The sequence below is a fragment of the Ipomoea triloba genome, chromosome 4 (assembly GCF_003576645.1).
Source record: "Ipomoea triloba cultivar NCNSP0323 chromosome 4, ASM357664v1".
NCBI lineage: Eukaryota > Viridiplantae > Streptophyta > Magnoliopsida > Solanales > Convolvulaceae > Ipomoea > Ipomoea triloba.
Genome location: NC_044919.1, coordinates 28,025,385 through 28,095,235, shown reverse-complemented (window position 1 = coordinate 28,095,235; position 69,851 = coordinate 28,025,385). Strand labels below are relative to the sequence as shown.

General features: G+C 36.0%; 7 protein-coding genes and 2 long non-coding RNA genes across 13 annotated transcripts; 3 read left to right on the top strand and 6 right to left on the bottom strand.

Annotated features, from left to right (window-relative positions):
* The first annotated feature begins 2,775 nt into the window (after nt 1–2,775).
* On the top strand, nt 2,776–5,576 carry LOC116015100. Its single transcript, XM_031255107.1, has 3 exons — nt 2,776–3,333; nt 4,112–4,279; nt 5,229–5,576. Exons 1-3 carry the CDS (start codon nt 2,860–2,862, stop codon nt 5,430–5,432), a joined length of 846 nt encoding a protein of 281 aa, XP_031110967.1. The 5' UTR covers nt 2,776–2,859; the 3' UTR covers nt 5,433–5,576.
* Nucleotides 5,577–7,012: 1,436 nt separating this feature from the next.
* On the top strand, nt 7,013–9,329 carry LOC116015250 (protein COP1 SUPPRESSOR 2). 2 transcript variants are annotated; one of them, XM_031255280.1, is made up of 6 exons: nt 7,013–7,149; nt 7,284–7,541; nt 7,696–7,819; nt 8,027–8,100; nt 8,492–8,649; nt 8,891–9,329. In XM_031255280.1, the coding sequence occupies exons 1-6, from the start codon at nt 7,079–7,081 to the stop codon at nt 9,052–9,054; spliced, it is 849 nt and encodes a 282-aa protein (XP_031111140.1). In that variant the 5' UTR covers nt 7,013–7,078; the 3' UTR covers nt 9,055–9,329. The 2 variants fall into 2 exon arrangements, with proteins under 2 accessions (XP_031111140.1, XP_031111141.1); XM_031255281.1 differs by having other exon boundaries at nt 7,085–7,189.
* A 372-nt stretch (nt 9,330–9,701) lies between these two features.
* On the bottom strand, nt 9,702–24,924 carry LOC116017020 (paladin). The gene is made up of 19 exons (XM_031257525.1): nt 24,332–24,924; nt 22,798–22,929; nt 22,555–22,626; nt 22,061–22,131; nt 21,846–21,945; nt 21,646–21,744; nt 20,995–21,121; nt 20,286–20,419; nt 20,146–20,205; nt 19,650–19,885; nt 18,530–18,959; nt 17,469–17,792; nt 16,724–17,323; nt 16,303–16,476; nt 13,897–14,127; nt 13,526–13,809; nt 12,721–12,954; nt 11,522–11,647; nt 9,702–10,341 (listed from the first exon to the last, which is right to left on the bottom strand). The coding sequence occupies exons 1-19, from the start codon at nt 24,479–24,481 to the stop codon at nt 10,209–10,211; spliced, it is 3,717 nt and encodes a 1,238-aa protein (XP_031113385.1). The 5' UTR covers nt 24,482–24,924; the 3' UTR covers nt 9,702–10,208.
* Nucleotides 24,925–28,207: 3,283 nt separating this feature from the next.
* Nucleotides 28,208–36,246, bottom strand: LOC116015186 (protein GFS12). 3 transcript variants are annotated; one of them, XM_031255211.1, is made up of 16 exons: nt 35,983–36,246; nt 35,811–35,896; nt 33,445–35,580; nt 33,019–33,346; nt 32,704–32,919; nt 32,267–32,339; nt 31,972–32,177; nt 31,833–31,895; nt 31,526–31,734; nt 31,288–31,399; nt 30,562–31,083; nt 30,066–30,373; nt 29,725–29,968; nt 29,525–29,598; nt 28,789–28,924; nt 28,208–28,575 (listed from the first exon to the last, which is right to left on the bottom strand). In XM_031255211.1, exons 1-16 carry the CDS (start codon nt 36,106–36,108, stop codon nt 28,429–28,431), a joined length of 4,986 nt encoding a protein of 1,661 aa, XP_031111071.1. In that variant the 5' UTR covers nt 36,109–36,246; the 3' UTR covers nt 28,208–28,428. The 3 variants fall into 3 exon arrangements, 2 of the variants coding, with proteins under 2 accessions (XP_031111071.1, XP_031111073.1); XR_004097566.1 differs by lacking the exons at nt 28,208–28,575; nt 28,789–28,924; nt 29,525–29,598 and having other exon boundaries at nt 29,942–29,968; nt 30,066–30,330; XM_031255213.1 differs by lacking the exons at nt 28,208–28,575; nt 28,789–28,924; nt 29,525–29,598; nt 29,725–29,968 and having other exon boundaries at nt 30,215–30,335.
* Nucleotides 36,247–40,916: 4,670 nt separating this feature from the next.
* On the top strand, nt 40,917–50,962 carry LOC116015701 (ubiquitin carboxyl-terminal hydrolase 23-like). Of its 2 annotated transcripts, XM_031255868.1 has the most exons (13): nt 40,917–41,264; nt 42,711–43,290; nt 43,829–43,943; nt 44,724–44,834; nt 45,146–45,318; nt 45,673–45,999; nt 46,966–47,091; nt 48,279–48,495; nt 48,571–48,794; nt 48,893–48,970; nt 49,071–49,731; nt 49,842–49,935; nt 50,453–50,962. In XM_031255868.1, exons 2-13 carry the CDS (start codon nt 42,964–42,966, stop codon nt 50,595–50,597), a joined length of 2,598 nt encoding a protein of 865 aa, XP_031111728.1. In that variant the 5' UTR covers nt 40,917–41,264; nt 42,711–42,963; the 3' UTR covers nt 50,598–50,962. The 2 variants fall into 2 exon arrangements, with proteins under 2 accessions (XP_031111728.1, XP_031111727.1); XM_031255867.1 differs by having other exon boundaries at nt 48,279–48,794.
* A 729-nt stretch (nt 50,963–51,691) lies between these two features.
* On the bottom strand, nt 51,692–52,435 carry LOC116016107 (receptor-like protein 9DC3). The gene has a single exon (XM_031256270.1). The coding sequence runs from the start codon at nt 52,433–52,435 to the stop codon at nt 51,692–51,694; it is 744 nt and encodes a 247-aa protein (XP_031112130.1).
* Nucleotides 52,436–56,269: 3,834 nt separating this feature from the next.
* On the bottom strand, nt 56,270–56,570 carry LOC116015134. The gene is made up of 2 exons (XR_004097556.1): nt 56,425–56,570; nt 56,270–56,302 (listed from the first exon to the last, which is right to left on the bottom strand). It is a non-coding gene; the product is annotated as an uncharacterized LOC116015134 (long non-coding RNA).
* A 7,682-nt stretch (nt 56,571–64,252) lies between these two features.
* LOC116015135 lies at nt 64,253–65,632 on the bottom strand. The gene is made up of 2 exons (XR_004097557.1): nt 64,634–65,632; nt 64,253–64,362 (listed from the first exon to the last, which is right to left on the bottom strand). It is a non-coding gene; the product is annotated as an uncharacterized LOC116015135 (long non-coding RNA).
* Nucleotides 65,633–66,081: 449 nt separating this feature from the next.
* Nucleotides 66,082–69,510, bottom strand: LOC116015133 (receptor-like protein Cf-9). The gene is made up of 3 exons (XM_031255146.1): nt 69,031–69,510; nt 66,407–66,768; nt 66,082–66,292 (listed from the first exon to the last, which is right to left on the bottom strand). Exons 1-2 carry the CDS (start codon nt 69,503–69,505, stop codon nt 66,407–66,409), a joined length of 837 nt encoding a protein of 278 aa, XP_031111006.1. The 5' UTR covers nt 69,506–69,510; the 3' UTR covers nt 66,082–66,292.
* Nucleotides 69,511–69,851: the final 341 nt, after the last annotated feature.

Genomic DNA, 69,851 nt, shown 5'->3' with positions numbered 1-69,851 from the left:
GAAACTCGTCAAAACAACGAGAGGAAAACACATAAATTGCAAACAAAATTAAAACAGTAAATCAAAACAAATGAAAACAACAATGCGAAAATAAGAGAGAAACGACTAGTAGCAATGGAGATGGAGGAAAAACGGTGAAAACAGAGAAGACAATGAAGGGCGGATGCTGTCTGAGGTGGAGATGGTAGCAAGGGAAGATGATGGGACGCCACCTCCGATCCGCTTGCTTCACGGAGGCGACGACCGCGTTGATAACCATAGAAGAGAGAGATTAAAGAAACCCTCACAATTTATTACTTTCTTTTGTTTTAGTTTGTCCAGTTTTGGTTTTTAATCATATTCCTATCCATTAATAAGTTCTCAAAAAGATGACTGGCTCAGCGAGGACGAAAATTCTCTCTCTAGTCTGTTACGGTTTTCTTACCGTGTAGTAACTATCTTTGGTAAGTTCTTCGCTCCAACCTAGCCGTTGTGGCGGCAGGTGGTGCCTTCTGATGGCGCAAGCGCCATATGTTCATGGTGGCGACCCGCCAGATGCACTCATGGAGGAAGGAGACCCTCATGCCCACTCATCGAAGAAGCAGCGATCCTACAAGCGTTCTTTTGCGGATGCAGTGGCGTCCATCGACACCTCCCCGGCTGGAGATTCGTCGCGGGTAGACGCTAACGAATGGGCTTTTGAAGATATTGATGTGGAGTCGGATTGAGAACTGGATGCCAACGAGATGGCCGACGGTAAACCGCGAGTTACGTTCTCGAAGGAATTACGAAAGGAATTGTGCAGCACATGGAAGATGGCTTTGATAATAAAATACCTGGGCAAAAACATCCACTTCAACATCCTAAATCAAAGACTGCCCACCATGTGGAACGTTCAAGGTAAAATGACGCTTATTGGCATTGGCTACGGTTGTTTTGGCAGCTCCCACAAAATCGATTATCTCCACGCTTTTCTTGATTAACCATGGAAGATATTCGATAATTATCTTGTAACCCAGCGATGGGAGCTAGAGTTCAGACCTCGTATAGCAAAGCTCTCGAAGATGGCGGTTTGTGTAAGACTTCCAGACTTACCAATGGAGTACTTCAGAGATTACACAATTAGGGCTATATTAGAGAACGTTGGTAAGACACTTAAGGTAGACAGAACAACGACGGTTGCGGCGAAGGGGAGATTCTCCAGAGCGGCGGTCGAAGTCGATCTTAACAAGCCCTTAGTTTCAGAAATCTAGGTGCGAAACTATATCCAAATGGTATAATATGAAGGCCTACACGTCGTTTGCTTCAACTGCGGTGTCGTTGGCCACCGCGAACAGGCGTGCCCCGCTGCCAAACCGGCTGACGACAGAGAAACCCCGAATATGGATTTGAACGGAGAACCATCTCCGAAAGCGGAGGGCATTCGGCAAACTGCTTCGCCATCCTCGACTCCCCCCATCCAGGAAAAACCCCGCTATGGTACGTGGATGTTGGTGATGAAGAAGAACAAGCCAAGGGCTGCTGTGAATAAACCCCGCCAACACAAGAAAGATGCCAATCTCAACGATACTCGTGGAAACCAGTTTGATATACTGGCCGACTCTCAAGACCATGGCGAAGCTGCCACAAGACGAAACAAAAATGACAAGAACAAGCCCAACCCGGGATCCATACAAGGATCCAAAGGTAAGTCTCCTAACCTCAGCTAAACTCCACATGTTCCTTCCCCGCCTCCGTAGTTCGCGGTGAACACGACCCAGCCTGTGAAAACTGTCGCCCCTACTCCGTCATCTAGAGGGCGGGGAGGGCGTGCCGACGTCGCTCGTGGTACGGGAAGAGGAACTGGGCGAGGGCACCAATCTGATTACGTTAATGTTTCAACTGGTAAGGTGACAGGTGTTTCTGCTAATAATTTTGTTTTAGGCTCCACATCTTGTTTTACGCCTGGGGAAGGCGGTGGCCAAACTTCCCCCGGGACCACATGTTTGTCATGAAGATCTTCACCTGGAACTGCAGAGGCATTGTCAATGGGCGTGTCAGAAAGCATGTCAAATAGCTCCTGATCACGTCCAAAGTTGATGCTTTCTGCTTATTGGAAATCCAGTCCGCTAGGGCGGATAGGATGATTGCTCTTGCTTATAACTTAGGTTACAATAACCACTTCTTGGTGGACCCCATCGGGTTCGCAGGAGGCCTTTTTCTGTTCTGGAAACAGGGTCACATCGACCTTGAGGTTATTTGCCATAATTCTCAGGCCATCCATGCTAGAGTGAACCGGCGGCCTGAGAATTGCTTTATTACCTTTACTTATGTCAGGCATAACCTTCTTGCTAAATGTAGGTTCTGGGATTATTGTAAAATTATGGCGAACTCGATTCAGGACCCCTGGCTCGTACTGGGGGATTTGAATGATATTGCAGGTAGCGACGAATAGTGGGGGAGTGAGCATATCAATTTCAACCAACTCCATAGATTCTCGCAAGCCTATGGGGACTGCAATCTCTTTGACCCGTGGGGTCAAAGTTCACGTGGCACCGCTGGGTGGAGAACAGAGTGACGCAAATGAGAAGATTGGACAGACTTCTCTAAAATGTCGAAGCTCAACTAGCGTTTCCTGAAGCTAAAGTTGTTACCTTGCCTTGTCTCTATTCGGACCACAACCCTATTATGTCCACTGAAGAAGCCAGCTCAACTGATCACAGGGTGAAGTTTGAGAGAAAAGATAGGGATCGAATCTCACTAACGATAGCGTAGAGGACCCTTGAAGTTGGGATTCAACATTTTCAGAGGAAAAAAAAAAAAAAAAAACTGACACACAGGGATCAGTAATACGAAAATAAAACAGCGGATAAAGTGAGTATTGTCTATTCCCAAATAGAAATGCAAACCAAGGTGAGCTCCCATTTTCCAATAGACTGGCAATATCCGGCAGGGCGCCGGTTGCCGTACTCCTGCTGTGTGCAAGCCGGTTTCCATTCCTATACATCCACAGCCCCCGCCCCAGCCCTAATTTTCTGCACAAACCCTAACCTTACTTGTCGGAAATATTCACCGGCCAAATTTACATCTTCTGCAAAATGGAGTTCGAACGCTTCGCCAGACGACGTCGAGGTTTCGTGTTCAGATGGCTTCTCTGAGGCGGGCGGAGAAGTTGTACTCGATGATGGCATTGAACTTGTGATTGAAAAGTCGGGCAAAAATCAACGCACGATTAGGTCCAAAGTTGCCGTGAATGCGAGCCTCCAGACTGTGTGGGACGTCCTGACGGATTATGAAAGATTAGCAGACTTCATTCCTGGTCTTGCAGTCAGCCAGTTGCTTCAGAAAGAGCCCAATTTCGCCCGTCTTTTTCAGGTACCCTTACTGTTTGTTTTAAGTATATCTCCAGTATTTCTTCTTTTGCTCATCTTGCTTCTCCCCTAATACCTTTATTTTCTCCGTTAAGATCAATTCCAAAACCATGCTTTCAATCCGGACGTCGTGGGATCAAGTTTCTGGACTCTCCAAGATGTACTAGTCTAGTTTTAGTACTAGTTATCTACGTTTGCCCTTGCCCTTGCCCTTGCCCTTTGTAAACCGGATCAACGTACTATTGTGTCTCCAATGCAAAATCTGATACTCTCAATAGTTCCTACTTCCTCAGTTAATGACTTAGTTCCTCTCAGAGGCCCCCTTAACTTCTTTAGCCACTTACACCTTGTTGTTTAACTCTGCAACCGCTCCGTTTTCCCATTTTTTGAAAGGATAAGGAGGAGGATAAGTCAAGTTAAAGTCAGTGCAGATTTTGGTACTTTTATTCATCTGTGTGTAAAGAGGACAAGCTTGATCACTTAAAAAGATATTCCCGCTATATTATCAATTAACTCACAGGCTCACACTATCCTAATTAGCGGATTTAGGGACAATAAAGTTGACCTCATTTACTTGAAGGTGCTTAGTTGCTTACCTATAAAACCTGATGGATATTCTTCTTTCCTATTCAGGCCAATGCACCAGTACTGCTTGCTTATTTATCCAATCTGCATTTTAAATATTTCATTTGCAAATGTCAAAACTTGGCTGCATTTAACATTTTCTTGCTAAATTTGTTGTGAAACTGGACTTCTTTTACTATTGCTGCTGCCTTGAACAGATTGGACAACAAAGCATTGCATTTGGGATGAAATTTGATGCTAAAGGTATTGTAGATTGTTACGAGAAAGATCTCCAAATCCTTCCATATGGTCAAAGGCGTGATATTGACTTTAAGATGATAGAAGGTGACTTTAAAGTCTTTGAAGGAAAGTGGTCAGTTGAACAGGTTCTGAGTTCTTCCCCTTGTCTGCTTTATTTCTGCATCTTCTTTACATGCCTCCCATATTAAAGTTTTATTATTTTTATTATTAGTATTTTGGCTCTGGTTATTTATCGAGTCATTACACAATCTATTGAGAGTTTTGAAGTTTTATTTCTTGTCATGATCCTTTTTACCGTTTGAGGAGTATTGGTTTGTGCACATGTGCTTGTTGGGCTAGTGGTTTCTTGCTTTGTTGGCTGGCTGTAGTAGTTACTGGATGATATGGGGGGTATGTGTTTGGTGGAATTCTTGTGTTTATGAGATTGAGTGCAATCACAGATGTGGCAATTGGTGGTTTGCCAATTGCCATGGTGTTGGCAGTCCGGTAGCAATTAAGCCCAAAGCCCCGGCTGCGGCAAATTATTCTGTGGACCCGGGTCCACCTTGCAAGGTGGACTTGGGTCCAAAACACACAAATTACGTACTGAATGTTCACAATTTATATATTGAATGTTCACAACTAAATGTTCACAATTTACATACTGAATGTTCACAATTTGAATTGTGAATATTCAGTGTGTAAATTGTGATGGGTCCACCTTGCAATGTGGACCGGGTCCATGGTATAACTATTGCCCTGCTGCCCGTTGGTGGCCGATAGTCACCTCTATAGCCTCTACTTTCATAAGTTGTTATGTTCCTTCTGTATGAATGCCCTGTAAATGCTGGAGTTTGTTGGAAGATTGAGCTCTCTTCTTTATACCTATTTAATCATTCTAGATTTATTGCAATCTTGCAGCTTTACTTTACAGGCAATGAAGTTTGAAACTAAAATATACTTTGGGAGTGTAAGATAGGCACAATCCAGGAGTTTGGTTTAGAATTATAAAATCATTTCCATTCTGCTATTCACTAGTAAAAAAACTTGATAAATTTATTCTGAGATTTTTGCGACTTGTTTTGTATGTTACAGTGCAATACATTGGGAGAACCACGTGATTCTTCAGTATGCCAAGAATTACATACAACTCTCTTCTATGTTGTCCGTGTGGAGCCTAAGTTATGGTTTCCCGTACGCATTCTTGAAAGTAGAATCTGTAAAGAGATCAAAGTTAACCTATCTTGTGTTCGAGAAGAAGCACAGAGAATGTATCACAGCAATCGTCCATCTGTTTAGTGGCTTTGTAATTATTATACTATTGTTAATTGCGTTTTTTTTTTCTCACAAATTAATTGTACATTTATTAGACCTTAATTTGAGAATTGGACAAAATCACAAAATTGACAGGGATGAAATTACAATTATTTTTTACCATGGAAATCTTTGAACAGAAAATCCAAATAGGATAATGTCTCCTCCTTCATCGTCTATCTGTTTAGTGGCTTTGTAATTATTATATTATTGTTAATTTTGATTTTTTTTTCTCACAATGAATTCTACATTTTTTAGACCTTAATTTGAGAATTGGACAAAATTGTTAGGGATGAAATTACAATGACTTTTTACCATGGAAATCTTTGAACGAAAAATTCAAATAGGATAATGTCTCCTCTTCTACTACTACTACTATTACTCATTTTCTTCTCTTTCTCCTTCTCATCCTCATTCTCCATTGGCCATCTGTTTAGTGGTTTTGTAATTATTATACTATTGTTAATACTAAAATTAACATATAATAGGTAAGAGTAATGGCATCATCCATCTGTTTTATATACTAATATTAAATTCAACATATAAAATGGGATGGTGAGAGTAATTCTTTAAAATTTAACTTTACTACATAAAATAATAGGTGCGGATTGCATTGAAGACTTTTCGTACTACAATAATAATATATATAGAAAATTGTAATTTATGCCCCTCACTTTTATCACAAATCCATAATTATCAATGTCGCCTATTCATGTTAAGTGGTGTAAATGTTACTCCTGAATTTTCAAAATGTTGTATATATTGCCGCTCCCCTAATGGACCTGTTATATAGCACCGTGCCACCGTTTAGTAAGGTTAAAAAAATGATAAATTATTTTTTTTCCACATTTAAAAAAAAATAAAATTATTAAAAGATTGCAAAAGGTTACATTTGAACCTACGACCTTTGAAATGCAACCCAAGGTTGAACCTGCCAAGCTACTTTACAAATTGTCAGATTTTCACTTTCTACTTTCCTTTTTCTCTTTATTGCTAGCTTGCCCTCGTTTTTCCTTTATTTCTAATCAAATGCATTTCCTTCTCTTTCTTCACATTTATGTTTAAACTTAAATATTCTGAAAAATTAAATATTATAGATTTTAAAAGGTTAATAATATTATGACAAACTTCATGTAATTTGTTTGGTAATTAAGCAATATAATGATGAGAGATTTTTCAAGTCTTTAACGTGGTTGAAAATGTCATTTTCGATTATATTAACATATTTAAACTTTTTTTCTTTGAAAACAAAAAAAAAACATATTTAAACTTAAATATGAAAAAAATAAGGAGAGAATAACGGGCAAACCAGAAAAGAAAGATGAAAAAAATAATAGAAAGCACAAAGTTAACAATCTCTAGAGTAGCTTAGTGAGCTGGACATTGAATTAAATTTTAAAGTCTGTAATTTTTTAATAATTTTATTTAAAAAATGAAAGTGAAAAAAGGAAAATTACTAATTTAACTTTACTATATATAATTATATACAACGTTTTAAAAATTCAAAAGCAATATTTATTCCACTTAAAAATTAAGAGACGACATTAATAATTTGAGTAGGCATAAATTATACGTAGTAATTTTTTCTAATATATGCTCTGCACTTCTGCAGTATTGTAGAACGATAGGAGATGAAGACAGGGAGGAATTTCCGCAAAAGAAGTTTTGTTGACGAAGAGGAAGACGACGAGCAAGACAGGAGGTATACCTTATGATTGGACTCACTCAATATCTGTTATTCGGTTGAGATCTGCTCCATCTCTCTCCTCCATTTATATTTTAGGGTTTACACGCTTACTCGTACTTAATTGATTAATCAATTATATGTTCAAACAGATCGGCTCTAGAGGAGGTGAAATTTCTTCAGAAGCAGAGGGAGAAGAAGCTAGGAATTCCTGCCCTTCCTCCCACAGCGCAGCCTGCTCCTGGCGCCGGCGCAGGCGCCGGCGCCGGCGTCTCTAGCAATGGAATGGCGGGTGGTTTAGTTTCCAAGAAGGTTAACGACAAGGGCGAAGGGGACGGGGAGAAGGATGACTTGGTGTTGCAGGATACTTTTGCACAGGAAACTGCCGTAATGGTTGAAGATCCTAATATGTAATCTAATCTTAAGTGCTGCCCTAACTTCTATTTTTATTGTTCATCTTTCAAGTTCGCACCTTTTAGTTCACTACTAAAATAAGTAGTATTTATATTCTTCACTTCTTAAACCGGTTTTTATATGCCCTTCTCGGTTTCTCCTCTTTTGCAGGTTGAGATACATTGACCAAGAATTAGCAAAGAAAAGGGGTAAGAACATTAATGTGGCAAATGAAGCTGAGGGTGAAGTTAAGCGTGCTGAGGATGAACTATACCAAATTCCAGAGCATCTTAAAGTGAGCAAAGTTTTTTGTCTCCCTCAATTTATTGTTGAATTTTATTTTTGTTGGTTGTGGGAAATTAGTAAACTCCTTGCTTCTCAGTGCCCTACCTATTCCACAAAATTTATATTTGCAAACTCCTTGCTTCTCCACCTCTGTCTGTTTAAGTATCACGTGTCACATAGGCTGTGTTTATGATGCTCTTTGTTTGTCTGTCCTTAGGTAAAGAGGCGCAATTCAGAAGAAAGCTCTACTCAATGGACTACCGGCATAGCCGAAATTCAGCTCCCCATTGAGTATGGTTGCATTGTTTTTAAAACAAATATAAGTCTATATATGCTTGCCCAATTTTATTTAAAGTAGAAATCAAATTATTATTTACTATATTTTTGTCAGAAAGAAGTTCCTAGGGAAACTTTCTTAATCGAATGGGAGAACTGAGTACTTAGAGAGGGGTAACAATGGAGTAGTTGAAATGGCCATAGGTTATATAAGATCTAATTGATAAGATGAATTAGGAGTTTTAATTGTTTAATGCAATGGGTGAATTGGTTTGAAGAAGTTTCTTTGTGCTTCACTGTACATGTCGGAATGAAAATCAATTGGTTGGTGATCTCCCTAACTTATGAACTCTATATATATAGCTATAGCTATTGATATCTTCACAATCCGCATATGGTTTTCCAGATACAAACTTAAGAATATTGAGGAGACAGAGGCAGCTAAAAAGGTCCTACAGGAAAAGAGGTTTATGGGTCGGACCAAAACTGACTCTAGCATTCCATCAAGTTATACTGCAGACTATTTCCACCGTGGCAAGGATTATGCTGAGAAGCTTAGGAGAGGTTAGTTACAATTTGTTTCTTGCCAACTAACCAACCATGTTGTTCTAGCTGCTGGGGAACTGTGGCAAACATAAAATACTACAGAAAATGGCCCTTTCTTGATGAGGGTGAATATGTGTGCATATAATGGTTTTTTGAAAACATGTACTGTATTAGTATACAAAGGATAGGAATTTAATTTCATCAATTTTTTTTTTTATGTGTGTCCTCCATTTTATTGTAAATTGAACATCTTCTGCAGAACATCCTGAACTATACAAGGATAGGAATTTTGAGGATAATAGCATGGAGTCTACAGCCAATGATTCAGTTACAGATGTAGCAGTAAGAAGGCAGGCTGCTACAGATGAGTTCATGCTTGAACGTTTCCGGAAACGTGAACGCCATCGTGTGATGCGGAGATAGCAGAGCATTGGATGAGCTTCTTGGATCTGTTTTTACTTCAGAAGTCAGAACTGACTGGGCTATAGTTCCATTTACACATGTATCAGTATTACTTTGTATATTTGGAGCTGTTCAAACATTTCAGGTTAAGATGCATGGAAGACCAAATGGATAGTGAACTTTATATATTCACCCTTGTTTGCTAAATGATTGTTAGCTGATAGCTATTAGTTGATTGGATTAAAGGGTATTATTAGTTAATAATATTAATTGATTGTAGAAATATATTTGGTGAATTTGCTGTATGGTTGTTAGCTGATAGTTATTAATTGATTGGATTAAAGGGTATGATTAGTTAATAACATTAATTAATTGTAGAAATATATTTGGTGAATTTACTGTTAGTTGATAGCTAATTGGTATAATTTATTTTGATAAAAAGTTAATTGAAAAAGTCATTTTGGATAGCTTTTTGAATTTTAACATTTTGAAGTTAAAAAAAAAAAGAATTGATTAACCATACACTTATTTTAGTTTTTTAATTAGTCAAACAATTAATAGTGATCAAATAAGTCAAAATTGGTTGATAAATTAACTATTTTATCAAACATGACCATTATATAATATTATTAATGCAATACCTTCTGAAATGAAATGTGATAGTGATATTATTCAACAAATCCATAATTCATTCAGCAAGTCCATTATAGATCAATCAGTTGCACTAATTCTGTAAAATATTCATATCTAACGAGAAAGTCATGTTCATAAATACAGCGCTAGTAATCAGAGCTGAGAACTGTGATTAGTTGATACTAGGCAGCCACGTCCACTTCTCTTGCGTAAACCAATCCAAAAAACAAAGAATTATAAAAAGAAGAAAAAAGTAGGACAAAGAGATAACAGACATTATACACAAAAAGACTAATTATCGCAATGTGGCCACATATGCTTGCTGAGAACTTTCAGTAGCACCCTTGGTCTGCAGCTTCTGGCTTTAATTGATGATTGCATAATAGTGCAAATAACTTACCAAGTTCCTTGTTTATATGCAAGGATTGAAACATTATATATTTTCCCACGCCATTGATTGATGTTCTGTGCACGCGAGTGCACGTGTGTAACAGATGGCGAGACTTCTTTTACATTCTATCTTTGATGAGCATACATTTGCTTCACGTATCAATTCTAAGGTTGTTACAAAGATGACCAAGTTCAGGTCTGGCATCCATCCATTCAGTAAATTTCATCTCACTAGCAGATGTGCAGTACAGATAGGATCTAAATGTGATCAGAAAAAAATACCTCCTGGACATGAAAGAGGCAACTCGGTTATTCACCACAGCAACAGGTTTCCTTAGTCTACTCAAAGTTACTTTGCAATAAACATGAATACAATAAAGCAATCCACATACAATCAAAAGTCTGGTTAGCATAATGCAAAACTGGTTCTCACTTCACACCATGGAGAAAAGGAAAAACTCCCCATTTACTAACTCGAGAATTTCTCAAGTTTTCTAGAAAACTGGAGAATGGATAATAGGAACAGAAAACATGTTTACTAGCACAGTTTTTCATTTTTAAAATTAGAAACATTTTATTTTCAAAAAAAAAAAAATTAGAAACATTTTCTAATTTTCTAGAAAACTGTAGAACTTTTAAAAACTATTTTCTAAATGGAAAACAAAATCATCTATCATCTATTTGGCTATTTATCACTATAACCACATTCTCACCATTATCTACTTACATATTCATTCATTATTATAATTATGTTCATTATCATCTTCTTTTACTTATCACCATCTTCTATCTTTTCTACTCATATTTACTTATATAAACATAACTTATTTGCTTATATGCTTAAATGTAGACATTATTCACATTATCAAAATTAAAACTTGGAACTTTACACAAGTTTTAGATTTTGATTGAACTCAATAGATTATTGGCTCGGATATTTTTTAGTTATGTTATATTGTAATACAAGTTTGGTCCGGATATCGCATATTGAAATTTCACATATATTAGACTTCAAAAGTAAAAATTATATATATACATGTCATTGAAATGAATAAATACAAACATATTTTAAATATTAGCTCAAAATTTTTTAATATTATCTAAACTAAATTTTAGGTGAACTTATACGTATATAAATTTGGTTCGAATATCAAATGTAAAAACCTTATATATATTTGACTTAAAAAATATATATTTTTATTCCATTTAAACTAAACATCCAAAAATATTTTAAATATAATGTCTAAAATTTAATCGAAATTGAACTTATGTTAATTTTATAACGTTAGTCTAACAAAATAAATTTGAAAAAACAAGCAATAGTAAACAAGTTTTCTAAATAGAAAACAAAGAATAGAAAACAGAGAATGAAAGCTGAAGAATTAAAAAACAGTTTCCTGAAGTAAACGGGTCCTAATGTTATGGGACCAGAGTATATAATAATTAATTGAATCTTGAGACTGACCTTAGAGCTCTAATTCCCATATCCATGAGATATGCCCGGTGTTCATCATCATCATCATTGGGAAACTTTTTAAGTTCTTTCGTGAAGTAAATTATATCTTCTCTTAAATGTCCAGCACCAGCACACCTTTAGAAGAGTTGGACACATAACAGCAGAGGAGAGTTAAAACACAAATAGATTGGTCATCAACAATTCAACATCATATACTCCGTGAGTGCGTGTATTTAAAACTAGTATGTCTATTCATAACACTTGACTACTATACATTTTTAGAGCACAAACAAGTGAGTTTGTCTATTGGGATTAAATAATCTCAACCCCATTTACCCTCAATATTGTAGTTTAGTCCCCAATTTCAAATTAGGCAAGACCCACCACCTAATCCCAAGATCTTAAGTATTCCATTGAATTGAGTCATTCAGAGGGATTCTTATTCCAATTCTCCTCAATCCTGTGAACCAATCCACCTGACTAAGCCTTAGTTCCTATTTGGTTGAAGATCTCATACATTCTTTTTTCAGTTTCATGGCTCCAATTTGTTGATCCACTTTAAAATTCACTTCATTTTCCACCTGATAAGATATAATTCTAATGCTTTTTCACTATATGCAGATTCTATAAAAAGGGTGCAAAGATGTAATAGAAAAGGTGTACATAAAATATGCATGCTCTCCCTCACAACAAGAAATCACATGTTTAGGCAACCATTTCTCTACAGACTACAGTATACAAAATAAACCATAAAAAGGATGGGATGGGGTGGGGGGAGGGGGTTAATTCATAATGCCTACTCCAAACCAGGAGGTTGAGGTGCTGTGTCCTAAACCTTGTTGAATACCAAACAAGAATCCCTTTCATAGCTAAATAAGCATAGCCTCCAAAGAAATACAGGCTCATATTTTATCAAATTTAAGCCATTCTCCACACAAAACTGTATTTATTTGTTATTCCAGTAATGACTGGCTGTAAACAGCTATGCTGGTTTGAAGCTTAAGATGCTTCGACTGCTTGATCCTAGAAGAAAATTTTAGTATACTGCAGAAATTAGAAAGCTTTGGAGAATATATTGATGCCCAGCCCAGTGAAAACCAATTTACCGACTCCAGTTCATTACCAATCCCAAAACAAGTCTGCACTCCACCATTTTCTCTTCCCACCTTGACAGTATGACAGTAAGTATTAAGTTCTTTTGGAATTACCTTTCTATAACATTGTCTACATCTACCTTGCTCTCTGGACCATGCACAAGAACTCTAGTTAGGCTTAATATGTCCCGATAATATCCCATTTTGCTTGTTTCCTCATCAACCAATGATCTGGTCACATCTGATGCTATCTTTGCTTCTGCATCAAGTCGGAGACAAATGATAGCCATTGCATAGGCAATCCCTCCAAATCCTGTGTGGGATACAAAAAGGTAGGACCCTGCTGAGCTGTTCAAGGAGAAAGTAAAGAAAAAAAATAAAAATGAGTCAAGATTCCAAGACAATTTTTGAAATCAATGGATAAAGGAAAGGCCATTCAAAATAGAAGATGAAGGCATTTAATCAACAAACTCTGTTTTAATTATATAGAATTAGTAGATAAATAGTGAGATTTTTTTTTAAAAAAATTTTGTGTGAGATATTTCCTTAAATATGTAGACTCTTGTATAAATTTCATGTGAATAGGAAGCATCTCACTTTCTTCCAAATTTGACAATAACAAATACCTCATACCTTGTATAAGCTCAAAAAGCTAATATATTTGCAATTCCAACTTGGTAAAGTTTGTGATTTTCTTGTAACATAGTTGTTTAGAAACTAATTGGACAAATTTTGGAATTGTATACTTTACCCTGCAATGTTGAATTTAATGTAGATGACTGCTGCACTATTAGTATAAGGAAGCAACTGTGATGCAAACTTTACCCTTTTCAAAATGGCATACTGTAATGGATAAAGTTAAAGTGCAACAACAAATTCATAGAAAATAAATCACTTCAAGATGGTTACTGATGCTTACTCATCCTTACGATATTGGATAGCATCGACATCAGAAGCCAGAGCTTCTCTTTCTCTAGTTAAAGGTATCCTCTGATAGGTTATATTATATCCTTCTTTCTTCAAACTAGCATATAACTCAGTAGGAGTCTTCACATCATCTATAAAAATATTCTCCCAATATCCTACAATACTGACTTGGTTCAGTGTTGGATTATATTCTTCACGGTGTAAAAGCATCCGGCCACCAGACTGCTTTATTTCGGAAATAATATCTTCTTTTAGTCTTGCCTCCATGTGTTCCACCTGTGCAATGGTGAAAAAAAGAATCTGCATCACTTAAATCAGATTTTTAATTTTGTTTACAAGCATGGCATTAGATTGAACTCATACCAATGAACCAGTAATTCCAACATGCTTGAGGGCATCAACAGGCTTATTCAGTTCTCTAAGCACAAAAGGAGTACCATTGATATAAACCACAGCTTCTTCCCTGAGATCTGTTAAAACCACTCTGTCAGCAGCATTTCCTTCTATCCCAGGCTTTGCACCTAAGTAAGTTAACATCTCCTTGGCACCAACAATTGTAGGAGTTGCCATGCTATACACATGATACTTATCCACCTGAAAAGGATGGCCTCTCAATGAAATTTTCAACTTGTAGCTTCACAACAACAACAAAAACAATAACAACAAACAACTTGTAGCTTCATAATGGAAGTTCATGTCATTCACATCATAGGCTTGCTGTTACTAAGGGGATCGCATCTTCAGTGGTTGTTGGAATTGTGGAAACAATAGTGCCTCCGGCAAATATTGACAACAACCAAGAAAAGAAATTGAAAATTTAGAACTTACTGCTTTGATGCCATGTTGAAAATTAAGGTGGTTTGCCTGGTGACTAATAACTACCATCCCCCAGGTAGGCAAAAGCTAAGATACAAGAGCAAGTGAATAGAGAATATAATAAAAAACCAATAAAACATTTTAATAATGTAAAGATAAAATTATAAATGGAGCCTAGTATTTATAGGCTTATTTAGATTAAACTAAAAATCTGCAAAATAAACCAAAGGTATACTAGAAATATATGAACAATCATAACATAGTTATCACATATTTATTTCACACACCGCTTCAATATGATTGGTATTTTCATGATAGACGGGATTGGGTGCAACATGTTGTCTAATTATCACACACCAACCTCAAAGATCCGAGCTTGCAAAATTTAAATTCTAAAAGATGTTTAACCCAAATAGAATCAGTTTGCATGCTACAAGTGTTGCTGCTCAATATTTGGCCTTTGTGCTTGAGCATCCAACCATATCTGTTTCTTACTTTCCAAGATATGACATCCTAAGGGTATCTGACCAAATCTACATCTGTATAACCGAGCTTTACATGTCAATGATTTTCAAATAGCAAACTAGTACTAGAGACCTTTTTAGATACCTTAAAATTCTAAAAACTACATCCCAATTGCCCTCATATGAGGATTGCAATCCAACATACCTTTCTCCTCAAAGAATATTCAATTCATATTTCCACTCAGAAACACAAATACCCTTTTTTTTGTGCAACATCTATGTCAAGGAAATACTTCAACTTTCCAAGATCTTTAATTTCAAAATTGTGAAACAAGTCTCCTTTTAGTTAGTTGGTTTATTCTCTGTATAATCATTTATGATAACAACATCATCAACATAAACAACATGATAGATAATCTTTCCTAATTGATATATGTAGAAGACAATGATCAACATTACTTTGAACGTATCAATTAGATGGTTGGATGGTATGTTAGCACTAGTGTGCAAAGAACGTTCTTGATTTTGAATTTTTATATTAACTAACAATGCCACTAATGAAGTTTGTAGGATAATCAAATCCACTTTTATCATTTAGTTGTTAACAAAGGAAGTGATGAGTCAAGATCAATGTGTTAGACATACTTGCAAGAACTTGGCTTTGGTATGCGAAGTTAATGGCTCAAAAGTTTCAAAATGGCTTTAATCTTTAAAAGTTGTTTTAATGCATCAAAAATGATTTTGAAAAACTCTAATTGGTTTTGATATTTCAAAATATTGATTAAACATATTCGGAATCAACAACTCAAACGGATGGATAAAAGTGTTTTTGAAAAATTCCGGCTGGCTTTCAAAGTTAAAAGTCGTTTCCCTCTTAAGATATATTGGGACTAGCATGGTAACCATCCAACCCTTGTATTTCTTAATGAGTTCCATGAGGAAAGGGTATATATTTTTCTGCTAAAAGGAAATGAAGTCCTACTCATTTTCTATGGACTAACAAGGAGAGGGAGTAAAAGTGATTTCGCCCTCTCATCAATCCAATGTTGGAAAGGGGTTGAAAATTCTAGTATAGAAGGGTGGCAGCAAACCATTAATGACTTCTCTTCAAATTTCCTCCAAGGGCATTGAGGATAATTACCCCTATACCTCCTCTGTTGTCTGTATTACCCAACGCTTCTACTTTTATCCCCATACCAAACACAGTATGTTCTATTTATAGAATTACCAAAACTACTCATAAACGTGGGAAAAACAAAACGAAACAAAACTCATAAATTCAATCTTTTTTTTGGTAGGTAAAGAATCTCAGTTTAAGTACCAAGCAGGTACCACCCAATGTTACATCAGTAGTTCTTAGACCCTTTACAAGTTCCAATCTATCTAAGCACTAAACCATATAAAGAGTGTGATTAGGAAACTCCCCATGAATGCACAAAATTCATCTCCTATTTATTGTCAAAAAATATGCAGTGCAGCTCATGAGTACCTTGTAAACATGAGGCGCACCATGAATTTGAATGTGACTTGAAGTTCTCTGACCAGGAAAGAAGTACATCTTAAGAATAGACCCTTTTCCAAGAACAGAACCATTACGATCTTTTACAATGGCCTCCATGACAGCATCTCCATGTTTCAACTCATGTGGAGTTCTTAGTTCCTCCTGCACACAAACGTACAACAGAGTGAAAAGGAATAAGAGAAACCTATCAGCAACCTTGAGAAGCTCTGATGAAGGCTCATTGCTTGTTTGGTCCATAGCCTCTACTTTAAAAAGTAGAAGTTGGGCCAAACACTAAAAAGAGCAAAAAACATTTAAGGCCAGATAAGATGCAAAAACCTCTTTTTATAAAAGTTCCAAAGTCGAGGCTAAGTCTCTATCAAGAAACTTAAGCAAAACAACCACTTACGGGGATAGTAAAGAAACGGCCAGGCCTCAACCTAATAGACCACTTCATAGCTTGAACCTCTGGCCTCTGGTGCAACCAATGCTTAAATGTTGTCATTGATTCTCCTTGCCCACAGAATCCATCAAATGCGTCACTCCCAAGATACGCTGCAAAAGCAATCAAACGAAAATAGCGCTCTAGATACTCAGCACCACGATTCAGTGCCACCCTCCTTTCTCTAGGCTCAGTGTGCTGCTGGTTAAACAATCTTCTGTACTGCAAGACAGCTTGGCGTATATTCTGCAAAGCTGAACATCTATCAATAATAGCATCCAAGGCCTCTCGGCATTCCACCCCATTGTCAAACAGCCTTGTTATTTTCCACAACAGCAGGATGTCATTTATCCCAAATTCATGACTTGAATCTTTCTTAGGCCTTGTTTTTAAAATAAGTGGTTCATATGGAGGAACATGACCATCACTTTCATCACCACTTGAAATATCACCACTTAATTCCTCATGCAATGCATCATTTAATACTCTGATTGGTCTTCCATAGTCAATGCGCAGTTTTAAAAGGCAAGCAATTACAGTTCCGGTGGTTGTCCTTCCTATCCCCATCTGAGAAGAGGGTTGAGAGGGGTAAAAAAAAAAGTGATCTCAGAAATAGAAAAATGAACAGCTTTTATTTCAAACTCAAAATGGCAGAAAAATCATAACTAAAATGGTCAAGTGCTAATACCTCCTAAATACAAGATGATATTACCTGACAATTAAAGACAAGCGCCGTATCCTTGGAAGCAGATGCAATATTCAATGCCAATGTGTCAAAGTCAGAACTTTTTGGAGCTTTGCCATCAGTAATAGGAATACGAGCATACTTGATGGGAAAACCCTCAGCCTCCAGGCACTTAAAGACCTCTAATGGGGTCTGAACTGAATCAGAGCTCACATGCTCCCAGGAATCAAATATTTGCCCATCAGCAGTCTCATGAATAACCATTATAGCACCATGATAACGTTCAGCTTCTCGCATAATATCATCTTTCAATCGAGCTTCCATTCTTTCTACTCTTTCACAATCAATTCCCTAGATTTTGCATTTATTACATAGAATATTAGTTAAAATAGACAAGGCATACACATACATATCAGAAAATATAAGATTCGAAAAAGTTTAAAAACATATACACCATAAACTTCCTATAACATATGCCACAAGATCAGGACACATCAGTTTCAACACAAGTCTGCTCAAGAAAATTCTGAGAGCACAAGGATAAAGGAAAGATAATCGCTTCACTAGTTTCCAAGGGAAAGGGAAACTCTTAATGAAATGTAAACATAGACATAACATAATGAGTATTAGACATGCATGTTTGCATAACAAAATGCTGAATAAGCATACAGCAGGAGTTTCAATAAAAGATTATTCAATAACCCAAAATTATATTATGTAGAAAAAAGGCATTATAATTGGCAGGGAAAAAATCATAAAATGGTTACACTTAGCATGCAAAGCTCCTGCCTACATCATGTTGAGCCCATTAGAAAAAAAAAATGTGCAACCTTAATTCTTGTAAGAATGGTTTCTAAAGCTTGAACCCATGATTCATAAATCAACAGCTTTTGCCTTAGCAACAACACCAAGCCCACCAGACACAAGTTCTAAGAGGCACTCCAAACAGATGCTCTTAAACATGAGTGAGAGAGAGCAAACAAAATTAACAGGTGTCATGTACTTAATGATCTTCATAAGATTGGGCATGCACTAGCACGTCAATATCCATGAGTACTATTTATGAAGCTTAAATAGCAGATTTGTACCGTATATTCCAGCATATTTTTATAGGGCCTTTCAACCTCTCGGAGCACAAAGGGCTTTCCATTGATGTAGATCACAGGTTCTTCTCTCATGTTATGCCAAAAAACTGGACGACCTTCTTTGGAACTACCAATCCTTTGAATAACAGATAGAATCCCACTTACAGTTGGGTTTGCAACACCATAGACAGGAAATCCAGGAATTTCTCTAAAATTAGGAGCACCCTCCAACCTTTCTGGCAAACTAGGATGGTGACAACCAGGACAATGGTCACTCTTAAGAACAGTTTGACTTCCAAGAACCTCTCCACTCCTTAAAGCAGCAACTTGGCCCATCTCAGAAGGTCGGTCATTGGTAGATTCCACATCATTTGCTGGGGAAGGTTTCAGGCTTGCATAGCCTAGTGCACCCATCGGGTCTCTTCTCAGCAACCTGCAGAATGGCAAGTTCTAACAAGTGCCACAAAGAAGTATGCCTAGTGTACACATGTAGAGAGAAATAGAGACCATTGAGAGAGAGTTATTTTCACTTTATTTGGAAAAAGACACAAACTAAACAAAAAAGACAATAGTGAGTAATTCTATGAAGTTTTAACAAACGTGTGTGCATGCATGTGAGAAAGAGAGAACCTCAAGCTAAACAAGAATGAGAAAATTTTCACCTTTCAGATCACTGTACTATGAAAAGGAAGCCATCTTGTACAGACAAGTTGTCTAGAAACAAAATTAGCAAGTCTTCGAAAACTATCCTCCCTCTTGATACCCATGAAGGATGATGTGACTGAACACATCAATCTACAGGTGACATGCATATATAACTTTCTCCACTTATCTCTGAATAGCTATTCTGGTGTCTCCCACTTTCTTAACTACTTCAACATATGTTAAATAATAACATAACAGCTTTTATGTCCATTTTACTTGCCAACAATAAGAAAAAAACTAATCTTGATATAAAGAATATATTTAAATGTACTGGCAATCTAGCATACTAGATCATGCACAGATGTAGATTCTGCAATGTAGGAATACAGGCATATTTTAATATACTTGTGACCCTATTATTCAAAGCAAAGGTGGATTTTGAATTGTGAAACATCAACAGAGTAGACTTTCATCTTACCTGCGAAGTATACTATACAACTCTGGCCTTGCTCTCATCCAGTCGGTAAAACTGCTCCAACCAGAAGATCTAGGGTGAAGTGCATCTCGTTCTGTGTGGAGATATACAGCAAAACAAATAAGGAAGTAATATCTTTCCAAGTACTCCACAAAAAAGGAAAGTGCTGCTTCCCTCTTCATCTCATCGGGCTGACGCAAAATGCTGTTCCGATAAGTAGCAATAGCTTCACGTAAGTTCTGAAATGAGATTCACATACTATCAGTTCAAACTGATGGAATTTGAATATCATGGAAATTGACAATAGAGCCAGATGGTATTGGAATTTTCTATAGTAAAGTCACCCCACGCTTGAAACAAGTGTGACTAAAATCTCATTGCATAGTTCTTAATTCTATATGAAGGAAAAACATGAATGAGAGCAAAGTTTGTACAAGTTGTATAGGCTTCTATGAAATACAAGCGGTTCTAAACAGCTAGAATATGAGGATGCCCCTACCTGCATTGAGGCACATCTGTCAATGACTTTATCCACTTGTTTTTTGCCTTCAACGCCACCCTAAAGGTATAATTCCAATCAGAACATTCAAATCAGATATTCTATTTATCCAAACATTAAAGATTAGGATAGTTTCCAACCTCCAAAACTCGAATCAAACTTCTAATAACTGTATATTCTCCTCTACGAATCGCATCCTCTGAGTTGGGCATAGTATCAGTAGCATTGGCACCATAACTGGAAACTCTGCCAATTGAATTTGTCCTTGGAATTCCTGATAGATGAGCACAACAGCATCACACTGAAATGGTTTAACTAAAGACACAAGCAAAGCTGGAAATGTTTTTATCTTGAATCAGAGCATCAAAGTCATGCTCTCTGCCTCTCTGTCAAGCCACCCCTAAGAACATAACTAATGGACTACTATGGTTGTGATAGCTCATAGCTGCCATAGCACAATTATCATCATTGAAAACCCTATATATTATTCCCATGTTGGTCCTACTTTGAGGAAAAAAAATAAAATAAAATATATATATATATATATATATATATATATATATATATATATAGGGTGATGTTTCAATGAGAACCACTCCCCCCATAAGAACATGAGAACCAATCTGATGCATTAAAAAAGACAGATCTATGGATGAGATTAATTGGGAGAATTAAAAACGCGCGTGTGCATATGGAGCGTTATGATGTGTGCATGTTAAGCATGTGTTGTGTGCAACATAAATTGAAGAAAAACAGAAAAGATACAAAAGGGTGACGCCTAAAGTATGAGATGGGCACAAAGGAGAATGACAAATAAGTCAGAAAGTTGTGGATAGAAATGATAAGTACCAGACGCTCCTATACGGTTAAGATAAACCAACGTAGCAATCACCATTCCAGTTGTAGTTCGTCCGCGTCCCATTTGGCAATTAAACACTATTTCTGTCTTTATATCAGCTTGAGACACTTTATGAACCTGGAAGTTTGAAACCATGTATTAAAATGGAAGAATAGATTCAGTTCATGCGGTGATATTCCCATTTAAAACAAAAACAGCTACAAGAGAAGACTACTTCACAAATAAAATTGGGAATGTTTTGTAAAAAGGACTTCAACAAAAAGTAAAATTATGGCTTCCACTCCTTCCAGTACCAATACAAAAAGTTTAAGGTAACAATATATATAAAATATGCTACAGTATCATACCTTATTTAGGAAAAACAAAAAAAAAAAGATTCAGTTGATGCATTTTGGCTTTTAATGAATAAAACCTTTAACATTAAGAAAGATATTATGCTTCTATAGAATGAAACAAATATGCGGTAGTATAAACAAAGCCCATCCCTGGTCATTCTTGGCTTCCTCCTTCTATACTGCCACACGTATATGAAAATTATTCCACAAAGAATACATAATAAACCTATATGAATCAAATGAAACGGTAAATAAAACTGAAAAGTGTAAGGGCATTAAACCAAAAGGATTGATAGGGGTACAAACCAAAATATCAAAATCCATCTCTTTGGGTGACTTTTCATCTGTTACAGGAACACGCTCATAGTCAACAAGGTACTCCTGTGCTTGCAGCTCCTCATACACCTGTGATTGGAGAAAAATTATGAAGGTGGAGACAAGATGAATAATCAAACACCAGTAACATTTTTACATTGCAAATTTGAATAAAATGTATAATGGCAAACCTCCAATGGTGTTTTCACCAAATCCTGTGTCACAGGTTCCCATTGATCTACCATCTGGCCATCAGGGAGTTCATCAGTTACAAGGATCTTATTTCCATATCTGTTAATTAAATGTCCAGACTTTAGTATAAGTTTTGAAATCAAGCATGAAATTGCATGTAACAGCAAAGTTGGGCAAAAAAGGAGTAAGCTAGATAAAGAATATAGGGGGAAACCTTGCAGCCTCTATCAGGACATCTTCTTTCAGTCGATCCTCCATTTGCTCCACCCTCACCCTGTTAATGCCCTAGCTTAATACGAAAGTATGAGCTCCATTTAACAAGATATACAAAAACCAACAAACAGAGATGAGATTAAAAAAAAAAAAAAAACAAATATACAATATTACAATTGGAGCTTGACAGATGAGTAAAATTAGACTGTACATATCTTCCTGAGATAATAATTCAAGTATTCTCATAATTAGCAGACTTGATGAATAAGTTTAGCTTTCTTAAGGAAAATAAATAAATATCCAGCAATCAAGTGACCATAGAATCCCAGGCATCATTCCGGTTAACTCAAAAGTTTCATGAAGAGGGTAACTTGTTACATCATCAGTATATAAGATCGTATGCACCTAATTTAGCTCATCATTTCAAGTGAACTTAAAAAAGATATTTAAATGTATGCTAATTTCAAAATCAAAAGATTGTCCACATGAACACACCGTATATTCAAGGTTAGAGAAGGGCCTCTCCACTTCACGCAAAACAAAAGGGCGCCCATTAATGTATACCACCTGTTTCAGTAGTGGGAAGAGAATAATAATTACACAATATTCCTTGATTGAGCTCCTCCACTAACATATTAAACCAATAAGGAAGAAAATAAAAGATGTTCTTGACATAAAGCGTAACAAATAAATTCTCTGAAACCTAAAATGGGCTTGGAAAAAAGACAAATATGTCACCGGTTCTTCACGAAGATTAATCCAGAGAAAGCGAGTTTGCTTCCCATCCATCTGAGCTCCAATGTGATCAAGAACATTACGGATACCATCAACAGTTGGAATAGCAACACCATGAACATGCAGAGAATCAGCCTATAATGAGACTTCTTGTTAGGGAATTATTAGAAGTCTAACAACACAAGGAATCTTAAACAATTTCAATAATTAAATGCCATAAGCAAGATGGCAATATCTTTTCCAACCTTAAGAGAAATATCATGGCATGGAAGGTCCACATTCAACAACAAGAATTAAAACAGACAGAACTACAAATGCTGGCACATGACTTTTGAACAATGCAACAAGGGTCCAAATTTTTAACTTCTCTTAGGCTCTGAATATCTTCTAAAGGTTTATTAAAAGGCATCAGCTATGAACCCAGAATAATACCAAAATAAAGCTCAAATAGAGATATCTATTCATGAATCAATCAAATAAGTCTAGTCCATTGAACTGACATGAAAAACAAAAGAATTGCCTTTACTTTCCAACCGAAATCTTGATGCGCAAAGGCCCAAAACCTTTTTCCCGATAAGGAAATCATTTTTCTTGCCAAACTGACAAAGTTCTTGACTTCTTTCAGCCACCCACTATACAACAATGTAGTACCATTCAAATACAAAAACAAAGAAAAGCAAATTACACAAATCAGAGTATGACAATCAATCTTACATGTTAAGTTTTTCCAAGTTTTTATCACTGTTTGCAGAAAATACCATAAAAATAAACTCTTAAAGTGTAGCAATGCCCCAGGAAAGAAATAAGTGCAAATTTCTTTGCATCTAATAGACACCAATATAGCAAGACAATTAACAAAAATTTCAATATGAAGTCCCCACTTTACAAACAGCCCACAAAATGGCAGTCTACCTAGTTTACGCATAATAAATTCCTCAAGCTAATTCATTCCTTCTTTCACAGCTTCCCATCCAAAACTCTATACACAAATAACTTCGGAACACAGAGTAGAAAAAAGTACACTAAAAAGGGCACAAATACACTTAACAGAATGTATCAACACTATGCAATATCAGTTTGCTAATACATCTTGGCGGACATCAAATGTCTACCAATTGAGGGTCTTTAAATAGATATCCACAGCATTCATGTCTCCCCATCTTCCCAAAACAGTCAGATGTATCAAAACTCTGCAGTGCAAGCACATTTTCGCAGTATTTGTGCTTTAATTCTCTCTGTGCAATTCTATTGCCCAACTATCATTCACAAATTTGGAATTGGGTGATTAGATTTAGTAAACACTCATGTTGACTATCTTCAATTGGGACTACGTGTACATTGTACACGAAAAGGAGGGAAAAGTAGTAATACTGCTGCCTAACTGTAACGAGTACTCTTGCAATTTGACATTAATTGTCAACATTTATATGTACTTTCCTGCATTACGCTCAGAAAATGTAAGAACTCCTACCAAATCGGGTAACTTATAAAGGGGCAAACATTGTAAGAGGGCGATATTGTAAAATGAATGGAAAACCTTTCGGTAATTGGGAGCACCATCGATCTGAGGAGACAGGCGTTTGTTCTGGCAGCTAGGAAAATGGTCGCTTTTGAGGATTGTCCTTTTTCCCAGCACCGATCCGTCTCTCTGTCTAATCACTTGTTCCGGCTCCTTCGGTATCGACATCGTCCTCACCACCCCCCCTTTTGCACTTGGAACAGAGTTTACGACTTACCAGCCGCGCCGACCCATCTTTTTTCAAGCCTTCACACAACTCTTCTGTCAATCCGTGTCTCCGCGGCTCAATTTTTAATTATTTATTCATTCATATTTGTAATTTTTTTGTTTTGTTGCTGCATCTGTTGGATTGGTTCTGGTTCCACGCAGAAGACTTGCTTACAGCTGTGGTCGAATTGGCGACGTATCGTATAGACACGATTGAGTGATGCGTGAGAGTTGAGCTAGTGCTTTGCAAAATTATCCATAGCGAACACTTGCTCCGTGTTGATCAACGTGGGAAACGGTTGTGGCCTGTGGGCTGCGAGTCTGCGACTAGTGATATCACTGCACAAGACAGGAAGAGTAGTTCTAGTAATGAAAATGTAGGAAGAATTTGGTTATGTTTTGGGATAGGCCATAAATAAAGTCTTGGGAATGAGGGTGCTATTTATATTTTCTGCATCAATGTTTTGTTGTTGGGCTGCTTAATATTATACGGAGTATTATATATATATGATCTAATCTAATATAAATATTGGGCCTATAAATGGGCCCACAAATGCCTAGTATAGAATATAAAATCAATTGTTATACCATGGACCAGGATTCATATTGCATTATGAATCTTAATATAAAAATTTTGTACCTTCAATTAACACATTTTGTATCTATAGTTAACAGTTTATGCAAATGTAAACAAATAATTTGATAATTGCTAACACATAATATGATAGTTGATAGGGGTAGAAACACGACCTATTACTTGGAGGTGAAGGGGACGACCAACTAGAAGCAATATGAGGCAAGGGTCAAGTAGAAGGAAAACCGGCCGGGAGTGGGAGTCGGTCGGTGGTGAGGACTGAGTTGGCCGACCAAGGGGTTGGGTCCATGGCGATTGGGAAGGCTAAGTAACCTGGCCAAATCCAAGTGTTCTATATGACTTTAAAGAGGAGAAGGGAGTTGGACTTGACGGTTAAGAGGGAGTCAGATTCGATGGTTAAAAGGAAGTCAGACTCGTCGATCTCGGTCGAGAGCGACGAGGTCAAAATATCAGCAAACGGACTGCATATGTTGCTTCAATTAAGAGAGTTTGGATACATTGTGCTGACTATATTAGTCGGCATCATGGACCACGAGGATGGATTGGCAAGCCCGAGTAGGTAATGCGGGAAAGAAGTTGCAAACCCACCCTTAGCGAGAGGAGAGGGAAGGCAGGGCAGGGCAGGGCAGGCAGTCAGCATGTGGAGGAATTCAGGTAAGATGAAAATCAAGAGCGGATTTCGTGGGCAGTATAAGGAAAGTAGATCAAAAGGCTTTAAAAAGCCGAATCAAATGTAATAAGGCAAGGGATCTTGAGTATTTATGGTATATTAGGGTTGTCATATAGATATTAACACCCCCCCCCCCCTATAAATACAGACATTCAACCTTGAAAAAGGTTAAACAATTCAAAATCAATAAGAGCTATACACGTTATTTTCGACCAATCTATTCTTCCAGTAGTGTTGGCATGCAGTTCATCAACATTGGCGTCGTATATGGGGACCGATACAAAAGATTGTGTCATTCTAAGCAACTAAGTTGGATTACAGGAAGCAACAATGGTGACGACGAGGAGTCGACAAGGGAGAACGCAACCGCAAGTGTAGGTCAATGTAACCGCGGGGGTAGAATCAGATGGTTTCACAAGGACGAGACCTCGAGAGCAGCTTACTCGACCAAACTCTTATGATTTGAGGGAGCAGCTTGGCCGTCGAAACTCTCTTGAGAAGCCGAGGATGTGATGAATAAGATGATGGATCTATACGAACGCGAGCTAGAAGCCTGAGCGGATAACGCCCCCGCAGGCTCAACTGCTCAGGCTGCACTTCAAGTGCCCCGAGCTCAACCATCTCGACCAGTTTGGCCTGAGGAACCTGGAAGGTCAGTAACTTCTCATCGACCCCCGGCTCGATCAAGGTCGGGTCCGGAAGCGACTCATCGATCAGTTTTGGATAGGCTCGGCAATCGAGCCAGACCCACAGCGATGGGTCAAGATGTGCGCAGGGTCTCTAGGGGAAATGCTCCGAGTGAGCCTAGAAATAGGCAGGAGCGAAGATACGATGCAGTACATGAAAGCGAAGATACTATTCACTCGGAAAGTAAATAGGCAAGAGCGAAGCATGAAAGCAAAAATATGCAAGTCTCGTACTTGCATTTCCCCATATTTTGATGGTTTCAACTTCTCCATTAATGCATCGCAGTATGGGATAATTTATAAAAGGGAAAAGTGTCAAATTAGTCCCCTAAGTCATTCGGATAGTGCAATTAGGTCCCCTAAGTAAAAAAAAAAAAAAGTTACATTTACATTTCCTAAACCTGTAAAATTGTGCAATTAAATCCAAAAATACTTGTATAGCATGTTAAGTTTTTCACATTTCGACACGTGTCACTTTTATTTTATTTAAAAAAAAACTTTTTATAAAAACCTTAACAGCACCGACTGTCCTCGCCGAACATCCACGACTATTCGTGATCGAAGTAGCCACCGACTGTCCTCGCTGGACAGCCTGTTAAGGTTTTTTTTGTTTTTTTTTAAAAAATTATTATTATTATTTTAATTATTTTTTAATAATTTAATAAATTCTTTCAAAAAAAATAATTTAATAAATAAATAAGAAGTTTTTAAAAAAAAATTAAAAATGACACTATCGAAATGTGAAAGACTTAACATGCTATACAAATTTTTTTGGACTCAATTGCACTATTTTACAGGTTTAGGGAATTCAAAATGGAGCTTTTTTTTTTACTTAGGGTGTGTTTGGAAAGCAGGAAAATGACTTCTGGAAAATGTTTTTTGAAAAATGAGTTATTTTCCCGAAAATAGTTTCATTTCCGGTGTTTGGTGGCATTCTGGAAAACTGTCTTTGTGTGTTTGGTTCATTTTCTGGAAAATGAATTAAATTGTATAATTTTACATTTTAATTATTATTTTAAAATATAAAATAATAATAATATATAAAATAATAATATTTCTTGTAAAAAGTAACATATGTGGCCATTTTGGCCAAAAAATTGTTGAAGCCAAGTCCGGAAAATGTCTTCCGGAAAAAAAAATCCAGAAGTCATTTTTTAGAAAAATGACCTCATTTTCCTTGGTCAACGGTAATTGTTTTCCGTTGACTACATTTTCCAGACACTGCCAAACACAAAAAGCCCTGAAACTGATTTCCAAAAATCATTTTTCGAGCTACCAAACACATCCTTAGGGGACCTAATTATACTATCCGAATAACTTGGGGGCCAATTTTACACTTTCTCCCTTTATAAAACTTCCCCCGTGATACAACATTAACTTAACTTTGTCAGACATGCTGTCATAAACAATAAACCAATAAAATGAGAGCATTACAAATTTACAATTTAGACCACTGAAGCAAAGCAAGCGTAATAAAGATTCTAATTCACTGTATTAACACAAATCAAATGTTCTTTAAATAAGCAAATTATAACGCACAAAAGCATACAACAATGGACCACTAAAGCAGACACCATAACAACAAAAAAGTATTGCACTTTATGTACACCTACAGAACCACTACAATTAAAAAGAAGAAAAATCCTTACCAAAAAAAAAAAAAAAAAGAAAGAAGAAAGAAACACTTTTTTTCTACTTTTAATAAGAAATTGGATTAAGATAGTAAAATTATTGAATTGTCAATAAAAATTTGTCCAAAATTAAAATAAGCATATAATTTAATTTAATTGGTTATGCTTTACAAAATACTGAAAGCAGAAACAATCAAGTATTGAAGCAGAAAAGATGGTGTACTTAAATGGAAACACAAATCAGCACGCTTTCCTAGATCAGAGACTACTCAGAAAATGAAGCAATTGCATGACTGACAGAAGAATTCATTCTATGCCATGCCAACCTAGCAACAGATTTTCAAATGACCATCTTCTGTGCCAACCACAAAGAGCCGAGAGAAAGGCAGGATACTTATGCTCGATAACACAGACATGTTCCTCGATTCCCCATCTCCCATGTATAAATACTGAGGAACAACATGTTGCCCTTCCTGCCACACCAAATTTGCTGCATGTCAATATCCAACCATAAAGATAAATGAAACTATAACAATCCCTAAAGATTCTAATTACTTATATGCTTGGGATGCTTTTGTCAAGACACCAAAAGAAAAAGCACATCAAATGCCAATTTGGTACAAGGTAATCATTAAAACAAAAAACAGAAGTGAACTTTCATCACAGCAACAGTTGCATATACATACTTCATCTGCAGACCTAGCTAAACAAGAAAGCCCAATCTTATTTCTGGATATTGAAATCACATCTTGTCCCCAAACCGAGAAACCAGATACACCATCACTATGTCCTCGGACAACCAAAGGTTTTGATGTCCAATTCCTGTAAAGTGAAAATAAAGAAAAAGAGAGGATAATAAAAGGAAAGCTCTTGTAAGGCCAACAATTAGATAGTTAACAAATTGTATTAAGTTAGAAGAACATTGCACCCTTCGCAATCAAAACCTTGATTTTGCTTGTTGATGAATACCTCAAGGAGGGATAGAAGTCAAACTTCCAGGCTCATTTTCAAGAGGAAACAGGAAGAATAAAACAAATTTTAATTTTAATTTTAGTTTTAATTTTAATTTTTACAGGGGAAAAACATTAAAGAGCTAAGGCCCTTCTCCAATCCATTCTCAGAAGTCAGAATGGAAAGTCACTGAATACCAAGTAGGTGTTAAACATTCAAATAGCTAGTGGAATAAGATCTCAGGAATTTTGACGCATAAAGCAATGTTTAAGAGATACATAAACCCATGTAAGTTTGTTTTTGTTTTTGGGAGAAGTCATGCACTTACATCATTATTGTGCCAAGATATAATTTATAGGACAACTTCATTTAACGAAAACCAACAGCCGAAACAAATTATGCCTGGGAGAGGCTCCATGCCAATTCACCATAATTCAACTGGCTGAAGAGCATATCCAACAGAAGTGTTACCTTCTCAAGTCCCAAATTCTTAACGTCCGGTCAAGGGAGCTTGAAATAAGCAAATGTGCCTCTGGTGCAGCTAACTGCAGGCATTCAACAAGCCACATTGCATGCAACTATGTAAGCAAAACTAAGGTTTCTGTACATAAGAAATGAAGCCACATATGACATTTTCTGTCTACATTAATGCAAGAAATAGTCTGCAATACCTTTGTCACAAATCCATCGTGAGCCTGCCATGAAGCAATAATATTACCACTCCTTAGGTCAAACAACCTACAATGACCAGAACTTTGTCCAACTGCAATCCAAGATGGAAAGGTAGTTGCTCCATCAACTTGAACTTCAGTAGAACCACACGAGCAAATGGATGAAGTCAGGGAAGGAAAGTTGGATTCAACAGCCTCACTTCTCCAGAGATGAAGCTTTTGACCTTGTCTGACATCAATGAATCTGCATGCCATAAGTACAATGGTAAACTGAGAGCTGTACAGTCATTTTATAATTATCAACAAAAGATCCAAATCAGGAGGAAAAGAAAATCACTAACCGGAGTGAACCATTTCCAGTACCCACTGCAAGCATATTAAGAAATTCCAAGTAATGCATACTAGTGTACAAACTACTATCAAATGCTGTATTTAATATTCCACTAGATAATGAGTTGAAATGGAGACTGTTTGCCTGGTCTGCATTTGACTTTGAAGCATTTGATGGAGGCCTTCTAATATCCATAGAATTTGAGAACTCAGAAAAAACAGAAACCAATTTCCCTGTTTGTCCATTCCAAACATGTACAGTCCCATCACATGAAGCTACTCTACCGGAAGACGTCAAAATACAAATATCATTCACAACCTGGAAATAGGAGGAGAAAATAGAAATATACTGAAAAGAAAAAGCAATCGAACAACCAAGAATTTTATGGAGTGTATTTTAATCCCTCCAGATAAAAAATTAATTATGCAGAAAGCTAATAGAAGCTATCAGGTTTATAAGCAAACTACTAGTACCATAGCATTAAAAATACTAAGATAAATGACCACCTCTTCATGGCCATAGTAGCCAGAAACAGAATCCACCCTTGAAAGCTCCCACTTCTGAACAGTTCCTTTGAAACCTGCACCAACTCCTGCTGTGAAAATACTACATTCATCCTGGCAAACTGCTATAGATCTTAGCACTCCATGATGTGCTCGAACAGAATGCAGAATAGATGCTCGAATTTTCCAAGGAAATTCATCTTTTGGACCTCCATGACGGCCAATAAGATCAGGCCTCTCAGAGCTAGCCATTGGGCCAGGGAACCAATACCAGGGTTCAAGAGTACCAAAATCTGAGCCCCCAGCTTGCCTCTCTCCGGAATTTGGATGATGATTGGACAAACTTTTATTTGGGACTACATTTTTGGTACCTCTATGTCCTTGTGATTGCGGTGTTGACCACCCTGCCCCTTTAAGCAACATTTTAGCAGGAGAATAACCGGATACAAAGCTCTCACCAACTGTTGGTCTTCTAGCATATGTATTTTCTGCACGACATCGAGAAGACTCCGAGATGGATTCCCACTTAATCATGGGATTTCAGAAAGTGACACACAAAAGGAAAAAAAATGGAATTCAGTATATGAAAAGTAATTATGTCTAATGTAATTCAATATTGTTCCCTCTTCAGGAAGGTTTTCCTTGAACTTCTTATATTTATATTAGGGATTCCTCACTGGTCCTTCTCCAAATTAAGAATCCTCATCACAAATGCATGAGATGGTGTACCTTCCAATTATAATTCCGTAGAAGAAACTGCTCCAGTAGCAACCACGTAGTACAACATTGGCGGAGTTTCTCAATACCAAGAAGAGATGCAAATGATGGATACAAAAACAACCTACAAGTTTGTTAACAAAATGTGAAACAATAAAATACTAGCAAACCTAGCAACAGAAGAATACATCACAATGCTTCAATATACTAGATTTGATTTCTACAAATTGCAATCTCAAAAGTAACTCACACAATGTCTGTGTAGCTTCCCTTATCAGTGTCTTCTCCTGCCTGTATCCTTGGCACTCTTGGCTTTCCTCCCTGAATTTCAGAACGATTGGTTTTCTCCTGGGAGAAAGCAAGGTCATCAAATAACTCTTTGAGTGTTGGAAGGACATGCAATGCAGTTAAATCTGGTCCAATTTGCTGACAAATTGCAATGAGACTTCTTGATGTGACCTTTCAGACAAAAGAACTCATGTATTAAGCTCAATCTCTACATGGTAACATTTTAATGAGATTCAATTTTGAAAAAAATAAGAAAATTTTTGAAATACCTGAAGCACCTGAATACCCAGATTGTCCTGCATGAGAACCTGAAGATGTAGGCATTTTCCATCCTGCAAAAATTATAAAACATGATTAGCAGCTGCAGCCATCTTCTACTTCTTATTCATTTGTTTTTTAACTGCATACTTCAATGAGCTCTCTAACAATCATCTCCCTTGGCAAAGATGGAATAAGACCATCTAAAGTTGTCAAACAATCTGTTAGAGCTGAAGCACTCCAACTCTGGATAGGTTCAGGCTTATTTGCATTTGAATTATCAATGCAACATTTGATGACACTTCTTAGTAATGGAAGAATCTGTTTGACAATGAAGTTTGCTCCAATAAGACAACCTGAAAGATGAGAAGTGCACAAAATCTTTTAAGTTAAAGAAGCATATTTCCTGAAATAATGTTAACCTTTTAATTGAAGTCATAAATACCAATTCTAACCACGACATCAGTTCCATCATCACAAAGCCCTTTGCCAAAACAGTAGATGAGAGGCATAATTGTCTGCGAGATTGAACAGGATAGCCATAAAGTTGAGAATAACTGTTAAACAATGAACTAACTAGAAAACTCAACTAGTATTTTGTATATATTCTCTGTGATATTCTGATCATATGTACAGAGTGTAGAGCTATTTATACAAGAAAGGAACTAACCCTAGCCACAGATTCCAAACACCAAAACCTAGGGCTAAGAGTAATTCTCTCAACTAAGACCATATTTCTCCAACAATAACCAACTTTTGAACATACTCTATAGTATAAATGCACAGTGTTTATAATCTATGTATCTCTCTTGGTTTGGGGGGAGGGGTCAAATAGCTTTAATAGATTTGCGAAATAAAAATAGAAAAGTCAAAAACTAGAACCTGATGAACCATAATTGGTATGCCGAGCTCTTCACTAGAACCAATCAATAGAACAGAGGCAGCGGCAGCAGAAGTCTTATGAGAACTAAGAAACAAGTTGGATATCACTAAAGGATGTATTGTCTCCAAATATGCTTGTTTTCCAATTCTGTCCCATATTTCCTGCACAAATGAGCCTTGAAGAATAGAAATCTTCAAGTGTGAAGGACCTACAGCCTGGACAAAGATAATAAATAAATACATGCGGAACGCAAAATGATGAAAAGTCTAATTAGAGCGGATATATTTTAAAATAAAGTTTAAAAGCAAACTAGCCTGTAGAATCTTCTGGATTGCAGGTACAAGTAGCTTCTTTATTGCTATTGGATTCAGACACCTCAAAAATTCAGTCAGTATTATGCAACCCCATTCAGCTTCAGCATCTGTTAAAGGATTCAATAAACATTTTAAGCAGTTGGGAGCACACATTTCAGAAGCAAATGGCCCCATTGCTCTAAACGCTCCCTTTTTTGCAAAAGTTGCAGCATAACATAGACGTGATTTATCTGTCGCTAGAAGTTGAAGGGGTGCAAGAAATATGTAGGATGCCCTTATGGTTGAGGGGAAGTATGGAGATTCCAAAAGACATTTTGCAGAAGGCCTCCTGATTGTTTGAACAGAGATAGACTCCTTTAGATTTTATAAACCCATTATACAAAGTATTAAGCTTTTGGAACTGGGAATAAATATAGAGAACTATACCTCCTCCAGTCCTTTTGAACACAAGCTTCAACGAATACTTGAGTTTCAGGGGGGAGTTCTTGAATCATTCTAGGCAAGAAACCACTCTCCAAGTACACACCTAACGAGGTTGGATCAAAAAGTGGCCTTCTCAAGTGCAGTTCTGCTAAGATGCATCCAACTGCAAATATGTCATTCGAAGCATTTTGAGAAGCAGTGCTCAAAAAAGAAGATTTTTGCCTCCATAGCAGTAGCTCTTGGTATCCCACAGATGTGTCATCACCAACTTCAATATTCTTGAGAAGGTAATTCAAATCAGTAACTGAAGGCATGATAAAGTTGCTGCTATCACCATCCGCACTGGACTTTGGGTGTTCTGTATCCTTAGTTGAATGCTTTATTACAGAACAATCAAGTTCTATGGCATCATTTAGATGTGGGTAATAAACGGGGCTTAACACCCTTGAATGCTCACTGAACAACGCTGCTTCTTCCAGTTCTTGCAAAAATGAAGCTTCCCCTGCCACATCACTTACAGGTTTCTCACACATAGTTGATCCATTGGTCCGGTCACAAATTGCTATGGTACCAACAAGACGAGGAGGATGTGGTCTAGTGAAAAGCTGGCGGCGCCCCATTGACCTCGGTATCATGTGCACTGATGCAGGCAACATCACATTCTTGGCAGCAACAGCTGCTTGGCCAGACATTTTATAGCCAAAGGTGATATCGATCCAATTATGAATTTGGCTTGAAACTCGATTGCTTTCTAAAGCATTTCTATGCAACTTGATAAAATGTTCAGGAGTACCTGCCCATGAAGGTACTGCCAAATCAGACATACCAGGATGTATGGAATGAAATATTTGTGGATCACAGTAAAATTCTGGAATGCACTCATCAGGTGTCCATTGATAGAGTCTTTGCATGTTTGAAGGATACTCATTTGGTTCATAAACTGAACGAACAGCCATTCGCAGAACACTCAAAGGTAATCTCCTTGCCTTATAACTGCAGACAGCCAGTTCAGACAAGCACTCATCTGACACATGATGTGGGATTTCAGATGTTGAATATGTGAAGTCCAACTGTTCATCACCCTTTGCCAGCCGCCACTTGCTCTTACATAAATCTCGCCACCCAGCATCATTATTCTCATCAGGTTCTACACAAAAATCAACAACCCATGGCATTACCGTATAAAAGGCATGGTCACCCCATCTTCTTCCAGCTAATTTGTTCAAGATTAGGAGATACTCAAAGTTACTTAATTCACCTTTCCACCATCTATTGAAGCTTGAATGCCAATCTTTATACTGGGAAAGCCTCAAATCTGCATAAAGTCCTTGCGAAAAGCATGCATCAAAACCGCTATGTGAAAGGCATTTGCCTGCTTCAGCTATTGCACTTGAATAAGAACTTAGGAGGAATTTATCCACAATTGGCAGCCAACACCAAGACAAATCAAAGAGTGCTATGCAGGAAGGGGAGAGATTACCATGGCTAAGCCCTAAACCATGCATGTAAGCTAGTGCAGAAAGTAACTGGTAGATCAGAAATCTCATATGCCAGTCAGACTTCAAGGCACCTGGGCTGTAATGTATGACATTTTCCAGGGTATGAGCAGTTTTTGGGAGCACCAAACAGATTTGACTTGATGTCCTTAGCATTCCAAAAATTGGTGAAATGTTGGGATGTCTTATACAACCAGGAAAGTTATTCTCAGTGAATGAAGGTGTCCCAACAAGCCTAAGAAAATTTACACTATCTCGTCCAGAAGCTTTACCTTCTACCAGATGCGTAAGGGAACGTAAAATATGATCTTCAATAGACCCAGACAAGAAGTGTGAAGCAAGATCTTCAAACGATGGGTACGGATGAATGCCAATCTGAGCAGTTGGAACCAGGGCAGTGAAAGCTCTGAAACAAGAAAACCTACCAAAAAATTTGCAGGTAAACTTTTCACACCCTAATCCATAAGTGGATGTATTTCTGCAACCTTTCAAGAAATCTTGACATTCAGTTGATGTATTATCTAAGGAAGTAGTGTTATCACCAGAAAGTCCAGTACTGGCCTCTGCTTGATCATGATCTTTTTCTAATAGCACTGCATTGTTACTGTCACCAAATTCAGGAAGTTGCGAACAATGCTCATCACTGCCAAACAGAGACAGTAGTTGAATCGATCATACCATGGATACAGATAATATCAATTCAAATTCTTCATATAAACAAAAGGTACTAACTTCTCTTTTTATCGGCTTATTAACACTTTGAATTTCACATTCGTTTACTATTTATTGTTTGTTTCTTTTTGGAGCTTAACGGTTGATTAATTGTTTAAACGGGAAAAAAATGAAGTAAAAGCAGCGCAAAGATTACCATACACGAATTTTGCCAAGCAATCCCCTTTTCGGTACGGCACATACTTGACTACAAACTCAGGCGATGGTTCTGCGCTCGAAGTCTCCAGCTGCAACAGCATGAAACGAGTATAATACTTAGTAAGAAGCTTACGAAATCATAAGCTGGATTATATATTTGCTGGCACGGGAATACCCGAACGACGGCTGTGGATCCAAAGGGAAGATGAGAATCGGAGAGGCCATAGCAAAAGATGAGCCTATCTGATAGGTCCTCTCTGATGCGCCGCTGCAGACACTCGAAGCACATTGGGTCTCCCATGGATTCCGTCTGTTCGCCCCCCAGGGGAGAAATTCTCCTTTTTTGTTATTTTGTAGGCCAGAAACCAGAGCCCTGTTTTCAGGTAAGGGAAATTGTCTGAAATGGGGTCGCAAAGCGGTTTACCAGTGCACCTCCATATGTGTGTGAGTTTCCATCGTCACTCAACAAAACAAAAAAAAATAAAAATAAAAAAATGTCTGAAATGGGACATACGAAATTTTACAGAGTTTAAATATGATTTAAATTAATTTAATTTAGGCTTATTGGCATAACAAAATTAAACCTTTTTACCTTGTGACATTTATATTTAAACCTTTAAATCTTTAGTCAACAAAATTAAAACAGTTTTGTTTTGCGACAATTTTACATAATTATAGTGTCTACTGTCTAACCATAAAACTAATTCAACTCTCCTAATTTAGGTATTAATCATGTAAAATCATTTTTTAAGGGTTACACTTTCACGAGACCGTTTCGTGGATCTTTATGCGTGAGAAGAGTCGAGTTTGGTCAAATCAACATGTAAATGTCATACTTATATACGCAAATGTCATACTTATATGCTCAAATGTAATACTAATTATGAATAAAATGTTTGTTACTTATAAAGATAAATGTAATACTTTTAGAGAAAAATGTAATATTTTTACATTTTTGTTGTGGTTAAATACGCTGATATATACGAATGTGCCTACATACGATCTTAGGGCACAGTGGGTTGGACGATCCCGAGCTAATATTAGGTTCAATAGCAATCCAAAAGTCTCAATCTTCAAGCATTTAATGCACTATTTATAGAGGTTAAGAGGGGGCACATGCCGGTCGCCCAGCATGCTTGCCACATGTTTAGCATGCACTGGTTATGTTGGCGGCGCTTCAAATCGGCCCACATGGGAGACGATTCCTAGCAAGCCAATATATAATGAGATTAGTCAGAGCGGTGGTGGAGGTATTTGTCCTATTGCGTAGTGGCATTCAGTCAGGGAGTCCCAGTCCGAGCACTAAGGTCATACTCGATCTCACAAGGCGTATGCGCAACGGACAAATAATAATCCAAAGGGATAGCTCTGTACCTATCTCGGTTCAAATCGGCCTAATAAGTAATGTCGTCAAGTGTTTGTTACTTATAAAGGAAAATATAATTATTTGAGGAAAATTTTAATTTTTTAAATCAAAATGTAAAAGTATTAGGGGTCGTTTAGTTCATTTTTCTGTTTTTCCATTTCCAATTTTCCATTTCTCCAGTTTTCCATTTTTCCTTCTCCATTTTTCCAGTTTTCCATTTCTCCAGTTTTCCAATTTTCTTTCTCCATTTCTCCAATTTCTTCATTTTTTAGTTTTAGTACATAGTTTGACTACAAACAAAATACCAAAAACTTCATTAAATACAATCATCCCATATAACAATAATAATAATATCATTTTACAAATTTAATTTTTAAATAAAAAATCCAATTACACTAATACTAATTAAATGTACAAAATGTAACAAAAGTGGAAAAAAACATATTACTCCGTACTAAATAAATTACACGTATTTCAATCATTTTAGTACATCATTTGAATACATAATAATAAAAATTAAAATAATAATAATAATAATAATTAAAGTAAACAACGGTAAACATAAATATAAACATAAACATAATAATAATAATAATAATAATAATAATAATAATAATAGAAATTAAAGTAAAAAAAAGGGTAAACATAAACATAAAATAATAATAATAATATTCACAGGAGGGGAAAGAACAAAAGAAAAGGGGAGGGAAAACAGGCTAGCATATTCACAGGAGGGGAAAGAACAAAAGAAAAGGGCAGGCTAGCATATTCACAGGAGGGGAAAGAACAAAAGAAAAGGGGAGGGAAATTGCGCCTAGCAGGGTTCGAAGTGCAGACCTCACGGCAGGCATACACGCGCATTTCCATTCTTCCATTTTGGAGAGAGTGGATTTCTATCTCTCCAATTTTCTATAAGGAGTTAATACCCAATATAGTCCCCGACTATAGTGGTTTTATTCAATTTAGTCCTAAATGACTTTTTGTGCTCAATTTAGTCCTCGACTTTGATGGTTTTACCCAATTTAGTCCTTTGTTAAAAATTCTGTTAGTTGACGCTTAGAAATAGGGTCCTAATGATAATTTTTCATCATTCGTCCCATTTGCTTCTTCCCCTTATTAAGATCCACGCAGAAATGTAAATCTTTATACCCAAATATTTATTTACTTTGTATTTATTTATTTAGGGTTGAAGTTGATTTGGTATGAAAATTTGTATTTTTACGTTGATCTTAATAAGGGAAAGAATAAGGAATCATCCCAAATGGGATGAATGATGAGAAATTACCATTATGACCGTATTTCTAACCGTCAACTAACAGAATTTTTAACAAGAGGACTAAATTGTGTAAAACCATCAAAGTCGATGACCAAATTAAGCACAAAAAGTCATTTAGGACTAAATTGAGTAAAACCACTATAGTCGAGGACTATATTGGGTATTAACTCTTTCTATAAGAATTGGAAGAATGGAGTGGAGAATGAATTTGGAAAAATGAATTTAGTAAACAACTTCTCCAATTTTTCTTTTTCCACTTCTTCAATTTTTCATTTTTTTGGAAAATTCTCCATTTTTCCAAGTTGCTAAACGACCCCTTACATTTCCCTTTAAAGTTATTACATTTTTCTATACAAGTAATAAATACTTTATTATTAATTAGTATTACATTTATGCATATAAATATTACGGAGTACAGTTTCATCATGACCCGCCCGACCCGCAGTTACTTACAGTGAGACGATCGCACACGAGTTTTTTGTATTATTTTAAAAAAAGTTTGGTTGTTTAGTTCATTTATCTATTTTTCATTTTTAATATATTTGTAGCTTTCAAACTTTCAAGTTGTTCCATTTATCAAGTTTTCTAATTTCATTTTCCAAATTCAAGTTTTAAATAAAAATAAATTCAATAGGCTAATACTAAGGCTCTGTTTGTCAAAGCTTATAGCTTATTTTAAGCTACTAAGAAGCTATAAGCTCTGTTTGATAATGTTCATAAAATAAGCTAGTAGCTTAAAATAAGAGCTTGTTTTTTAACGCTTTCAAAATAAGCTAGTAGCTTCCAAACTTTTTTCCCATCTTTAACATTATTATTTTAAAAAAATGACATTATTTACCATTCTCAATTAATTTTTTTTGGCTAAATCTTTCTTATTTTTTCTCTTCAATATGTTTGGTTGTAATTTCAATTTGACATTTGTGTTTGAACATTGATTTTTGTATGAACTAATCTTATGAATTATAAACATTTTGTTTTACTTTATTCTTACTTTATATTTTATTAAAATATATTGATTTCACAATTTTATATTTTAATATATAAACAAACTTATTTAAATTTAAAACTATTTAAATTTTTTTAGTCTCTTTACATCTACCAACTTGTCAAAAAACTAATTTTACAAACACTTTTAAGCATAACAGCTAGCTTAACAGCTATTCAGATTTAAGCTTCGGGCGTATAGCTTTTCAGTTTTCAGTTACTTTTCAACTTTCAGCTATCTTTTCAGCTAGGTTGGCCAAACATAGCCTAAATGTGTAAAATATAACAAAAGTTAATAAAAACCTATTACATAATGGCATGAATCAAACCACACTCTAATGACATTATAATACTCTGCGGTTAAGAAAAAGTGCACACATACAATGCAATCAAAACCTCGAATGAGGTTGTGCAAATTTGTAGGGAGGTTTGTGATTAGTGGAAAAGGGGAGGCTTTTAGAGTGGCATGCCTAAATGCGAAAGAGTGAAAAGATAAAAAGAGAAAAAAGCTCTAAGTATGTCAAATTGCAAAAAGAGTAAAAAAGATTAAAAAAAACGAAAAAAAAATGTCCAAATGGTGCCGAAGTGTGGTGCCTAACTGCGGAAGAGTGAAAAGATACAAAGAGAGAAAAATCCTACCTCTGCCGGATTGCGAAAGAGTAAAAAGAACAAAAAAAAAAAGAGGGAAAAAAAGAATGCCTAAATAGTGTTAATGAGATTCAATTTGTAGTTGTATACATTTTTTTTTTTGATACATTATATTTTTTTAACAATATTATAATTTTGGGCAAACTCAATAAAACTGGCACAACTAGAGATGAGTATGGAAATGATAAATTTGTGACCTTTGGATGTGATTATAGCAAAATTTTAAAAGGATTTTCCTATCACTGGTTCGACACACGCCAAATCAATCAGTGCAAGGCAAATTCTAATTCGATTATTGCTGGAAGACGATTGCAGGATGATTGAAAACAAACTAGTTCGATTCTGGCTGTAGTCACCATAGTGAAATGCAAGGAGAGATCTGTCAAATGCTATGATATGGATTATTCTTCACAAGCTTCTGTATCATTTTTTTGATTCACAAATCATAGGAAGAATGTGTGATCCAATTGGGAAGTACATGGAATTGGATTTGGCGATGATTCAACAAACTAGATTGAGTGTAGCGAAGGCAAATGTTGAAATTAATATGCTTAAATCTTTGGTAGATAAAGCCCAGAAAGGAGAATCAAAAGGATTTTGGCAAAAAGTGGAATACTTTTTATTTATTTATTTTTTCTTATTATTGCTCTTGCTATGGATGCAGTTGAATTGGGCATAAACAGGAAGATTATAGATTGAGTCGTTAAAATAGACTTGGTCTACCGGATTAACAGTCTCGTCCCTTAAAAAAAACAAGACTATATTATTGGCGTGCTTTTTTGACCGTTCCTTATAGCCTAGGGGCTTGGCAGGATGGGCTGGCGGGCTAGAAAATAAAGAGAAGAAAAGACGGGTCCACGGCTCTCCAATCTGCCTCCAGCCCTAAATCCTTATTTTCACAATTCGCCTTCACTCATCACTCTTCAGTCTTCCCTAATCCCTAGTTCCCTTCAGCTTGACGCCTTCACAGAACAGAGACAGTCTACGGCGGCGACCCATCTACGGAAACGTCGGCAAGTGAGTCGTCATCTCCGTCCTCCGTCAACCCATTCTCGACGCAAGCCCATCGTCTGTCCTCGTCTCTTACTCTCCTAGTCGCAAACAGCACAGACCTCGTCTCCTACCCTCCTCGTCTGTCCTCGTCGCACTCCAGTCGGTCGCCAGCAAAGCCACCGCCCACCTGGTAAATACATTTCTTTTCTGTTTTTCTTACCTTTAAATCTTTAATAGTTTAATTTAATTAATTTTATTTAATTAGTAGTCCAGTGTAAATGTGTAATAGTGTAACTAATTTTGTTTAATAGTTTCGACAGCTCTACTTGTCTCCATACTTGGAAATTTTTCAAATCTCGTTTTGCTTTCTTAGCTGATGTTTTATGTTCTTAATTATCCATTCTTTTTTATTACTTGTAATACGGAGTATAAGGTTAACCTATGCCTTCCTTATAAGTTTAAATATATCAGAATATTTCTCATATACAAATATAAGCTTTCATGACCTTCATCCATCATCCCCATTATAGTTTGAGTTTCTTCAAAATGATTTAATTATCAATTACCTCTTAAACCAGAAGGTAGGATCATAGTTTAATAATTTCCTTTATAAAGTTGATGAAGCAGGCCCAGTAGTTTTCATAGTCTTGAATTGATTAACAAAGATGTTGATTACATTAATCCTGGGATGAAGTTTTGATTACTCATTAATTATCACACCCCCTTAAACTTCATACTTGTTATTTTTATTTTTCACGCAGAACTAAAGCTGAATCTTTGCTTGTCATTTCCTGATTATTAAGTGATTTCATATGTTCATTTAAGTAAATTACTAAAACGTATGTGCACTTCACACATGAATGTATTCTTAAATCTTAATCAGTCTCAAGTATGGAGTATATTACATATCAATCAAAAGAGTAGGTTGATATTTTAATTTGATAGTTCCAAATTAAGTACAAGTAGTTGATTGGTTGAAGCCATTGTTGCTTTTGTCCATTTCTTCGTATTGTCTTTCTTTTCTTTTTGAGTGCTATTGTTGATTTCATCCATTTCTCTTTCCTTTTTAATTATTCATCCAGTACACAAACAATTTCTTCGTATTGTCTTTCTTTTATTTTTGAGTGCCATTGTTGATTCATCCATTTCTCTTTCCTTTTCAATTATTCATCCAATACACAAATTATGTACTTTTAGTATATTAAAAATGTACATTTTATGGTCCACACAGTGTCGACTATGGTCCACATAATAATTTGCCAAATTTTTATGTGGACCAAGAATAAAAAGTACATTATTTGTGTACATAAAGTACATTATTTGAAAGTATATTATTTTAGTATAGTAATGAAAGTATATTATTTTGTCTACTAGCAAATAATGTACATTCAGTACACAAATAATATACTTTTAGTATATTAGAAATGTACCTTGTATACAGAGAAAGTACATTATTTGAGTACTGAAAGTACATTATTTTATATAATGTACATTTAGTATACAAATAATGTACTTTTGGGATATTGAAAATGTATTTTTTTTTATGGTTCATACACCATTGTGTGGACCATGAGTTTGACCAAAAAACCTGCCAATTTGATGGGATATAAAACTTATAGTCCTCTCTTTTTTGCAGGGTGAGACAGGTTAAATATGTTTTGACGGTGTAAGCCAAAGATGTGGTATTTTGCCAATTTGCCCTAGTGGCAAAAGTTTTGATGCGCAAAAATTAAATAAAAAGGCGCACACAAAAATTCTCAGAGCTTATATTAGGGTTTAAAGCATCGCTTCATTCTACTAGTCACATTTAGCTGAAAACGAAAATAGGCAATTTCTATGCACGCTTGCAGTAAGTTTTGTTTCGTACATTTGATTCTGTGCATAGACAGATGCAATTAACAGCAAATTCTATAACCGACCCAATGGAGACGAGTTTGGACTCGCTAGCTGCGGGTGAGTCGGAACAGATATCAGGAACGTCGTTATTTCACCGGAGAATTGAGTTCCATTTGGCCCGGAAACCATTCAATGGATTTGGGAATGGCAGTGGAGGGTTTCGGCTGGAGACGCTGAACCCTAGTTCGAATTCAGCTTCGGTGCCCGGCAAAGCTCCTGGCCCGGGCAACCCTCCCTCAAATAAGGGCAGCGGCAACGATGGGCTAGACTTTGATCCAGAGCTCAGCCTCAACATGACATTCAGGAAAATTATGAGAATTGTTAGTGACTTGACTAAAATAAGATATACTTTTAGCTTTTGCCTCTTTGTCAGTGTAGTATGCTTCATGCCTTCATAGCCTTAATATTAGTATGTACAGATACATATACTTCTTAAACTTATCTAGATGTTCTGCATATTTCTGGGCTTCTGGCTATTTGTGTATTTTGGTTGTTTCTTGTTATCTTTTTGGTTCCCTGAATACTTTGAAGTTCTTTTCTTTCGTTCTAAATAATGAATTTGTTTACTTTATCTACTACGGAATAAATTTTATTATGCTGAGTTTTAGTTATTTGTTTTTTAAAGCAATCACCACCATTGCGGTGAGGGGTTAGAAATTCTCTATAGATTGAGAATTTCTTTCAGTGGCTAGCAAAATAGAGGATTTTAGTCTTCAAAATTTCTGCCACTTAGTTCTTTATGATCTTTTAAAACATTTTGAGCTACAATCTTATGTTCTTTTTCCTTTCAAGATCTGACTGTAGAGATTTTACAGATTATTTGAATGAATCCTTTTGTTATTGGTATTCATGTTTCAGGGTGCTGGCTTAGAAAATCTTGGAAATACTTGCTTTCTCAATGCAGTCTTACAGTGTTTGACATACACTGAACCTCTAGCAGCGTATTTGGAAAGTGGGAAGCATCAACATTCTTGTGAGTGTCTCTTCACTTTCCCACCTATCTCCATCATTTTCCCCAACCCAAAACAAAATTGAGAACTTCATGAGTAGGAATAATGCCTGACCTCCTCCTAATCTGTGGAACATGCTGCACCTAACTTCCCCATGGCTACTCCAGCCTTCCTACAATTGCTAAAATGCTAAAATTTGAAAGTAGGCAATGGTGCTTGATAAAAAGGCTTTCTATGTGCCTTGAATGCTCTACAGTTCTTGGTTGCCAAGTGGCTGAACTGGTTGCTAGGTTTTCATACAAATTGGCAGGTTGGCTCTATTGTAGTATATCCACCTCCATGCAAGGTTTGATATTATATACACAATTGAGCCTGAAGAAATACTTATGCCTATTTGATGATATGTCAAGATTATCCTAGAAATCTAAGGGCAGCTGAGTTAATATACTGCTGTATTTTGTAGTTAAACACACACATACTCACATGTTATAGCAACCAAATAATGGAATCTAAATAATGTGTTCTGTTTTAATTTTTGCTTCTCACACTTTAGAGTTGTGAATACTTGTTTTTGTGATGATAATAAACATTGAGTGGGCACTCTATGATTTTAGCAGTGTTGATCTGAATTATAATTAACTGCTGAAAGCATTGGAGTGAAAACACATTCGATTTATAGATGCTGGTCTCTAACCTTCCTTTTTTGGGTTTTGATAAATAGATCTTGTTGTTTTTAACCCTTAACTTGCTTACTCTTTGCATACTCATCCTTCTTAAAAAAGATGTCTGCTTGATTTTTGAAGGTCGTAAAGCTGGGTTTTGTGCTTTATGTGCCATCCAGAGGCATGTGAGTCGTGCTCTTCAGGCACCAGGGAGAATTCTTGCGCCAAAAGATCTTGTGTCCAACTTGCGCTGTATCCTCTTAACAGCTTATGATGCATGAACTTCTCGATTTTTGCTACTTTAGTTTGTGAGGGTTTTTGTTGGATGTTTGCATTTGATTTGTGGGTTTCTGTGTTTTTTTTGTTTTCTTTTTATTTTGGTTTGAATGTCACTTGTTAAAGTTGCACAATGAGTTAAGCTTGATATGATTATTGAGCAATTGATTTCAAGGGTGCTGGATATCTACTAATTTGTTTACAAATGGCCACAAGTTTAAAGAATTACTTTTGGTACTTGTGGCCAGTAGCTTTGAATGTTTGGAGTTAGCCTTGACTATACATAGGCATATCTCGGAATTTCCGCAATGCTAGACAGGAAGATGCACATGAGTATATGGTGAATTTGCTAGAATCAATGCATAAATGCTGCTTACCTTTAGGAGTTCCCAGTGAGTCTCCTGGTGCTTATGAGAAAAGCTTGGTCCATAGAATATTTGGTGGCCGTCTTCGCAGTCGGGTAAATTGTTCTTGGTTGCTGTTATCTCTTATTTGAGGAATTTTTACGTGACTGAGGTTCACTGCCTCAATTGTTAACCACATGGTTTAGATTTAGCCAGAATAACTGTTACTTTAGCTTTCCAAATTCCAAGGGAAGTTTATGTCTTAATCTTAGGCTATATGGTCAACAGGTGAGGCCATGAATCCATCACTAGAGAGATTCCCTTGCTTGAGTTTATTAGTGGTCTTACTAATTTGGAACTATTCAGAAATAGGCTCTCTGCATGATATTTTATTGAATCTGCTTGTCAGAAAGCTGTGCTTGTTGCATTTTGTCAGCTAAAAATCTCAATCTACTAATAACCGTTTGCAGGTAAAGTGCATGCAGTGTTCCTACTGCTCTGACAAGTATGATCCCTTCTTAGATCTAAGTTTAGAAATAATCAAGGCAGATTCTTTATACAAGGCATTGGAACACTTCACTGCCCCAGAGTTGTTGGATGGAGGTGAAAAGCAGTATAGCTGTCAACAATGTAAACAAAAAGTCAGGGCTCGTAAGCAGCTCTCTGTCGACAAGGCCCCTCATGTCCTTACCATTCACTTGAAGCGGTTTGGTTCACACTTACCTGGGCAGAAAATTGATAAGAAGATTCACTATGGTCCTGTTTTGGATTTAAACCGTTTTATGAGTAGCCCCCATGTAAGTATGACTATCTTTGTTATTGTCGCAGTCTTAAATCCAAAATTGTTCCAGCATATAAAACTACTTTTTAAAATGACATGTTTGCATGTTTTGTTCTTGTCAAACTGCATTCCTTATTTTGCATGTTTTCATCTCAACTAGCTAAAAGCAGAGCTAGTTTGATAATATTTCTACAGCTAAAACAAAATATAATTTTATTTTAACTGCCATTTTAGACAATTTTAACTGTCACAGTGTCAATATATATCCATTAATACTATTTTTGTTTATTAAAGTGTGGTAGATGCTAATCTCTTCTCAATTTAAAATCTAGTGTTTTTTGTCCAAACATACATGTTTTATAATATTCTATGAAACAAGCCAGATGTTTCTCATGTACTTTTTCTGACCATTAAAAAAAAGTTTCTATGTTTATTATTTATTTATTTATAATTTCATTGTTTAATGCCTTTCAATCATCTAGCAAGTAGCAGTACCTGAACCCCTTTAAATTCACCTGTTTAATCCCCGCCCCATGCCTACCATGTAAACACCAACCCTGCATCCACCTCAGATTTTGTGATTTGCCCCACTCTCTCCTTATGACTTCTACCTGCTCCACCTGGACATACACCTTGCTTTGTCCATTTCCAAGTTCACCTAAGTACCCAATGTCAATTAGATCATGGCTGTAAGTTTCAATTAGACCCCGAATCGATTTGGCAAATGGGTAATGACAATTTTTGTATTTCCTAAGCATACCTTTTTTATTTTTATTTTTATTTTTTTTTTAAATTTTATTATTATTATTATTATAAATATATTTATTATTAAATATGTTTTATTCTTTAATATTCTCTCTCGCTTTCCTTACCCAATTTGGCATAATTGTTTGCATAGCCCTCTCCTCCTAGACCAATTCCCTTAGCACTTCAAATTCACATGATGTGCTTTCATTACTGTTTACATTTGCAAATATTGCAGACTAGTGATTTGAAATATACACTTTATGGTGTACTAGTTCATGCTGGCTGGTCCACCCATTCTGGCCATTATTACTGCTTTGTTCGCACTTCTAGTGGGATGTGGTATTCCCTTGATGATAATCAGGTATAGTGATAACTTTAGCTTTCTCTTTCCTCTTTGGTGGTATTTGACTTGAATTAAGTATACTACTTCTGTCATAGACTGGGTACTTGTGATAGTTTTGGTGCCTCTGTTTCAGAAGCTTGTATGATGAGTAGCTTCTTTCTCTTTAAACTGTACTGTGTTTGCTACCTGCAACTGCGCATGTGGGTTTTATAGTAGGATGGCTTTTGTTTTTGTGAATGTTTCATGTTAAGGATGTAAGTGGCATTTCAAGTAGCGTGAACAATATAAAATTTATCTCCTAGTATAACATTTAGACCATCAGTTTCTTGATGTGAACGTTGACTTGTCGAGAACAGTGAAGATCAACATGATCTCACATGCATGAATCAATTTACACCTTTGTTCCTCTTCTGTATAAATTAGTTAGGCTGCCTAGTCCATATACTGGCGTACTGTTATGGTCTACTTCACGGGCAGAAGAAGGAAGAAATGGTTCCTGTATTCTTGCCTATTCTGTATAAGCTGGGTTTGCTTGAGACCCAAAACTCCCTTAGTCCCCTTTTGGGATTTAAAATTCTGCTTGCCATTAATCCAGTAAATTCTCCCTTTTTATTATAGGGAAAATACAAGATCACTTCAAGACCTGATAACTAGTTAAGACAAAGACTTCTAATTGAATCAAATATTTGGAACACCTAAAACGCTAAGACAACTAACTATTAATCAATTTGAATATAACTAAAACATCTAATAAATAATTGATAAAATATTGTTGCCTTTCTGCATCATATACATGGCCACAGCCTGCATCATGTTCCTGCAATTTATGACAGGATTTTTATTCATTTCTTACATGGTTTGACACTTTGACATGATGTGGCTTCTTCATTTAATTTTTAACTTCAGTTTTAGAACTATGGCCTGTGTTTCATAAGCTATTTTGTTATCTCTGATATGATTATTTGAGTAAATATATGTCATTTTTCTATTCTATGTTTGTGTTATACACTACCACTCTCTTCAGAGATTTTTTAGCAACTAGACTGTAATTGATTTGGTTCTGATGATTGTCTCTTTACCTTCTTGGATAGACATAACATGTCATTGCACTTGAAAAGAGAAGTTTAGAGTCTATAGATAGTACTTGCATACTTCAATTAAGAGATTATGATTCGAAGAACATGCATCTTCTATGCAATGAATAGGTCTTCCAGGTGAACGAGAGAAAGGTCTTGGAGCAAAAGGCGTACATGCTTTTCTATGTTCGAGATAGGAAAAGTACTTTGCCGAAGAGGCATGTTGATGTTGCACATAAAGACAGCAGTTTAATAAATGGTGTAGGAATTAAAGAGCATAAATGTGGTTCAACAAAGGAAGCTTCAATAACTGTTGGAATATGTTCGCCTCTAACTGCTACATTGGGTAATGTCTCAGATGGAACTCATAATATTTGCAGAGTCCCAACTGCAATGACGAGGCCTATTGGTTGTGATACAGATGTTAGGATGAAAGATGTAAATGCCACAATGCCTGTACTTTCTAAGTGGAATAGTATCGTGGATAAAGATTCAAGTGGCTCTATTGTACTGCCATTAAGCTGCAATGAGGATGCAATCAATGAAAAGGATTCAAGTGACAACTCCAGTCACAAACCAAACGATGACAGTATACTTAAAAAATCTTTAGCTAGGTGTAGCAAGGGACAAAGTATTTCTGGAAAGGTAGTTTCCCTTTCATCCATGTTCAATTCTTCTTCGATGAGGTTGAAATTTTTTATTTTCTTTTTTCACATATCTGAGACATTCAATATCATGATTAGGTATTGGAACTTAGTGAGCAAAAACTGAAAGAGGCAGGCCAATTAAAGTCCAATCAGGAATGCGGTGATGATACTAAGGTATGACATGGTATTTGAATGCGCATTTGCTTAATTCTATATGTTAAAACAAATATAGAAAATGTTTTCCTTATCTGTTTGTTGTGGAACTGTGTTTCAGATTCACGGTTTCTCCAAGGGAAATGGCAATGAGACAGCTGGTTATGTTACAAGCGAGATTGGATCTGATATATTAGTTACACTATCAGACCCTTCGAGGAGGACAAGCAAGACCATACCACTGAAAGCCAATGGGAAGACCAACCTGAAAGTTAGAAAGAAGCCTTACAAGTCACATATCACCAGCATGCATCTTAGTTCCCTCATCTTTGGTACTGCATTATATGTGAGAAGGAAGAGAAAACAAAAACTTAGAAAACATTGCATTTCAGACATCAATAATAGGAGTTTGGAGTACTTGAATGGGGAACATGCCCTGCCAAGCAGCCTTGGTCCTACTTCTGAGCAAGCAAAGGTTTTGACTACCAAACTTTCGCCCCATAAGAAGAGATTGACATGTGTCTCTGATGTAGAGGTCTACAATTCAGGTGTAAAAGGTCAACTGGATACTGGACACTTGCAAGGTAGAATGGTTAATGAAGTACCTAAAGAGAGAGCAGGGAATGTTGAAACTGTAGTGATGACTGATAAGCAGCTTGCAAAAATTACTAGCTCCACCTCATTAGGGAATAAATTTGATGTTGGAGAAACTATTGGTCTCAAAGATCTAAAGCAGAGTGGTCTGATGAACATGCTCACCAGAGGATTAGAGGAGACAACAGGTCAGTTATTACGTTCAAGTACTTACTCCACCTCCATTACCTTTGTTGGAGCTGTACAAAAATTGATTTAACCATAGCTATAGGACTGATTTGTTTCGTATCTTATGCAGTCGTAAGTTGGGATTGCAAACAAATTTCTCCTTTGGACGACGTTACTGAATCAGGAAATGAGTGTGTCAAAATTGGCTACATTGGGGATGAATGGTGAGTTCCATTCTTGCTATATAAACAAATATTCTATGACTATTCAAGCCCATCATATTCACAAGTCTTAACTCTTAATTCTTATGATATTAGCACGAGTAGGAACCATCCAAACAGATTATGGCCCTGTTTGGTAAATAATCAGCCTATCAGCCAATTTTGGCTTATTTGACCACTATTAGTTGTTTGGTTAATAAGCTTTTTGTAACTTCAAAATGCTAAAATTCAAAAGGCTACTCAAAGCAGCATTTTCAATTAGCTTTTTGAGAAAAGAAATTATACCAAACAGCTATCAGCAAACAGCCAATTTATCAAACAACTTTCTACAATCAGCCAATATTATCATCAAATCATACATTCTAACCCAAACAGCCAACAGCCATTTACCAAACAGGACCTATATCTATTAAGTTAATCTGTTGGGTCATTGGTCCTGCCCTGAAAGAAATCCCTCCGTGAAAACATTTTTCTTTGGAGCAATTGTGTGATGGCTTAGACAATTTCCATTTATCTGCAGGGATGAGCATTATGATCAGGGTAAGAGGAAGAGGGTAAGGAGTTCCAAACTCAACTTTGGTGGCCCAAATCCATTCCAAGAAATTGCAAGCAAAAAGGCAAAGCTGAAGAGAGCAAAGCTGGCCAATCAACCGATTAGTATATGACTGAGTTTAAAAGTGTGTCTAGACATTCATGGAGGCAACATATTCTGGAGGCTTAAGAATCTAAAGGTGTCCACCCCAGTTTTGTATGTTGGGGAGTTACACGAAACATTCATCAGTGTAGAGTTGGAAAGATATATGAGCATCTTGTCTGAGGCCATTTTGCAGGTTCATCTTTTGAGCTAATTTTGGTGCTATTTAGTGAAACCGTTTTTTTTTTTTTTCCCTTCTCTTCCTCCTTTTCATCACATATCCTAGATTTTTTTTTTTACTCCTCTGACAATAAAGCAGTGTGGAACTTCTTGAATTACTGCAATTGAACAATTAAATTGAAAAGGTGTAATTCTTCTATTTTACTTCCGTCAAAATTGATATGTTAGTAGGAAATAAAATTAAGAATTTTCCTTTTTAATTTTTTTTTTGATGATGTGACTAATGGTAGGGTTCAGCCGTTTGGGGTTTTGTTTTGTTTTGTTTTGTTTTTTTTTTTTTCTTGTTTTTTGTGTTTTTTTTTTTAAATAGAAGAATAATAATTTTATTAATCAGACAAAATAAATGTTTTACAAATGATGCCGCAACGGTGACCATAAAACAAACTTATAACTAGATTAAAGAATAAATTAAAGAATGGGATCCAAGTTCAAAAAAGAGGCCCAGGCATAAACAATGAAAACAAGTAAAATAGAAGGGTCAAACCTAAATAATGAAATATTCTAAATAATAAATGCAGGTGTACGAGCCTCTAATAAGTGACTAGGTTTTCAATTACATGTTCACTGTAGCAACTTATTGAACATGTTATTATTAAGTACTTGTAAATCAAATTGCATTAAACAATTAGCTAATTTTCAAAACATTTTACTATTTAAAGACATTTATTGCGATTTGAAGTGAAGTAAAGCTAAAGCATAATTCAATAGTCATTATATGAACAAATCAGGGAGTGAAATTTATTTCAACTATCTTATCTACTAGTGTTGAATTTGAAATGCAGTCCGTCCTTTGCATCAAAGTAGAGTTAAAGCCCTGAAAACATAAACCCATCAGTGGATGTTAAAAAAAAAGATCATAACCAAAACATTTAGTAATTACCATACCTAGGTTCTTCTTCTTCCCCTCCTTGGTGTCTTTGACCTCTTTCTATTCCCTTTCCTCATAATTTTGTATCCTTCTTCTTCAACAATTCTGATAATCCAAAAGGGCTTTCCAGTTAAAAGCATGAGACTCCCCATTACCATTCCAAAAACAGTGCCACAACCATAGCCCAACAACACAACTTTCCAAGTGAACCCATATAAAATGCTCACATTGTTTTCTTGATGGAGCACTTCTAGGGTAGGTGGTTGAGATGAGACACCATTCCCACAATCTTTTGTCATTGGATATCCACGTAGGCCATCATTCCCTTCATAAGAACTCTTTTCAAATGTATTGAATTGATTCCCCTTTGGTATGCATCCTGTAAGATGATTATGAGAGAGTTTGAAAACACTGAGAAATGTAAGAGGTGCTAACTCCTTTGGAATTTTCCCAACAAGCTGATTTGAGGAAAGGTCTAATGATTCCAACACAGATAGTTTTCCAAAAGAACGGGGGATACTACCACACAACATGTTGTGTGATAAATTCAAACTTCGAAGGGAAAGAAGTTGTCCTAAGGCACTAGGAATACTCCCTTCAAATTTGTTACTTGAGAGATCAATGGTCGTGAACACAGTCAAGATTTTTAAAAAATTACACTCATTTCCCTTCCACTCCAACACCAAAGAGTCTTTGTAGTAGTATTCATTTTCATCCCCAAAATAACTTGGTGACTTTCTAGCTTCATCAGTATTTTTCATAGTAATAAAGCTCTTGAACAACCTAACCGGCAAATTCCCAGTAAACTCGTTGTGAGAGAGATCAATGATCTTTAGTTGAGAAGACAGGTGTTTGGTTGGTGAAGTGGTTATGGTGCCATGGAAGTGGTTAGATCTCAGACTAAGTACTTGTAATTTTGGGAGTGTTAAGAGCCACTCAGGGAATATAGAGCTCAAGTTGTTTTCTCCAAGATCAAGAACTACCAAATTAATACAGTTGGCCAAGGATTGTGGAATTCTTCCTTCCAACAATCAATGGAGAAGGAGGATTTGGACCTTGCAACTCATATAGGTATCCTTGATTTCCTAAGATATTAGCCTAACAACACTTAGATAATGAAAATGAGATAAGGTCACCAACACCACCGCCACTCTCATGGTCAATGGACTCACTCCTTAGACCGTAATGTCATCCTTGTGATCACTAGGCTAGGAGAGGCATTTTGTCAAACACGTTATGTGCCTCTTATCTTCCACTTCTCCCTTTTTCTCAAAGGTGAGAGGGAAATGTGCTAGGCTAGGCTAAGGAGTAACCTTACTCTCGTAAGTGAGACTCCTTCTCCAAACATCTCTCATATAGGTTGATCATTCCCACACAAGAGTCAAAGAAGATCACCATTCACACAATCAAACTCATAATCAAAGCAATTGCAAAACCTAATTAATCAATTCAAAGCTCAAGAATATCCATACAACATTGCTCAATCCAAATCCACAAAGATCTATCTAATCATACTTGGAATTGAAATAGCAAAAGGTAAAAGTAATGACAATAAATTAAAAGGAAGACTTAGCTAGGAATTGAACTTTGAATTTGAACTTGAACTTGAAATTGAACTTTAATCTTGAACTTGAATGTAGATCACAATCTTGCAACAATGGAATTCTTCTCTAATTCTAATCTAAACTAAGAATTGCAATGTGGAGTGAATTGGGAGAGATCTCTCTAGGCTAATCCTAGAGAGAGAAATATTCTAAAGTGGTCTAAAACTGAAGTGTGATGGATCCCCTGCAAAATGGCTCAATTCCCCTTTTAAATCTCGCCCAACCGCCAATTTTCCGCTATGGACGCACGGGTGGACGCGCGTCCACGGGCGCGTCCACTGCGATAAATGCGTCCAGACTTCAACTTTTGCAAGCGTTCTGATGGACGCCCGGGTGGACGCGCGCGTCCACTGCGCGTCCACAGCAGACTGCTGTTCTGCTGCCAAACTTCTGCAAGCACAATTTCGGACGCAGGCCTGGACGCATGGGTGGACGCACGGGTGGACGCGCGTCCACTGCGCGTCCACTGCAGTCCTGGCCTATTTTTTGCTCCAACTTTGGTTCGTTCTTCACTTATCTGAAATGTTGTCATTTCCTGCCCGTTTTGCACATCTTTTACCTACAAAACAATTAGCCAAGCGTGGAACGGGATCTAATAGCAATGTCAATCATTCTAACGCAATAAAGGGCTCAAATCAAACACAAAAGCAACGAATTGTGCACTAGACGATCCGATAATGACCTTATAAAGATGACATCTTTTGCACTTATCAGAAGGCACAACAATGTGCCTGTTGAATATCGATATTTCTTCCTGTTTTACCATTTTTTAAATGGTTAACAATTTAGGTTCCCACATGTGCTGGTAAATGATAATTGGTATAGAATGAGTTTCTAAAACTCTATGCCAATTTCAAGAGTGATCTGAAAAAATAACTACAAAGAGGGGGTGCAAGTCATAATGTATTTGATACTTCCATTGCTATTGTCCAAACTGGCTGGGGTGTGGGTGTGTGTCTTCTTCTTCTAACTCAACTTTTGATATTCAGAACTGCAAGAAAAGTAGTATAGTACTTAACTCCATCAAAATAACTAAAATTTAAAGAAATATGCCATGGCTATATTGGACTAAGTTGATGAGTTGATCCCCAAAAAGTGAAGAGCAATTTAACCATACTAACAGCTTGAAGCTTATTGCTCGAGCACACCAGCTGGTTATGGAGGGATATAACTGGGCTCATGTAATAATTTGCCTATAAGCAAAGCTTCGTTTACTTCAATTTTCCATTTTTTTTTTAATTTTCCAATTAAAAGAATATGTTTATCAGCACATATTTTCTGAATTCTGTGTTTTCCTTGAGAAAAATGTTAAATTTCTCAATGTAACTTTCATTAGGGAGAATCAAGAATGAGATCCATTTACATTGCTTTTGCAGGACCAGAAAGTTGTTACCATATTCAGTGCTCCTAATTATTGTTACCGATGTGGAAATTGATGACTGCAAAGGACACACTTTTATTCAGGTCTCTCTTCCCCATCCTTTATTTGAAAGGATATGAGATTATGTAACGAAATATTGAGTCTAAAACTATGGTGATTGCAGTTTGAAGCAGCTCGGAGGAGAGGTGAGCTAGATGTTGTTGGAATGTAGCAGTAAGCAAGGAAGTTGGAAATGGTGAACTACTGGAAATGGTGAACTAATGTATTGATTAGAATGAATGAATGCCAAATGCAGAATGATTACAATGTATATATAGGATGACGGGGAAGAAAGCTAACAGAATTAATGTGTATGTACATAAAAGCCCTTGGCTCTTTCATGCTTAGCTACTGTATCCTCCAACAGATGTAACCTGAAGAACACCAGATTACTTTCTATGAAGTACGAGGTTGCGCATCAGACTTCGTGATGAGTCTCCTACGAATGGCTGCTTAGGAAGTGACATTTATAATTTTGCTATGGTGATGGTGGGATGACATAAAGCATGTAGAAATGGCAGGTGAAGGCCGGCCTTTAATTCTGTTATGTAGTAATCTTATGGAGATACAATGAAATGAAGTAATTGAAGATAGCGAGACGACATTGCTGCTTGCTTAGCTTGTACCATTTCACGCAAAGCTTGGTTTTAATTTGTTTGTTTTTCTTGCATATTTTTGTTGTTTATTGTAGTAGAAGGAATGAAGGAATGATCATTTTCTCAATATTTTTTTTTTCCTTTGTGGTTGCATTCTGTAGAGGGAGGAATATTATTAGCTTGTCTTAAATTCAGTTTGTTTAATCATTTGCTTTTTCCCTAAGCTAGCTCTACGGTTCCCCAGCCATACTATATGCATTAATCAATTGTTATAAGGGTTTACCATGCACATTGTGGTTCTTGTCTAGGTTATGTACATATAGTTAAACAAATTATGAACTTCCAGTTGGCAAATTATATATGTTTATTTACATATACATATTATGTTAACTATAAATAATACTACTATTAACTATAAATACATAATCTAATGAACAAGGCCGTTTACAATGCATATGGTAGATCATGGTTTCTGATAGAATTTGTGTGCACTAACTGAACTACTCTAGTAATCATTAACTTTTATCAGTTACTAGCAACTATTTAAAATGTAGTCCTTTTGTTTTCAATTACAAGTCCACAATATAATATGAAGCAACGAATTGAACATGTTATTAAGTAATTGCAAATCAAATTGCATTAAAAAATTAGCTATTTTTCAAAAGATTTTATTATTTATAGATAACATTTATTGCGATTTGAAGTGAAGTAAAACTAAAGCATAATACAATAGTCATCATATGAACAGATGAGTGAAATTTATTTCAACTATCTTATCTACTACTACTAGTGTTGAATTTGAAATGTAGTTTGTCCTTTGCATCAAATTAAAGTAGAGTTAAAGCCATGAAAACATAAACCCAAAATCAGTGGATGTTAAAAAAAAGGATCATAACCAAAACATTTAGTTATTACCATACCTAGGTTCTTCTTCTTCCACTCCTTGGTGTCTTTGACCTCTTTCTATTTCCTTTCCTCATAATTTTGTATCCTTCTTCTTCAACAATTCTGATAATCCAAAAGGGCTTTCGAGTTAAAAGCATGAGACTCCCCATTACCATTCCAAAAATAGTGCCACAACCATAGCCCAACAACACAACTTTCCAAGTGAACCCATATAAAATTCTCACATTGTCTTCTTGATGGAGCACTTCTAGGGTAGGTGGTTGAGATGAGACACCATTCCCACAATCTTTTGTCATTGGATATCCACGTAGGCCATCATTCCCTTCGTAAGAACTCTTTTCAAATGTATTGAATTGATTCCCCTTTGGTATGCATCCCGTAAGATGATTATGAGAGAGTTTGAAAACACTGAGAAATGTAAGAGGTGCTAACTCCTTTGAAATTTCCCCAACAAGCTGATTTGAGGAAAGGTCTAATGATTCCAACACAGATAGTTTTCCAAAAGAACGGGGGATACTACCACACAACATGTTGTGTGATAAATTCAAACTTCAGAGGGAAAGAAGTTGTCCTAAGGCACTAGGAATACTCCTTTCAAATTTGTTGCTTGAGAGATCAATGGTCGTGAACACAGTCAAGATTTTTAAAAAATTACACTCATTTCCCTTCCAATCCAACACCAAAGAGTCTTTGTAGTAGTATTCATTTTCATCCCCAAAATAACTTGGTGACTTTCTAGCTTCATCGGTATTTTTCATAGCAATAAAACTCTTGAACAACCTAACCGGCAAATTCCCAGTAAACTCGTTGTGAGAGAGATCAATGATCTTTAGTTGAGAAGACTAGTGTTTGGTTGGTGAAGTGGTTATGGTGCCATGGAAGTGGTTAGATCTTAGACTAAGTACTTGTAAGTTCGGGAGTGTTAAGAGCCACTCAGGGAATATAGAGCTCAAGTTGTTTTCTCCAAGATCAAGAACTACCAAATTAGTACAGGTTGCCAAGGATTGTGGTATTCTTCCTTCCAACTTATTTCCTCTCAAATTAAGAGTATGTAACTTATTTGAAGTGGAAAAATTTGAAGGAATAGAACCATGAAATTCATTATTATGCATATCCAGTACCTTGATAAGTGTAGTGTTTAGCGGTGGATGGAAAGGAATAGGTGTTAAAACGGAAAGATTTCCGAGTATCGTTCTCAAAGGATGGCAAGGAGGGAATTCAAGCGGTAAGGGGGTTAAGCACAAGAGTGTTTAGTGTTTGAAAGCTAACCCAAACATAGTAAGAAGGGTGCATTAAACATAATGAAAATAAGGAACAAAACGTTGGAAACAAACAATTGGAAAGGAGGATTTGGATCTTGCAACTCATATAGGTATCCTTGATTTCCTAAGATATTAGGCTAGCAACACTTAGCTAACGAAAATGAGATAAGGTCACCAACACCACCGCCACTCTCATGGTCAATGGACTCACTCCTTAGACCGTAATGTCATCCTTGTGATCACTAGGCTAGGAGAGGCATTTTGTCAAACACGTTATGTGCCTCTTATCTTCCACTTCTCCCTTTTCTCAAAGGTGAGAGGGAAATGTGCTAGGCTAGGCTAAGGAGTAACTCTACTCTCGTAGATGAGACTCCTTCTCCAAACACCTCTCATATAGGTTGATCACCCCTACACAAGAGTCAAAGTGGATCACCACTCACACAATCAAACTCATAATCAAGCAATTGCAAAACCTAATTGATCAATTCAAAGCTCAAGAATATCCATATAACATTGCTTAATCCAAATCCACAAAGATCTATCTAATCATACTTGAAATTGAAATAGCAAAAGGTAAAAGTAATGACAAGAAATTAAAAGGAAGACTTAGCTAGGAATTGAACTTTGAATTTGAACTTGAACTTGAAATTGAACTTTAATCTTGAACTTGAATGTAGATCACAATCTTGGAACAATGGAATTCTTCTCTAATTCTAATCTAACCTAAGAATTGCAATGTGGAGTGATCTCTCTAGGCTAATCCTAGAGAGAGAAATATTCTAAGGTGTGGAATTGAAGTGGGATGGATTCGGAATGAAAAAACCAGAAGAAAACTCTGTTTTTATCCCAAAAATCGCGCCCAAAATGGACTGGCCGAACCGCTGGACGCGGGCCGGACGCGCGTCCGGCCTCGCGTCCAGCCGAGCGCGCTACAGCGCGCGACCGGACGCGGGCGTCCGCCCCGCATCTGCATTTGCGACTGCAGGACTTTGCGGCCCTCTGATGGACGCGGGGTGGACACGCGCGTCCGCCCCGGCGTCCATCAGAGAGCTCTCTGAAGTTGTGACTTCGGGACGCCGGATGCGGGCTGGACGCACGCGCGTCCAGCCGGCGTCCAGGCTCTGTTTCTTCGCCTGTTTCGGTTTTCTTTCTTCGTTGATTATTTTTGATTTCGTTCTTCCATGTTCCTTGGGTTTCCTCTCCAAACTAACGTCATTTTCCTTCTTTATGCTCCTTTTTCACCTACAAAACAATTCATGATGTGTGAAATGGGTACTTAAGACAATATAAAGCATTCTAATGCAATTTAATACTAAAACATTTATAAAAGTTTTAACTTGTATACTAAACGATCCATGAATAACCTTATAAAAGTGGTATATTTTGCACTTATCAAACCTCCAAAAACTCGCTAGAATTTCCAAGACATTGCGGGATTGCACCACTTAAATTGTTGTTGGCCAAGTTTAGAATTTGAACATTGCTTAAATTGCACACAGTGAAAGGCACATCGCCACTGAGTTTGTTTTGTGATGCAAAATAATATATTAATGAGGGAGATGATGGAATAGGAAGTGGCCCTTCTAGCAAGTTGAATTGGAGATCAATAAATTCAATTGAATGAAGTTGAATTCCTTCCACACTGGTGAGGTAGTTGTGGGATAGATTAAGATACTGCAATGTGTCCTGCCAGTTTGACCAAGCCCATTCTGGAATTCTTCCTTGTATTTTATTGTTGGAAAGATCTAGAAAGTCAATGAACTTTGAATCTCTTAAAAAATTCAAATTTGTCAAATTGCATGAGGATAAACTCAAGGAAATGAGGTTTTCAAGCCAACTTATTGTAGAATTGATTTTGGGATTGGAGACTAGTGATAAGCGGTTGTTAGATAGACTTAGAAACATTATTCTTTTGAGGTTTGAGAACATGTTGAGCTCTACAGTACCGCTGAAATTGTTGGATGAAAGGTCAAGGTAGATCAACTTCTTTTGTTTGGAAAATGAAGTTGGAATGGATCCTTGGAGTTGATTGAAACTGAGGTCAAGTAAGTATAGAGTAGAATAATTAAAAAGCCAAGAGGGTACTGTTCCATAGAGTGAATTGTCTGAGAGTTGTAAAGCCTCCAGTTGAGTAATGTTGGTGATGGAGGACGAAAATTGGGCAGTGAAGCTATTACTATAAAGAAATAACCTTTTCAACCTCCAGAGCTTTATAAACAAATCAGGAAAGCCACCTTCCAAACTGTTATCAGAAAGGTCTAATGTTGTGAGTTGCTCAAGATCTAAAATAGCCTCTGAAACTTTACCACTTAATCCACAATTTGCTAATCCCAAATACTTGACTCTGCTAAGATTCCTAAGAGATTCAATAATGTTTGGAGGACATCCAGTATTGCCAAGATCCAAATAAGAGAGAGACAAACTACTGTTCCATCTGGTGCTTGGAAAGTGAATTGAGAGATTTTTGTTGCCTTTCAACAAAAGTTTTTGCAAATTTGGGAGGTGAAAGATGTTTGAGGGCAAACTTCCTTGTAATTCTGTGTAAGAAAGGCTCAAGGTTGTTATGGAAGAAGAGACATTAGGTGGTATAGATGAATGGATGGGTATTCCATCGAGAACTAGTTCCCTTAATTGTGTTGCATTTTGAAGGAGAAACATGAAATCATGATTTCCAATTTCTAAAAGAGAAGAGTAGTAAATGTCACCTAGATCAAGAGAAATTAAGGTGCGAAGATGTAAGATTTTTGAAGGAATTAGACCTGACAATCCTGATGTTGAAAGGTTGAGATGTGTGAGATAAGAAAAGTCCCCAAATTTATGTGAAATGAATGATCCATCGAATTGATTCCCTGCAAGGTTTAACTTTTGTTGATGAGAGAGGTGGAAGAGAGTGCTATTGGAATCAATTGTTCCGATAAGTCGGCTGCAACTAAGAGCAATTAAGGCTCCTTAAATGATGGAGCTTTTGACTCTTTAAGGCATCATGTTGTTAATTTTAAAATAGAAGCAATGATTATCTTATATAGAGAAGCTCAAATGAATTTCCCTTCTTGAGTTACCAATGTGGGATCAAAAACTCTCATTTGTGTGTTTTTTAAAAATAATTATTTTATATATAATTTTGTTTTTGTATTATTATTATTATTATTATTACTACTACTACTACATAAGGGTATTTATGTCTTTTAAAACATATTTCATTTCTATTCCTTAAAGTAACCAAACACTGTAATATAATTCTGAAAGTCTATTCCTTCCACGAACCAAACAACAGAATACAATTTCTATTCTATTCCTTGCCTATTCCATTCCTTATGGAATAACATTCCTATTACCTCAAAATTCATTCCGTGAACCAAACATGCTGTTAGTGTTTAACTTCAAATTAGAGGTAATAATAATATGATAGCCTAGTTACGGCAAAGATAAAAAAAAATAAAAAGGTCAGTGAATACTTGACCTAATTTGCTATATCAACTTATTTCAAGTCAATTTATGTATGCATTGTAATTTTAGTCACAAAAGAGGTTGTTAAGCTTCAATTTACATGCATGCCACAATTAATATGACAATAATGTATATTCTTTGTGTTAATGTGAAAAAGGTAAAAGAAATAATTAATAATTATATTAATTAAAAATAACGGATTAATTTATGCGTGTATAACAATTTTAGTCACAGAAGTTGTTAAACTTAAATTCACATGTCACAATCAATATGGTAATAGTGTGACTTCTCAGTCAATGCGGAAATGATAATGCATGTGAAAAAGGTAAAAGAAAGAATACATAATTATATTAATTTAAAATACCAAGTCAATTTATGTGGGCATGGGAATTTTAGCATGGTGCTGATTGTTAAACTTTAATTCACATGCCACAATCAATATGACAATAGTGTGAATCTGGATAAACGTAGAAATGTTCAAATGTTAATGTGAAAAAAGTGAAAGAAAGAGTGAATAATTATATTGATTAGAAGTAACCTAAAGGGTAGTTCAAGTGACAAAGGAGCTTCTTTGTGGGGATGATTCTAGGAATAACTCGGGTTCAATTCTCATAAGTGATAATTTCACTTGGAACAACTTCAGACCATAAGATAGAATGATTGATTGATGGAGAATGGCTCGGAACACCTCGTGGTTTCCTTCAATTGCATTTGATTATAAATATGCATAAAGATAATACAATGGTTGAAAATTAGAGGCTAGAGCAACAAGAGAGCCTGTGATGCAAATCTGGTTGGCCCGATCTTCTCTTCACACTCTAATTTAAAAAGGATTTTAAAATGGTTTATTCGGTTGGGTGAGTTTGATTTGGAAGGTTTAATTTAGGTTGGGTAAAGGGTTGTTTTTGGGTTTTAATGTATAACGGTTTGCCACGTTCGGCTGTAGAACGATAAAAACCGGGGATGATAAAAACCGGGGATGACGCCACAAGGATGGTAATTTCCTTGATAAGTCAGGTTTGCCATGATCCACTCATCACGGCCGAACTCATTCCGAGTTTCAGAAAACACTTAGTTTTCTATCTCAAAAATTCTCTACTGTATATTCCATTTGGCCTGCAATGGCCTTAAATAGCCATTAACAAGCAGATTACAACCACATGATTGAGATAATTATTTAGAATATGATAAAATAATCCTAACTAACAAACTAAGATAAACATTAAATTTAATATAATTCTAACAAACTAAATCTAAAATAATTATAAAATAATCATCCTAATTAATTACTAAAATTAATTTTAAAATATTCCAACAGCCTGAGCAGTAGAAAAAGCAATCTTCCAACAAAGGGAGAAGTAGCTATCAATCCCATGTGTTGTGGGTGTGGGGAAAGATAATAAAAAGGCACAAAGATGACAAGATCTTGGTTGGCCGGAACCAAATGGAACATATAATGATGGGGAAGTAAATGGACCATCATTCCCTACCAATTCTCACACATTCTTTCACAAAAAATAGAAAGGATATTTGAACTCACCATGTTCTCTTCAAAGATACATTGCTCTTAGCCATTTGATCAGCTTACCTTCCAGGCCCACTGGTAGGATACAGTGAAATGGGAAATTTTAGTCACGGAGGTTGTTAAATTTCAATTCACATGGCATTATCAATATAGCAACACTTCTGGGTCAATGTGGAAATGGTACAATAATTTGAAAAGCTAAAAGAAAGAATGAATAATTATATTGATTGAAAATAAGGAGTCAACTTATGTGTGCATGAGAATTATTTAATTTGAGCCATGGAGGTTGTTAAATTTCAATTCACATGCCACAACCAATATAGGAATAACGTGACTTTTCAGTTAATGTGGGAATGTTAATGTGAAAAGGTAAAAGAAAGAAGGAATACTTATATCTTAATTATAGGAAAACAAAATCGTGGTTGAAAAGTTCTCGCCCAACAAGTATGGATAAACGATGTTGTTTAGATTAGTTTATATGAAGAGTTGCCGATACATGTAGACGTCTTTTGGATTAAGGGTTTGGTTTATTTAATGATTTATATTGTAACTTGGTTAGGTTTCAAAATAGACAGTTGTTGGTTTGCGATCACATTCATTATTCGTTATGCCCTTTGGTTTCTGAATTGAATAGTAGAATTCAAGCATTTGTTAATGGCGCCTTTGTTCATTCTGGCAAACGAGCTTACACCATGCAAACCTCGATCTAGTGCCATAAAACTCATGTGTGTGCGAACGCACTTAATGCCAGACCGCAATGTTAGCGACAATATAAAGTGCCACGAATGTGTGTTTCACGACAAGGAGGTAAGCCTGATAATGTTTTTTACATATTAAGTTTAGATAATCGTTCTAGTATTCTCATCGCACTGCGTAGGAATAAAAGTTTAGTTTTTTTCTTGCAAAGCCGGGTTGTTTATTTATGGATTGTTTCTAATTGTTTCCTAATGGTTTTCGAATTGGGCATTCTAATGGTTCTCTCATTGTTTATTCTAATCGATGTTATTCTAATGGTTTAGAATTAATAGTGTTAATCTAATTAAAAATAGAGTAATACTGCACATACTCCCATTTTATACTCCATTTCTTACTCCCAGCGAAGGTGTCATATGCATCCAAAAAAAATTGGTGGACCACAACTTCTATTATTTTCTTTATCTTCTATAAATCAAATCATGACACATGGCGGGGGTTTTACTCCATGAGAGTACATGTATCATTTTCCTTAAAATAGGAGCATATGTCAATTTTGGTCCCACAACTATTAGCATAATGAAAATTTTGATCCACATATTTAATTTCTACCAATTTTGGTCCCACGACTATTGTTTTAGTACCAATTTTGGCTCCTTGACTATTATTTTAGTGCCAAAATTCATCGCGTCGATAACCCATATATAAGCTACAACGTCGGTTCTTGGCTAAGAACCGATTTCGTGTGTGTGTATATATATAATTGCAACCAAAACCTGTGCAGTTTTACAATTTACACTTCGATCACATCAACTTTCATAACCTGTGCAACAATTTTACATTCAAAATGAACTAATAAACATCAAGCTAATAACCATCAAACTAATAACACAATATAATTCATCAAACTAATAAACATTAATTCATCAAACTAAAAAATCTTCAAGCTAATAACCATCAAAAACTAATAAAAATCAATTCATCAAACTAATGACACAATTCATCAAACTAAACATCAATATAATAAACATAAACTAATTTAAAACTAATAAATAACACAATTTATTATCAAACTAATTAATAAACATCAATGTAATAAACATACACTAATTTGAAACTAATAAGGAAGCATTTTAGTAACCAATTCATCAATAAGGAACTTAATTACATCATTTGTCTCTAATTTCATCAATCTCTTGTTGAGTGTAGGGCAATCTTCCTTGTTTCAACAAAGACTACAAAGTTCAAAATAGATAAATAATAAATAAGCTAGTATTTTTTAAAATTAAAAGGAGAAAGATATTTTTTTTTTAATTTATTTGCCTTATCCATTCCTTTGTATATGTTGTTGGAAACAATTTCGAACATGAATTTCATTACATAATAGCCACATTCGGTATTACCTCTTTGTTTAACACACTACATTTGAATTACAATAAAGTTAATAAATTTTATAAATAAAAAACAATAAGCTTATTTTACAAAGTGTACGACCTACGTACTTACTGAACATGTAATCTATTTTGGTGAATGACTTTATTTCTTTCCCTTCAAAATGCTTGTTGTGGTAAGACACCTATTAATATAAGACATAAAATATATGTAAATACTTGGCATCACTATATTAATAATAACTATTAATTATACATACGTTTTCATTATCTGTTTAATGTCCACATGCACATGGTCCTTGACCAATTGAATCAAACAACCATCAACATCCAATATGCCCACTACAAATAAGTAATTTATTAGTTGTAAGTGAATATAATATGTAATAGAAGTATATTATATATAAGTACTTTTATTTAAACCGTAATTAATATTTTTTTTTGTTGAATACTACTAACTCTATTAGAGTTCAAGAGTCAGAAGAGTCAGTATTACCTCCACTGAAGCTCGAACCCACCACCTCCCATATAAAGGGAAGGGTTTGATGCCACTGGACTACAAGGTCCTTGGCAAACCGTAATTAATACTTACTTGAGAACATATGGAGCTAATTACGTATTTTTCTGTTCATTTCCTATGATGTCATTTATATACGTTATCCTCTCATCTATGCTATTCATTTTTGGTTTAATACAATGTGGATCTAAGAAGTCATACGTGGTTTTTTATCCCAAACCAAAATCTTTGTAAAGACCTCTCTATTTACAAGCACACAATCAATTGTATATATATTACTAAAAATTATGATGATAAATAAATTTAAAGTATTATGAACAAATAGTAATAAAGAACTTATTACCTTATAAAGAACTGAAAAAGAGAAGTATCGATGGTCTCCATATTTAAGAAACGTACTATCTCCTCACTCTCAAGATGCAAGTCATAAGCAATGTTGCCCATAATACCACGAGACGTTTGAACCACAATATTCTCTTGAAGACGGCTAGCTATTCTATATACCTTATTGCATAAATCACTCAAAGAATTCGGATCATCTAAAGTAAATTCATGATGATGAGAAGGCATAACCAGTTCAAAGGTCAATTTGACATTTCCTTTTAACTGTGAATTATAATATAAGAAATACTCCGTATTATTTTTTTAAAAAAAAAGTAAGTTACATACTATTTTAAAATAAAAATATTTACAATGTACATACATAATATGAATTAGACCGTTTACAATGTTTATGATAGATCATGGTTTATGATAGAATTTGCGTGCACTAACTGAACTACTCTTGTAACCATTAACCTTTATCAGTGACTAGCAACTATTTTTAAGAATATGTTTTTATTTGTCATTTCTTGTTCTAATATTATAATTAGCCTTTATCAGTGACTAGCAACTATTTTTAAGAATATGTTTTTATTTGTCATTTCTTGTTCTAGTATTATAATTAGCCTTTATCAGTGACTAGCAACTATTTAAAATGTATGTAGTCCTTTAGTTTTCAATTACAAGTCTACAATATAAATAACAACTTATTGAACATGTTATTAAGTAATTGCAAATCAAATTGCATTAAAAAATTAGCTAGTTTTCAAAACAATTTACTATTTATAGATAACATTTATTGCGATTTGAAGTGAAATAAAGCTAAAACATAATCCAATAGTCATTATATGAAGTGAAATTTATTTCAACTATCATATCTACTAGTGTTGAATTTGAAATGCAGTCCGTCCTTTGCATCAAAGTAGAGTTAAAGCCCTGAAAACATAAACCCAAAATCATTGGATGTTTTTTTTTTTTGAAGAGTCAAAATCATTGGATGTTAAAAAAAAAAAAAAGGATCATAACCAAAACATTTAGTAATTACCATACCTATGTTCTTCTTCTTCCACTCCTTGGTGTCTTTGACCTCTTCCTATTCCCTTTCCTCATAATTTTGTATCCTTCTTCTTCAACAATTCTGATAATCCAAAAGGGCTTTCGAGTTAAAAGCATGAGACTCCCCATTACCATTCCAAAAATAGTGCCATAACCATAGCCCAACAACACAACTTTCCAAGTGAACCCGTATAAAATGCTCACATTGTCTTCTTGATGGAGCACTTCTAGGGTAGGTGGTTGAGATGAGACACCATTCCCACAATCTTTTGTCATTGGATATCCACGTAGGCCATCATTCCCTTCGTAAGAACTCTTTTCAAATGTATTGAATTGATTCCCCTTTGGTATGCATCCTGTAAGATGATTATGAGAGAGTTTGAAAACACTGAGAAATGTAAGAGGTGCTAACTCCTTTGGAATTTCCCCAACAAGCTGATTTAAGGAAAGGTCTAATGATTCCAACACAGATAGTTTTCTAAAAGAACGGGGGATACAACCAATCAACATGTTGTGCGATAAATTCAAACCTCGGAGGGAAATAAGTTGTCCTACGGCATCCGGAATATTCCCTTCAAAGTTGTTACTTGAGAGATCAATGGTCGTGAACACAGTCAAGATTTTTAAAAAATTACACTCATTTCCCTTCCACTCCAACACCAAAGAGTCTTTGTAGTAGTATTCATTTTCATCCCCAAAATAACTTGGTGACTTTCTAGCTTCATCGGTATTTTTCATAGCAATAAAGCTCTTGAACAACCTAACCGGCAAATTCCCAGTAAACTCGTTGTGAGAGAGATCAATGATCTTTAGTTGAGAAGACAGGTTTTTGGTTGGTGAAGTGGTTATGGTGCCATGCAAGTGGTTAGATCTCAGACTAAGTACTTGTAATTTTGGGAGTGTTAAGAGCCACTCAGGTAATATGGAGCTCAAGTTGTTTTCTCCAAGATCAAGAACTACCAAATTAATACAGTTGGCCAAGGATTGTGGAATTCTTCCTTCCAACTTATTTCCTCTCAAATTAAGAGTATGTAACTGATTTGAAGTGAAAAAAGTTGAAGGAATAGAACCACGAAATTCATTGTTATGCAGATCCAATATCTCCAAAAACTTGCTAGAATTTCCAAGACATTGCGGGATTGCACCACTTAAATTGTTGTTGGCCAAGTCTAGAATTTGAACTTGGCTTAAATTGCACACAGTGAAAGGCACCTCACCACTGAGTTTGTTTTGTGATGCAAAATAATAGCTTAATGAGGGAGATGATGGAATAGGAAGTGGCCCTTCTAGCAAGTTGAATTGGAGATCAATAAAAAAAATTGAATGAAGTTGAATTCCTTCCACACTGGTGAGGTGGTTGTGGGATAGATTAAGATACCACAATGTGTCCTGCCAGTTTGACCAAGCCCATTCTGGAATTCTTCCTTGTATTTTATTGTTGGAAAGATCTAGATACTCAATGAACTTTGAATCTCTTAAAAAATTCAAATTTGTCAAATTGCATGAGGCTAACCTCAAGGAATTGAGGTTTTCAAGCCAACTTGTACTGTTGGACCAACCCAATTCCGGAATTCTTCCTTGTATTTTATTGTTGGAAAGATCTAGATTCCTAAGGTACTTTGAATCTCTTAAAAAATTCAAATTTGTCAAATTGCATGAGGATAAACTCAAGGAAATGAGGTTTTCAAGCCAACTTGTAGAATTGATTTTGGGATTGGAGACTAGTGATAAGCGGTTGTTAGATAGACGTAGAACCATTATTCTTTTGAGGTTTGAGAACATGTTGAGCTCTACAGTACCGCTGAAATTGTTGGATGAAAGGTTAAGGATGATCAGATTCTTTTGTTTTGAAAGTGATGATGTTGGAATGGATCCTTGGAGTTGATTGGAACTGAGGTCAAGAAAGTATAGAGTAGAATGATTAAAAAGCCAAGAGGGTATTGTTCCAGATAATGAATTGTATGAGAGATCTAAGGCCTCCAGTTGAGTAATGTTGGTGATAGAGGACGGAAATTGGGCAGTGAAGCTATTACTATAAAGAAATAACCTTTTCAACCTCCAGAGCTTTATAAGCAAATCAGCAACGCCACCTTCCAAACTGTTACCAGAAAGGTCTAATGCTGTGAGTTGCTCAAGATCTAAAATAGCCTCTGAAACTTTACCACTTAATCCACAATTTGCTAAACCCAAATACTTGACTCTGCTAAGATTCCTAAGAGATTCAATAATGTTTGGAGGACATCCAGTACCGCCGAGATCCAAATAAGAGAGAGACAAACTACTGTTCCATCTGGTGCTTGGAAAGTGAATTGAGAGATTTTCGTTGCCTTGTAAAAGAAGCTTTTGCAAATTTGGGAGGTGAAAGATGTTTGTGGGCAAACTTCCTTGTAATTTTGTGTAAGAAAGGCTCAAAGTTGCTATGGAAGAAGAGACATTAGGTGGTATAGATGAATGGATGGGTATTCCATCCAGAACTACTTCCCTTAATTGTGTTGCATTTTGAAGGAGAAACATGAAATCATGATTTCCAATTTCTAAAAGAGAAGATAAGTAGAAAGATTCACCTAGATCAAGAGAAATTAAGTTGGGAAGATGTAAGATTTTTGAAGGAATTTGACCTGACAATCTTGAGCTTGAAAGGTTGAGATGTGTCAAATAAGAAAAGTCCCCAAATTTATGTGAAATGAATGACCCATCGAATCGATTCCCTGCAAGGTTTAACTTTTGTAGATGAGAGAGGTGGAAGAGAGTGCTATTGGAATCAATTGTTCCGAGAAGTTGGCTGCAACTGAGATCAAGCTCAACCACTTGGCCCGTGGACTCATCACACGTAACTCCATCCCACAAGCAGCAATCAATACTACTATTCCAAGAAATGGTTTTTGGATAGGAATTCTGGACACCTTCATAGGAATTGTGGTAAATGGAACTCCGGACACAATAATCTATTGGATCTATAGTAAAGGATTGTTTGAAATGGAGTAGCGCAAGCTGTTGATCATTTTGGCACAATGCAGATGTAGATAAGGAAACAAAGGAAATTAAAAAGAGGAGACATTGTATTACAAGTATCAAAAGAAGTTGGCTACCCATTTTCCTAGATTTCAAGCAAAGAAAGTTGAAGGCAGAAAGTGTATATGATTTTATCAAAATAGGCCTACATATTTATAGATAGGGTTATTATTTGTCTTCAAGGCCGGAATGGGAAGACTAGCAAGATTTCTATTTATCATCACACTTTTTGCCTTAAGAGTTAAACATATATATTATAACTATACTGTTTTATTTCATCTTCTCTTATATTTAGCATAATAGCATACACAATCAATTTATTTTTTATTTTTTTATAAAAAAAGTATACACAATCAGTAATCTTAGCATAATTTAACTAAGATTTTCAGGATTTCAAAAAATAATCACTAATTTTATATTCATATAA

Coding starts and splice junctions, on each gene's coding strand:
- LOC116015100 (XM_031255107.1), top strand. CDS start 2,860: ATGCAAACCAAGGTGAGCTCCCATTTTCCAATAGACTGGCAATATCCG. Junction 3,334..4,111: donor ATTTCGCCCGTCTTTTTCAG/GTACCCTTACTG, acceptor TGCCTTGAACAG/ATTGGACAACAAAGCATTGC. Junction 4,280..5,228: donor GAAAGTGGTCAGTTGAACAG/GTTCTGAGTTCT, acceptor TGTATGTTACAG/TGCAATACATTGGGAGAACC.
- LOC116015250 (XM_031255280.1), top strand. CDS start 7,079: ATGAAGACAGGGAGGAATTTCCGCAAAAGAAGTTTTGTTGACGAAGAG. Junction 7,542..7,695: donor ATGGTTGAAGATCCTAATAT/GTAATCTAATCT, acceptor CCTCTTTTGCAG/GTTGAGATACATTGACCAAG. Junction 7,820..8,026: donor AAATTCCAGAGCATCTTAAA/GTGAGCAAAGTT, acceptor GTCTGTCCTTAG/GTAAAGAGGCGCAATTCAGA.
- LOC116017020 (XM_031257525.1), bottom strand. CDS start 24,481: ATGTCGATACCGAAGGAGCCGGAACAAGTGATTAGACAGAGAGACGGA. Junction 19,886..20,145: donor ACAGATGTGCCTCAATGCAG/GTAGGGGCATCC, acceptor ATCTCATTTCAG/AACTTACGTGAAGCTATTGC. Junction 17,793..18,529: donor AAAATATGCTGGAATATACG/GTACAAATCTGC, acceptor TGCAAAATCTAG/GGAATTGATTGTGAAAGAGT.
- LOC116015186 (XM_031255211.1), bottom strand. CDS start 36,108: ATGGGAGACCCAATGTGCTTCGAGTGTCTGCAGCGGCGCATCAGAGAG. Junction 35,897..35,982: donor GATCCACAGCCGTCGTTCGG/GTATTCCCGTGC, acceptor ATGCTGTTGCAG/CTGGAGACTTCGAGCGCAGA. Junction 29,969..30,065: donor ACTGGAAATGGTTCACTCCG/GTTAGTGATTTT, acceptor TATGGCATGCAG/ATTCATTGATGTCAGACAAG.
- LOC116015701 (XM_031255867.1), top strand. CDS start 42,964: ATGCAATTAACAGCAAATTCTATAACCGACCCAATGGAGACGAGTTTG. Junction 43,291..43,828: donor TCAGGAAAATTATGAGAATT/GTTAGTGACTTG, acceptor TTCATGTTTCAG/GGTGCTGGCTTAGAAAATCT. Junction 49,936..50,452: donor GGCTACATTGGGGATGAATG/GTGAGTTCCATT, acceptor ATTTATCTGCAG/GGATGAGCATTATGATCAGG.
- LOC116016107 (XM_031256270.1), bottom strand. CDS start 52,435: ATGAAAAATACTGATGAAGCTAGAAAGTCACCAAGTTATTTTGGGGAT.
- LOC116015133 (XM_031255146.1), bottom strand. CDS start 69,505: ATGGGTAGCCAACTTCTTTTGATACTTGTAATACAATGTCTCCTCTTT. Junction 66,769..69,030: donor TTCAAGCTCAAGATTGTCAG/GTCAAATTCCTT, acceptor ATCATCTTACAG/GATGCATACCAAAGGGGAAT.